A 70885-nucleotide genomic window follows, 5' to 3' on the forward strand; every position below is an offset into this window, starting at 1 on the left:
ACTAACAAGTCAGTACAGTACTGTGTTTTTCTTCAGTCATGCTTAGCTGTTCAGATATAGGCACAGAGTAGACCAAGAGTGGCTTTCACCAAAGTTGATGGCTTGCTTGGTCAGTCTGGCAGAGAGAGTACATGGCAAGGTGTGTTTAAGAGACTTTTTATGATGATGCACTATGGGTAATCTGAGCTGCATAAAGATAGAAAAGAAGTCATTTAGAGCTATGATAAATGGCAAAAAAGTAGAGGAGCCACTGGTGGTCCCAGTGGGAGAAAAAGGTAGGGTTCTTTTAAATGAGTAGGAAAGATAGGGGTTATTAGATATTTAACTGTATGAAATTAAAATTTAGAAGGTGGTATAGACACTGTACTGGTAAGGTCAAGAGTATGGGTTTAGAGTGGGAGGCTAAAGTCATGTGGAGGACAAGAACATGGAAGTGGGAACTTAAGCGAAAGGCTAGAGTAGATGAATTACCTATACGGAGATTAACATCTTCACGAATGTTGAGAGAATTGATGTGGAGTGGAAGGCAGTGATTCACATCCTCATGAACAAGGGGAGGAGAGCAAGACTGTCAGTTGACCTCAAGAATGAAGGGCATTGGGTGGCTCAGAGTGATGGCAAGGGCTTGAAGAGAGCTGGGCTTTTGAGAGAAGAAGAGGAAAAATTCTCTAGCAGTATCAATGTCTTATATGTGCCTTATACTGAGTTCTTATGTCTTATCTTATGTCTTATATCCAGGGGGTAGATTTTGTGGGGCAGGCAAAGAGCCCAACCACGATTTGAAAGCTGTAGGTTGAGACAGAGCAAGAAACAAATGTCATTTTCAGAAAAGGAATTGGAAATAAAGAACTTAAAATTGATGACAGAACTTTGCAAAAGGCTCGGTGGTAGAGCATGGGTGCCAGAGAGAGCTGGGAGATTGGGTTAGAGCAGTAATGCACCAAGGTGTATGGAAACAAGAACCTAAACACGTGAGAAGACCCAGGAGACTTGGATTTCTGGGGGAACCTAGAAGGTCTCTGTGTGCAGGAAAATGAAGTCACCTCTGATTCCCCTAAAGCAAGAACCATCTTGTTCTTCTCCATGCCTTCCAAAGAGTCACATTAGACGGGGAGTTTCACTGAGTGAACCAATGAGTAAATTCATGGCACTCATAAAAGACAGAGGAAGACTAGTACTGTGAGAGAGGGGTGGAGGGAGCAATTCACTAGCAGATCAGATGGCAGGAAACTTTTCACAAAGAAGTAGAAGAGCAGAGTGGAAAGACCAGAATCTGGAGTCAAAAGACAGTCCCTTAGGTCTTTGGGAAAGTCATGTCGTCTGACTACATATCACTGGCCTCATCTGTAAAGTGGACCTTTCCTCCTCAGGAGAGCCCTTGTTACCCCTTTGCGACTCCTGTACAGCTCACTAGGAGGTTATGTACAGCTATACATAAGAGTGGCAATAAAGAGAGGAGAGGTACGGTGTGCGCCACATCCCTCTACCTACGTGCCTTTGCCTGTGTGTCAATATCTACTCCTAACTACATAAAAGACTGCTATTAAAAGATTCATCCTTTCAGTTTTGAAAGATGTTCCATAGTATGCATAATGTGTTAACATAATAACAGGCAACCCCACAGAGAGCATTCTGGAACAGCAAGCAATAGTAACCCCGATGAGGAGCTAGGGTCCAAGACAGGCCAAATGGGGTTACCCCAGGATGTGTGACAACAAGGAAGATCATAGCCGTCCAAGCTGGTTGGCCGTAGGGAAAGCTACCACAAGAGCCTGAGAAAGGAATCAGAGCCATCCATTCCCTCACGTGCCTAGGATCAGGGCAGCTGTGTACAAGTTGGAGGGATGATATTTTCCTTCCACTGGCCCATGTTCTGAGTGAGAACTTTGGCCCAGTTTTAGAAGTCATCTGAGCCTCGATAAGCAGGGGCGGGGCTTCCAGAGGCAGGAGTCTCAGAGCTCTATAAAGCCCAATGGGGCCCAGCTGGGCAACTCTCCCAAGGGCTGTGAACTGTTGGCTTTGTGCTCGTTCCTTTGGAAATGCAGCGGCTGTTGACTTCAGTGAAGCGGGTCTTGCAAGTGAAGACAGCAATGCAGGACGTCTTCATTTCACCTGCTAGCCATCTTCCTACAGCCCACCAAAGGTGAGTCATGTTCACAGGGACTGTGCAGGCCACACTTTGAGAAGTGTCATAGAACCAGTAAGAGATAGGTAGATAGAAATCCTGCCATAAAGAAAAGCTCATTAGAATCCCAGTGAAATGTTGGCGAGGCTCGTACACAGCCTTACATGATCAAGTTAACCTGTTAGGGTTTCAGTTACCTCCTCTCTAAACAGACGGTAGGTCTCTCTCAGCTAGAATTCCAGGATCCCAAATCTCTGATACCTGCTGTTCATAGATGGTGACATCTTTCACTGCCCAGCGGCATGAAACAGTGGAAATATCGGTTCCAGGGCCCCCGGCATTCTTCTTTCCACCACCGTAACCCCTTTACCTCCAGCTCCTGCCAAGACCCATAGCGCTCTGTGCCAATGGCAGTGTTGGTCAAACCAGCTGCTTCAAATCATTGCAGCAAGATTCCAAATGGGCTGGGGATCAGAAGCCTGTTCCTCTGCCCTCTGATTTTGTGAAAGGGGGAATGGGGTGTTAATATAAGAGTGTATGTCTGTGTGCAATGTGTTGTGCACAGAAGCACACATGCATGCCTTGTATTTGTTTTGTTTGTTTGTTTTCATGCCTTGTATTTGTAAGCACTCCTCAGCTTGGCCCATGTGCTTGGAGCCTCCCAACACCGATGGTAATAGCTATAGCTAGGGCCTTCAATCTCCGAACCATGCACTGTACCCTGAGACTAGCCATTTCTCCCACTTCCACACTGCACTCTATGACGGCTTAGAAAAATGACTTTGACTCAGTGTCTTCCCTCGCCTGGGATCCAGACCTGGCTTCATGAATGTGTGGAGTAGGGGATGACGCTCCTTAGCCTTCTTATTTTCTTCCTCACTCTCTGCCATTGTTCATACCCTCCTTCACCCTCTTTAGACAGGCCGAATGTCCTAGCTCAGCATTTGACCTGTTCTTGCATCTGAGAGGAAAGGATTGACATGGGTTTGCTTGTTTCAGTAAGTAACAGTGGGCTGCTGCCCAGCAAGACAAACCTCAGAACTCATCCAACCTGCCCCTCCTTCAGGCATCCTTGGCTGACATTTTACCCTTTTCCAGTGTACCCACAGCTCATCCTGTTTTCTGTGGTCTGAAAGAGTATTAAGGATCTTTCCTATGAGTCTCTCTTTCTCTGTATATTGGTCTCCTCTTCTGCAACCTGCCTCAGCTCTCAATCCAACCCAAGAACTGCTCCCATCACATGGTTAACGGTGCTTCCCTGCAGGTTAACGAAGAGTGGTGCCATCCGCTTGGCGGTCCCCACCTGCTTTTCACATGTGCTGTGTCCCTAATCACCTTCACTCTCCACTCTACCTTACTTGCTCAGTCATCTCCCACTGTGACTACCACCTCCTCCAACCCCGCTCCAGTTCTTTACCAGCAGAAGTTCCGCTCACCCACCAAATCAGTCTCAAATGTAGCCTCTTCCATGAAGATTTTTCTGAGCCTACCAACCACAGGAAATCTCTGCTTCCTCCAAACTCTGGTGTGATTTTGCCTATATTCCTCTCGAGGTCCTTATCACATTCTGAGTCCCAGCTGGGGTATGCATGTATGTGCCCTTTTATTACTCCCACTGGTCAAGGAAGTCCTCAGATCGTTGACCTCCTCTTTTCTTTGTCAACTCTCTCCACCTCGGCAGCCTCTCACTCGCACGGTGCCTGGCATGTAATGGTGAATTTTGAAACAGAAGGAGAATTGGAATAAAGAAAGAAAAGCTTAATGCATATTCTTAAACCAAGCAACCTCAGAACAATACCGATACTAGATTAAATAAAGTTTCCTAGAGAAAATATACAGATAAGAAGAGCACTCTTAACTCCAGTGGTCTGATCTTTCTGGAAGCCTCTACATGCTAACTCTTCTTCAAGGCTCTAGAATCCTTTTCCAGAAATAGCCCCCTATTAAGACAGTTTCAAAAGTTAACAGGTGACTGATTCTTGGAGCCTCTCCTTGAAAGCTTAGAATTCTAACTGGAAAGAGAGGAAGGGAGAGAGAATGAGAATGCAGAATTGAGAATGAGAAGACAGAATGATAATGAGGCTGAGGGGAGAGTCAGCCAAGTGCAGGACCTCTGCTGGCTAACCATTAGCTCCAACATACTGGGTAAGATTCTCCACAAATATTTGAGAGTACAAACTCCAATTATCTGGGGAACACCAAATAAATAGGGCAGATAACTAAATTCCAAACCTCTCTTATCAGATATGGGTGAACATTTATACTTTGCCTCATTGTCTTATGATCTTGTGATACACTTTGTCTCAGCGACCTTTCTGATGGGAGAACTGGGATTTACCAGAAGTCCAGAATCCTCAGGGTGATTGACAGACACACTCAATCTGAGCTACAGTTCCTGTGTCATAGAGCTAAATGCGTAGGCCTGTGGAGCCATCCTCTCACTCACAATGGTTAGGCATTCTATAGCTAGGTATGAGTCAAAGGACTCTGGTGGCACTCACGAGTACTTTGGTGGCACCCAAGGTGGTGAAAGGACAGGCTATTTCTAACACATGAGTAACCATGAAGGTACTCTGAGCACAACACTTCACCAATGCTTGCCTTGATTTTTTTCACCATCTGCAAAATGAAGAGTATTAGTAAAGTAACCAGATTTCAGGTATTTTCATGTAGGAACAGTTGGAGGTGGACCTGGTGATTTCTGTACTTAAAGCTGGATGGAGAAACTCCAGAATTTCACCAAGATATTAGGAGTCAGGTATTAGGAGAGAGGTGGGTAGGTCCAGGAAAGAAACGGATTATCTTTTCCCTCTTCCACTGACCCCTCCCCCATTTTCTCTCTGCTCCCATGTAGAATTTTTCTCTCTGTCCTCTGTATTCACACAGCCTTTGTTTGTTATACCATGTATTTAGCTGTTGAATATCTGCCTGTTCCCTTAGACTATGCTCTCTTGGTGGCCACAAAGGATGCCTTCTTCTCTACTGTGCTTCTGGAACCCAACACTGCGTTGGATGTGCTCCATAAATATTCGGAGGCCCAATCAGAAAAGGCAGAGAGGATGGAATCAAGCAGGAAGCTTCCTTAAAAAGTAGAAAAAACAATAGGTGTGTTCTTGTGTAGTAAGAAGAAACAAGGAGAAAAGGAGTGATGAGAGGGGCATTTTCTTTTTTGAAAGGAGCACTTTAAAACTGAATGAGATTTTTCAAGTTATGTCCTATGAGGTTTATAACATGTGTAGAAGTAAACCACATAACAACAATAGCTCAAAGGGACGGAATGGATAAAGGAAGTTAAAGTATGGTTTTTCACTGTTCAAAAAACAGAAGTGTTAATGTAAATTAGATTACAATAAACCAAGCATGCATATTGTAATCTCTGAGATCATTACTAAAAGAAAAAAAGGAGAGAAAATGGAATAATAAATACTTGTTTAATCCAAAAGAATGCAGGAAAGAAGAAATAAACAAAGGGCGTGTGAGACAAATGGAAATAAAGAGTGAGACAGTAGATTTAATCCCATCTATATTAGTCATTACAATAAATATAATTGGACCAATTACTCCAATTAAAGCACCAATACTAAGGCTTGTTAAAAAAACAAACATAAAAAGACTCTAACTATGTGCTGTTTAGGAGAGATGTGTGTTAAATATAAAGACCTGAGAGGTTAAAAGTATAAAAGGACAACAAAAGATACACCATGCAAACAGTAATAATAATAATATAATAATAATAATAATAATAACTAAGGCAGCTTTCTTAATATCAGGAGAAGTAGATTTTGTGACAGGAATATCACAAAAATGAATTAAAAAGGGACATTTAATAAGGTTAAAAGTGCTAATTTAACAGAAAGATAACCACCTCACATTTGCATTCATCTGATAATATAGCTTCAAAATAGACAAAAAATGAAAGAGATGATTGCTGTATTGTATTTTGAAGAGACTGGCTGGACACCATTAATAGGATTTTGTTGTTATCTCCATTACAGGTTTTCAACCATCCCTGCTGTCCCCTTGGCCAAAACAGATACTTGGCCAAAGGATGTGGGCATCCTTGCTCTGGAGGTCTATTTCCCAGCCCAGTATGTGGACCAAACAGACCTGGAGAAGTTTAACAATGTGGAAGCAGGGAGGTACACGGTGGGCTTGGGCCAAACCCATATGGGCTTCTGCTCAGTCCAGGAGGACATCAACTCCCTGTGCCTGACGGTGGTGCAGCGGCTGATGGAGCGCACACAGCTCCCATGGGACTCTGTGGGACGGCTGGAAGTGGGCACTGAGACCATCATTGACAAGTCCAAGGCTGTCAAAACAGTGCTCATGGAGCTCTTCCAGGATTCGGGAAACACTGACATTGAGGGCATAGATACCACCAATGCCTGCTACGGTGGCACTGCCTCCCTTTTCAATGCTGCCAACTGGATAGAGTCCAGCTCCTGGGATGGTATGTGCTTCCCGAGACCTTATGTAAGAAAGGAACTGGGTTAGAGGCTGAATCCTCAGTTTTGTTTCTCTGTTTCCCCAGTGGTCTCATCAGGGAGGGAAGGACAACTTACTCACACAGCTGTTATTGTCATCAACAACCATAATGATGATGACCACTTAGACTTGTGTAACTGTATACTGTTAACTAGGTAGCATGGGCACATAGTTCATTTAGTCCTTCCAACAGCCTAGGAAGTGGGTGTTATGCCTGATTTACACATGAGAAAATGGGGGATCTGATATCTTAAACAGTGTTTGGCAGGAGTGAGATGACAAACCAAATCCAATATATTCCTATTTCTCATAAGGCTCTCCTAAGCTTCTGAGAGAGAGTTAAACAAGTTTAGGTATTAAGGGGAAAACATGCTGGTAGGAGGAGACCCAAAGAATCACAGAATTAAAAAAAAAAAAAAAAAGAATCACAGGATAGACTATTATACAGAGTATATATTCTCTTACACCCTCGGCTACTTGCTAGGAAATTGCTTTTTGCTTAACATATTTATAAAAAGATTTTATTTATTTATTTAATTTTAAGGGCAGAGGAGTAGAGGGCAAGGGATAAGCAGACTCTGTGCTGAGCGTGCAGCCTGATGCATGATCCCACGATTCTGAAATCATGACCTGAGCTGAAATCAAGAGTCAGACACTTAACCCACTGAGCCACCTGGGCACCCCATGGTTTTTGCTTAACATATTAACATTACCTTGTTTCTTACATCTTCTCTGGATGTTATACTGGAGGAAGAACCCCCTGTTGTGATAGCAAGAAAGATCCAACGGAAACAGTACAAGTTGAGAGTTCAAAATCTAGCTCTGTTGATAACTGCTGACAAGTCCCTTAACCACTTCAAGCCTCATAGTTTTATTAGGCAACCTCCCTTGCAAGGCTGGTAAAAGGACTGTACAAGAGATCCACAGAGATTATCTGGGCAGTCAAGGCACTTTGTATGCTAAGTGGAAACTGGAATTTAAAACTGTAGAAGCCATAATTAACATTAATTATAAACTCTTAATGTTGGCAGGAACCTTGGAGATTATCTAATTCAATATTCTTTATTTCAAAGAGAAGCCAAGAAATGTTGGACAGTTTGCTGTGCAGTGTAATTCCACACACCTATTTAGTATTTTTTTTTAAAGGAGGCTCCACACACAGTGTGGAGCCCAGTGAGGGCCAGAATTCAGGAACCTGAGACAGAGACCTGAGCTGAGATCACATGTCAGATGCTCAACCAACTGAGCCACCCACATGCTCCAATTCATTCAGTATTGTTTTGGAATGCCTTGAATAGCCTCACCATCAACAGTTCCATTGATTTGGAATGTTCTAGTCTCTACATCATTAAATCTGTTCTTAGAGCACTTTTCCTGCTTGGTAACCCCTACTGCCATCACCACCAATATTTCCAACCACGCAATTAGTTGGGAAGTAGAAATGAAGGGCAAGAGATAGTCACCAGCCTTTAACCAAAAATCAGAACCTTGTCTGGGAACATCATCAGCTTTAAATATGTCATTTCCAATGAATAGATTCTGCTGAGAGGCAGGGTATTCCTTCTTTAACAGGATGTCTTGTTTAGAGGGAGGAAAAAATAAACTATTGAGATGTGAATCATTAGTCTGTACCAAAACAAAAAGCATATTTAAGCTTGAAGCTAATGGCAACCACCAAAACCAAGCAAAGCCAGTGTAGATGGGATGTCTGCTTTGATCTGACCAACCATCCAGCTGGGGTTTCTTGGATGAGCAAAGGCAGTTTGGGGACTCACCAGGAAGTTCCAAATCACCCCATAGAGACAGTAGGTTTTGAGGAAAGGAAAAAGTGGCACAGCCTCAAATTGTCCAGAAGACTTCATTTTTCTTGTCTTTTTTTTTTTAGTGGAAGTAAATGAAATGCATAGTTGAAATAAATACATATACACAAATGAGTGTAAAGCAAAGAAAAAGTTCTCTTTTGACACACTATTACCACTTTCCAGAATTTCACATTAATGGTTTCTATGTATTCTTCCAGAATTTTTCTTTGTTCTTGCAAGTATACACATATATAACTATTCAGTTTTGGTTTTTAACATTGTACATATTTTTCCTCACCTCCATGATGTCTTAGAGGTCATCCCATACCAATATGTATAAAGTCTATCTCATCTTTTAAAAGCCTTACAATATCTTTTGATGAATATGCCAAACTTTATTTAATTAGTTCCATGCTGATGGATATTTAGGTTCTGTATATTTTTTGCAATTATTAAAAAATGTTTTAATAAACATTGCATAATAGCATTACATGCTTGTGAGAATGTGTTGTAAGAATAGATTCCTAGAAAAGGAATTGCCAGATATGTTGATATAAAAGCTTGATAGAATGTGCCAAATTGGGGCACCTGCATGGCTCAGTTGGTTGTGTCTGCCTTTGACTCAGGTCATGATCCCAGTTCCCTGGGATGGAGCCCCAGGTTGGGAACCCCTGCTCAGCAGGGAATCTACTTCTCCCTCTATCCCTCCCCGATTGCTTATGCTCGAGCTCTCTCTCTCTTTCTCAAATAAATAAATAAAAATCCTTTAAAAAAAAGACTGTGCCAAATTGTTCCTCGAGATGTTGTACTAAAGTATATCCCTACGATAAGTATTGTTAAGTTTTCTAATCTTTGTCAATTTAATATGGAAAAATAAGGATTTGCCCTGTTTTCATTATAAAAATGCTTCAGTATTTTTGGATGTTCATTGACCATTTTCCCATTACATACTTTGGGGATTTTTATGAGATTTTTATAAATGAAGGAAAATAGCTTTTTGTTGGTTGTAAGTATTCTAAATACTTCCCCAGTTTGTCCGAGTTTGTTTCTGTAAAAAGTTTGAATTTTTAGATTGTCAAATTTACTAATATTTTCTTTAACAGCTTCTAAATACTTTTCTATAGTTTCCAAACTCATTCTCATTCTCTCTCTCTCTCTCTCTCTCTCCATATATATATATATATATATATATATATATATATATATAACAGTACTTTTTGTCGGAGTTGAAGTTGTTACAATACTTAAAAGAAGATTCTTGGGTTTCAGTGAATTTGGAATCCTGACTCTGAATCCTAATCATACTATCTATTAGCTGGGTGGCTTGGGCCAAGTTACTTAAAATCTTTGGGCCTCCATTTTTTTGTTGATGAAGAGAGAATAACTGTGCCTGATATATAGGCTGATCATGAGTGAAAGGATTTTTTTTTTGTTCACTGTTCTATCTTCAGTACTTAAAATTGTGCCTGACTCACAGGAAGCACTCTGTCTACTCGAGATTTTGGTCGTGATCTCAGGTAGAGATAATTACTTCTTGTTCTCTCATTACAGGTCGCTATGCAATGGTGGTCTGCGGAGACATTGCTGTCTATCCCAGTGGTAACGCTCGCCCCACAGGTGGGGCTGGAGCTGTGGCCATGCTGGTTGGACCCAAGGCCCCTCTGGCTCTTGAGAGAGGTCTGTGGTAAACTGTGGAAATGTGGTACCAAGAGACTGTGAACAGCTAATGCATAGTTCCCAATCCCAAGTTGGCATACCCCCTACATAGGACTGAAGTGTGGATTTGAGGATGACATCACATGCCTTCAGAAGGCTGGACTAGGGAGCCATGGGCAGGGAGGAAGGGAACAGAAGGATCATCAAGATTTCCTCTTCTTCACCATCACATATTGGAATCATGATGCATAGAATGAGTAACATTGTTGCCGCAGACCAGGACCTTTAAGGTGCTAGACTGGCAATTGAAGATGAAAGAAGATAATTGGGTATAAAGAGAAAAGTTCTCCTTTGAGACTTTGGCATCTATTCCAGATTTTGTTAAAGCCTTAAAGGTATGGAAAGGGAAATAATAGATCTCATTTATATAAGAGCAACCATCTATTCGATTCCCTTTGAACGTGGGCGGGATGTTGAGTGGGCTCAGGCAGAGAAAAGCCAGGGAAATGTTAGTAGATGTCTCCCTATCCTCTCTGTTCCATGGGGGCTACATCATACAGTCCTGAATCCCCCTGTGTGCCTTGCCAGGGCTTAGAGGAACCCACATGGAGAACGTTTACGACTTCTACAAACCAGATGCGTCTTCAGAGTACCCGATAGTGGATGGGAAGCTCTCCATCCAGTGCTACCTACGGGCCTTGGACAGATGTTACACGTTATACCGTCAAAAAATCCAGAACCAGTGGAAACAAGGTATGGGGCTCAGAGGTCAGAACGTGGGGACTCTATTACTAGGGGACAAAGAGTTGGTCCTAAAAGCTTAAGACAAGGTTTCTTCTGTCCTTCAAAAACGATCTCAAGAGCATGGCTTCATGTCCCCTTCCTCTTATACCCTTTCATGGGTCTATGCTAAAAAAAAGTAAATCTAGAAGCTTCCAATTCAAGTATGAAGCTGCCTCTTACTTGAGCTGCATGCAAGAGATTAAACAAGCTAGGACCAAAGCCATCAGTAGGAAACCAGTGACTGTGAGCCACCTGGGGAGGTACTGTGGTGAGTCAGTGTAACCATATCCTACTGGGACTAAGATTTGTTTCTGTTGAAGTAAAGAGTGATTTAACTCACCATTTGTAGTTTGCTGCCTTTTAAAGCCTGGCTGATGTTGAGAAATCTTATCTCTATTTTCAGTATAGTAAAGTGTTGCTGATTTTTCTTTGGATGATAATGTTACAAGTTAATTTTCTTTTCACCTTTATTTCTGAGTTCTCCCGCTAAGAAAATATGGGCTGCTTTCATAATCAGAAAGGAAATAAACTTTATTTTAAAAGTTCAGAGCACTCTAAAAAAATCAAAGGGTTCTTATTATGACCAGAAGTGCATCTGTGACAGGCAGTTTTAAGTGGGAAAAGGCACGTGTGGACGTGTCAGAGCATGGATGCTTTAGGGAGTGGCCTGAGGAGCCACTTCTTGCCCCTTTCCACTGCTCTGAGAGGGCTGCCAGCCACCACGGCTGGCCCCTACAGGTAGGCAGTGGACTTGGACTTCCCTACTTTCCATCCACTGTAAACTTGCTCTTGGCTAACTGCTCTCACCAGCTCTGTATTCTTTCAGCATTCTCATTTTGCTCCCTAACCTTATGTAGAATTTGATTGATGCTGCTTTGGCCCTCAGCTCTAAGAGACAGTCTGGGGTGTCTATAGAGTCAGAAACATCAGAACCTAAATCCAAAGCCAGCCATTTTCAAGCTGAGTAAACTTGGACACATGACCTAGCTTCATATTTTAGAGACTCTGTTTCCTCTTTTGAAAAACAGAGAAAGTAACACAACACTAGCTTGATTTGGAGGAATTATCTGTCATAAAGGTTGTCAATAGTAGACAGGAAGAAAATGCTTGTTTGTTTCCCGTCTTTCTTCATAAGTAGAGTTCTTAAGTGAATGAACAACTTACATGTGTTTGCTGAAGGTAGGAGCTGGTTCCCTGGGACACCTCATGTCCCTTGGAACACTTCGGTCTTGGAGTGTAGGTCTAAGTGGCTCATTGGCCATGGCACATCCTTGTTTTCACACTTCCTCTTCCAGCTGGCATCAATCGGCCTTTCACTCTTGATGACTTACAGTTCATGATCTTTCACACGCCCTTCTGCAAGATGGTCCAGAAATCCCTGGCTCGCCTGATGTTCAATGACTTCTTGTCAGCCAGCAGCGACACGCAGACCAGCCTCTATAAGGGGCTTGAGGCCTTCAGGTGGGTCCTCTTCGGGGAACCCTGGAGGTTCTTGAGGGCTGAGGAAGGATGAGATTTCCTTACTCCTTGAGTCTGTACCACCAGCCAACCATGGGGGTGAGAAAAGAACAATCTTCCAACACAATAGAAAGGACACCAAGTTCATAAATGACTTATTGGGTTATGGTCTACATGGGGTTCCCCCATCTTTTATCTCAGGGAACACAGGGAATTTACCAGCACCTCTAGGTCAAGTGGCTGGCTATCAGAAACTTCAGAGAATAAGAAAAAGGGGAAAGGGAGTATAGCTAAAACATTTAGTCAGCAAACATTTTATGAACATCAACTATATGCCAGGCTTCATACCTAACTCTAGGGATACCATAGTAAATATGACTCCATGATATTCCAGTCTGTATAGACAGAAATACCTAGAAGTAAATAATCACAGTACAGGATGGCAGCTTGGGAGCATCAAGTCTCATTCTCAATTACCATTGTTGAATTAATGTCTTGCCTGTTGCCTTATTTTCCCCCATCTATGAAACAGAGTTAGTCCAGCTCCCCCTCATAGAAGAATACTGTTTATTGAGAAATTACTCCAAGACATTTAGAATAGAAGAATCTTCAATACACAGTTCCCAATGGGAAGAAAATATTCCCTTTTGGTATGGTAGCTGTTTAGTTCAAGTTTTGGAGTATTCTACCAACATCTGCCCCTATTACTAATTACTACGAAGCCTGCCACTACCTGAAACATCAAAGTAAGCATAAACACTATTACGAGACCTGCCCCATGAAAGAAAATTCTAATATATGCCAAAGATAATAGCTTAACATCTTTAACACATGGAAGTCTCATCCATAACCGAGACCCTAATAGAAAAATGAGCAGAAGATATGCCCCAGAAATTTCCTCAAAGAAGAAATGCACATTATCCCATTTGCAAATGTGCTTGCCCATTAGTAAAAAATTTAAAGAAGCTACCATTTTTCTTACATAGCCTTTTTATTTTTTTTTAATATTATTTATTTATTTATTTGACAGGCAGAGATCACAAGTAGGCAGAGAGGCAGGCAGAGAGAGAGGAGGAAGCAGGCTCCCTGCTGAGCAGAGAGCCTGATGTGGGTCTCGATCCCAGGACCCTGGGATCATGACCTGAGCCAAAGGCAGAGGCTTAACCCACTGAGCCACCCAGGCACCCCTTACATAGCCTTTTTAAAGATCTGAATACTCAGAAGATCTGAATACTCAGATCTTTAAAAAGGAGGAGGCTCTAGGAAAATGGACAACAGTAGATGTGTGAATTGACACAAGGGCTTTGGGAAGAAATAGGAAAACACAAAGCAAAGGCCTTAAAGACGTGCACACTTTTTGGTTCAACAATTCCATGTGTAAGAGGGAAGAGGCAGAGTTTTAACTGGTGAGGACAGGATGGGGAGATTGGTTCAATTAGGGCACATCATATCATGACTCATTCTTCAGCCTTTAAAAATATTGCTAGAGAAGTTGATTTAATGTCATAAAGAAAATTAGTTAGGGAAGCATGTTGAATGGAATATATAGCATGATTTTATTTTCTAGTTAACCTCTGAGGGCAGGGATAGATTCCACAAGAACAACTGACCTAAGGGCTCTCTCTGAATGGTACAGCTATTAGTGACATTGGTTTTTTGTTTTGTTTTTGTTTTTTGTGCTGGTCTGTATTTCCAAATATTCTGTAACAAACAAACAAACCTACCAAAACAAAACAAACATGTGCCTAGAAGTCTCTCCAGGAGCTCTGACTTTTCCCCCTTGCTGCCTCCCTCCCCTTCTGAGGTCTCTCACCTGGCCCATGCCTCTGCTTGCCTCCCAGGGGGCTAGCGCTGGAAGAAACCTACACCAACAAGGACATGGATAAGGCACTTCAAAAGGCTTCCCTGGACATGTTCAACAAGAAGACCAAGGCCTCTCTTTACCTCTCCACTCACAATGGGAATACGTACACCTCATCCCTGTATGGGTGTCTGGCCTCTCTTCTGTCCCAGTGAGTACTGCCCCCCACCCGATGGTCAAGGTCAGAGGGCTCAACCAAATTTGGTTCCTCTTCCGGTTCAAGTTTTGGTTCCTCTTCCGGTTTCAAGTTTTCCGGTTCAGAAATTCTTAAGGAAGGAAAGATAATGAAAGAAACTTCTTTCAAAGGGACATGTGTAGACAGCTCTACTATCAGGATTAAGTAATGGTCTCCAAAGTGACAATGTATGATGTCAAGGAATGTTTAAGGTGTGCTTGGATGCAGCAAGCATGCAACAGAACTTCAGTGCATAGTTTTATCTCATCCATTTGAAATCTCTGGCCTTAGTAAAGCACAGTGGTTAAGAGAGTCTAGCTTTAGAACCCACAGCTGGGGATTCAATACCACTTATTAGCTTTGATCTTGGAAAAACACTTCATTTTCTCCATCTATAAAGCATATGCACTAACAATACGTCCCTCCTAGGATTTTGATGAGCGCTCAGTGGGTAAAGGAATTTAAACACTAGAGCTCAGCAAGTGCTCAGATACTGGTTGTAATTTCTATTGATACTCTATTTTCTGGGGTTTATAGGAAATACTTGTACTATAGTACCTGCACATAACATAGGAGATAGATATATATGAACTCAATCAAAGGATTACCGATGAGGATATTGCTGAAACATTACCAGAAAACATGGAAGCCTTGAAGTGGTCTGACCTCCAAACACCAGAGTTCACTGAATTCATCTTGTCCCCATAGGTGACAAGAAGCTCCCAATTCTGTTGTGCTCAATGGGTCTTCTGTATCTTGGATTTTAGCCACTCTCCTCCTGATAAGTTTTCTTCTCTCTGGGTCTATCCCCAGGGTCTTCCAAAAGCCCCTCTTTGTGCAGGGTGCCTGGAGCCCATTTCTACTTGCAAGAGGTTGACTAGATTGGAGTGGTAGGTTGGTAGCTTATTTGAAGGGCAGAATTATGCCAGCGTGCTTCTTGGATTTTGCTTTCTTTCCCTGCAGGTACTCTGCCCAAGACCTGGCTGGCTCTAGGATTGGGGCCTTTTCTTATGGCTCTGGCTTGGCAGCAAGTTTTTTTTCATTTCGAGTGTCCAAGGACGCTTCTCCAGGTGAGTCCTGTCTTTTTATTAGGCCCTTCTGGTGTGATTCATCTAGTCAAAGAAACCACTCTCTTCCTCCCCACTACTGAGGCTCCCATATGGGCAGAATTATGTTGTGATTAAGAACAGAGGAACTCCCAGAAGGGATTTAAGCAACGGAGTAAGCTTGTCTCATTTATGGAGTTGAAGCATTTGGTGGGCTACTACTTGGAACTAGATTGAAGAGAAATGAAGGCGGAAGTGGGAAACCAGTCAGATTGTTCCAGCAAACAGTTCAGGCAGGAGGTAATTAATGGCAGTTTGGTTGCAATTAGTTCAAGGGAAGTTTATGGATTTGAAATTTTCAGTAAATATATGTTGATTATTTTCTGTGAGATGTAATTGCGGGTATGCACCTAAACACCCTGCGGGACATTCCTTAACTAAAAGAGTGTGTCTGCCAGTAGGTTTCAGTAACATTATGTTTGATCACCTCTATCATTTCTCGACATTCCAAGCCACACACAACACTGTCCTCCAGGGTTGGAGCCTCCACAGCACCTGGCTCTCTATCAAACTCGTGATTGGCAGCAGTGACGATGACAGTGACGCAGATATAACGATTTTGCCTTTGTTTCCCAGGATCCCCCCTGGAGAAGTTGGTGTCTAGTATGTCAGACCTTCCAAAACGCCTCGCCTCCCGGAAGCGTATGTCTCCTCAGGAATTCACAGAAATAATGGACCAAAGAGAACAATTCTACCATAAGGGTAAGAAAAGGACGAGAAGAGAGGAGATGGGAATTTTCTAAGATTCCATGCTGATGGCAGAGAGCCGGGGATTCATCAGAAGTCTGGACTCCAGTGGTCCAGAGCGAAGATATCTAGACAATATGATTGGGAGAGAATCTGTTAGGCCCAAAGGGGCAAGAATTGGGTAGGAAAGCAGGAGGCAGAGTGGAGAAGAGGTGGGCAGTAGCATGTGGCTTCCCAGTATAAATTGTAGCTAACCACTCAAAACAGGATCCTGGAAAATGCAGTCCCAAGGACTTCTGGCAGATGGTCTTTAAAACTGCTCTCTATGCAACCGCTGAAGTAGACCGGACTTTGAAGCTGGATATTCAAATCTAAACCGACCTGTGATCCCCAGTAGCTCTTGGGGAAATCATTGATGTTTTCTCAGTTGTCTTATTTCTAAAATTATACCAACTTTGCAAGACTGCCACACAGATTAAATGAATTCATGTACATAAAAAAGTTCTATTATTGACAGATATTACTGTCTCTGCACACATGCCCCCCTTTCCCTACCGAACATAAAAGCAAAATATTGCCCAGTGGGGCACCTGGGTGGCTCAGTCAGTTAAGCATCTGCCTTTTGCTCAGGTCATGATCCCAGAGTCCTGGGATCAAGCCCCACATCACACTCCCTGCTCAGTGGGGAGCCTACTTCTCCCTCTGCCTCTCCCCTGCTTGTGCTCTCTCTCTCTTGAATAAATACATAAAATCTTTGAAAAAAATATTGCCCAGAAAAGCAACAAAGGAAAAGGAGACAAAATAAAAGTTATGACTGGAGAGACCAGATGGTGATTTTAATACCAAAACAAAACATATTTTCTTAAGCAAGACTTTGGACACGTGGCTTGCAATGGGATCTGAAAGGGAGATAGAATACATGGATCTGGGAATGTTCCAGAAAACCTAGGCCTAGTAGTCATCCATCTTCTCTGAAACAGGGACATCTTAGGTCAAAGAGGAAAAACAATTAAAGTAAAAATAGGACTTCTGAGATGAACTATGTTGAACAAAGAACAGAAATATGACAGTGAATCAGAGTCAGAGAACTTAGGGCTAAGAAGGAAGTGTCTATTAGAAGAGAGGAAGCTCTGAGGTATACATACCTCAAGGCAGGTATCCCCAGCAAGAGAGCATGGTGAGGATTTCAGGAGAGGAAGGTCACGTTTAATGTAGGAACACGTCATACTCCTACAGTAAAATTTCTCATAACTGAGGCTTATGTACTAGATCCAAGATGACTGCCTCTGGTTCTTGGGCTGGTCCAGGGCTCTGCTGGGGCTAGGACAGGTGGCCAGCCTCGAAGCCAGGAGAGCTTCACGGTGAAGGCATCCCTGGCACTCTTTCCTCTTCCCAGCCTCACATACCTCTTTTTTTTTTTTTTTATTACAACTGGATACTTTTTATTTTTATTTTTTTTTATTTTGCAAATTTTTTAAATTTATTTTTTATTTATTTTCAGCATAACAGTATTCATTATTTTTGCACCACACCCAGTGCTCCATGCAATCCGTGCTCTCTCTAATACCCACCACCTGGTTCCCCAACCTCCCACCTCCCGCCCCTTCAAAACCCTCAGATTGTTTTTCAGAGTCCATAGTCTCTCATGGTTCACCTCCCCTTCCAATTTCCCCCAACTCCCTTCTCTTCTCTATCTCCCCATGTCCTCCATGCTATTTGTTATGCTCCACAAATAAGTCACGTACCTCTTAGTAAGTATTGCTCCTCCTCATGCCACAGTGAATTTCTCACCACCTGGCGACACAAGCAGTCTTTTCCCCGGCACGTGGTACCTGGAGCGGGTAGATGAGCTGTATCGTCGCAAGTATGCCCGGCGACCAGTCTAAAGGTGGTAAGTGACATTCTGTAGGGTTAGTGATATCAAGTTTGTCCTCTGGGAAACAGATTCAGTTCCAATAGTGTAACCAGGCCAGACAAGTTCTATAGCTTGGAAATGATTGGGGGTGGGGAGTTTGTACCATGAGGACCACCCAGAACCGTGGGGCTCTTTGCCCTGGAAAGACAAAAGCTGGGGGAGGGGCACGTTTTAAACTCTGGAATGCAGGGAAAAGTCAACTTGTTTACCTGATCTGCTCAGGATAGGAAGCTCCCCTAGAAATGTTATAGAAACCAAATTGGCATCTGTTAGGGAAACCTACAGAACCCATTCCTCCAAAGGGGTAAGGTAGGAACAAAGATGAATGACTTTAGAAAAGGTTCCTACATATTCACGAAGAAATGCAGTGTTGGGGATTCTGTTGGGGCCAGAAGCCTCACCTGGGTAAAAGCAGTGAGGTTTGGAAAATCAGTGAAGGGGTTTTGGGGGTGGTTTCTTGCAAGAGGACTGCCTGAAGAGGAGATGGGAGACTTGTTGGGATACTTGTTAAAGGAGAATCAAGTGTTTAGAAGGAGAATCTTGGGGGTGTCTGGGTGGCTCAGTGGTTTAAGCGTCTGCCGTCAGCTCAGGTCATGATCTTGGAATCCCGGAATCAAGTCCCGTGTCGGGTTCCTTGTTTGGGCAGGGTGACTGCTTCTCCTTCTCCCTCAGCCACTCCTCTGTTTGTGCTCTCTCTCTCTCTCTCTGTGTCAAATAAATAGATAAAATCTTAAAAAAAAAAAAAAAAAAGGGTGGGGGCAAGGGTTAGAATCATATAGTTCATGGACCCAGACATCTACCTTCAGTTTATCTTCTAAGTTGCTAAAACAAGCAGAATGGAGGCGTGAGAAGCCATTTCTTCAACAACCTGTAAATCTTAACAAATGCAGTCCCCAAATACTTCCTTTATATGTGTGTGTGTTTATTGTTTCCCTTCTCTGGATAGGTAAAGGGTAGAAGGTTTGCTGAGGGTGGGATATGGAGCTGGGGAGGAGGAGGAAGTCCACCGGGAAAAGGAGATACCCAGACAAAGCAAGAAGACCACGGGGTAGGCGGGATGCCCTCGGCCCCACCCCCACGTGGCCTCCTCTAATGTGATGTTAAGTGCTCAGCAGGGTGCAGGGGGCCTGACCGGCCAGGGCTGCAGATGTGGTCGGATTCCAAGCTCCGTATCCAGGGCTACAGACTTGGACACCGCCCCTAAGTCATTTGTGTGCCTGCTGGCCTGTAATAGGATTCTTAAGGGCAAGTCAATGGCAAAGAGGGGGCAATTAGATGTGTCAATGGGTAGTTCAGTCATCAGAAGGAGAGAGAGAGAAATTTGGGATTTTCAAGGGCAAGTTTCTAAATCAGGCTCCCTCCCTCTCATGGTCCTCAAGCATTGTACCTCTGAGGAGGAAAGTTGGGACTCTGGTCCTTATCTCGTGCTGATGGCTCACACAAGCAAGGACCTCACAACAGCGAATGAAAGGTTTTCTGTCAGTGTGCCACTCTGTGGCGGTGTCTCTTCACTGTCCAGCCTATCCAACCCTCTCTTCCATTAGGCGGAATGTATCACAGGGTCCCTGCCCCTCTTCCCTGGCTCCTGTGACGTTGGACGCAGGTGGCTCAGGCATCCAGGCATGGAGCTGGGCTGGCAGCAGAGCCTCCCAGACCTCATGATGCAGACAGGAGATCCCTCAGCATAGTCTTACCTCAGACAAGACACAGGTACTGGGAGCACGGCCGGAGGGATGCCTGGGAGGAGGCTCACACTGAATGTCCTTTTTTTTTTTTGTCTCTTTAATTTCTACAGACCACGGTTCCTGGAAGATCTACAGTAGCAGAGTTTGTGCTCATGGATCCTACTTTTAAAAAGCCCACTCTTAGATGGAAATGAATTGGATTGGACACCATAGTCCCCAGAAGCAGCAGCCTTGGGGAGTGAGGGGCCGTCCTTAGCAGTCTTTTCTGCCTTTCTCAGGGCTAATGGTGGCACAGGGGTCCTCTGTGGAAGAGGGGATGCAAAGAAAGCCTAGCCCAGAAATCTTGCCCTCTGGAACTGGGAAAACAATCCAGATAACTTTGCCTGTCACGTTCCCTTGTGGCCATTATTATCATTACTAGATTTCTGTGCTGTTGTATCTTTACTCATTTCTTAAGTTTTTCCATCAGTTTCTAGATGTTGCAGCTGGTACTAAGCCCATACAACACAACCCAAAAGTTAGAGAAGGAGGCAGTCCCTCACTGCATTGCTTGGGAAAACCAGGGCTCAAAATAGGCACCAGCTGACATGCTGAGGAGACTGCCAGACCCCCAGGCTCTGAGGGCCCCACTCTCCGTGACCCCCACCTGCCCCCACCACTGAGTGCTCACCTCACACACCCCGTCCCCATCCCATTCCATTCTCCAAGAAGCACAGGAGAACAAAGGTGGGGACACACGGCCTCTGCGCCCAGCTTCCTTCCCTGTTCTAAAGACGCCACCTGTAGACCCGGCCAGAAATGCCCTCAAGGGCGGCTGCAGCTCCTTGCCCAGGCCTTGCCAGTGTCTCTGGGCAAATACACACCAAGCAGAGGTTAATGTAGCATGCTCTTAACTCCTCCAGCCAAAAAAAAAAAAAAAAATGCATTTTGATACCTAGCAGGGAATTCTTCTGCTAGAGATTGCTTTGTCTCCCTTGGGTTAGGCCACTGCTTATTCCAGCACCCTCTTATGAAGTAGCAAGGGTCCATGGCAGTGGGAATTGAGCTGGGGAGGGCGGTGGGAGGGGGAGGAAGGATACCAGGTCTTTTAAAAAGCTTCCTCAGCTGCCCCGTCTTGTAGAAAAGCAGCTGGCTTCCTTTGGTGGGAAACAGGGCTGGCTTGAAGGGGGGTTGCCAGAGATAAGGGGGCACGGGGCAGAAGGGAACGAGATGCTGAGCCCGCCCACTTCACGGCTGGCCCAAGGCTGTTCATATCCCCACACGCACCAGAAAATCCAAGATAAACCCGATCTGAGTTCAGAACTCAGGAGGAGTTCAGCTGACTTCCCCAGTCCTCTCTCCAGGTGCGTGCTGAATGCCTCCTATTCCATCAACTGCCCATCTCTGCAAGCTGTAGCTCCTCCCCTGCGAGCTGCCTGGAGGCCCTTAGCCTAGATGGCATTCCCACAAGACAGCATATGCCTTCCCTAAGCTCTCCGGTGTGGTGTCAGAGGCACTGGCAAAAGCCCCTACTCACAATAAGTCTCTGGGCCTGGCCATCTATCCATACGGAGCTCACTGGGGGATCTTGGTGCTGAAACTGCCTCCATCAGCCTTAGCAACCAGGCCCTTCATGTCACCCAGTGTCTCCACTCAGGAGTCCTTTGGACACGATGTGGGAATGAGAATAAGATCTGACAATGAGAGTGTCAGGGTGCTGACGGGTTGAATGGATGCTGCCCGTGCCCCAAGTACGCCAGGTGATTATCAGCCCTGGTTCAACTCCAGGCACTCAGAACGCCATCGGTCATTGCCTCCACCGCGCAGACCAAGATTCCTGGCCCACCTCGGGTCCGATTCTTCACCAGCTTTGGTACTGAGCCCTAGGCCTTCCTATGGCAGCTCTGGGAGCACTTCATTGAAATGGATGCCTGCTGGCTGCTGAACAAAGCCCTCCCCTCCATGTAAGGTCAACATAGGAGGGAAGGATTTCCTGTCACCCTGTCCCATGCTCACCCTCGGGCCTGCTCCTACCATTTGTTTCCTTGTCCAGATAACACTGACAGGCAAAGACTCTCCCTGCAAGGGCGTCTGGGTGGGTCAGTCGTTAAGCGTCTGACAGCCTTGAGCCAGGTCACGATCTCAGGGTCCTGCTCAACGGGGAGTCTGCTTCTCCCTCAGCCCCTCACTCCACTCGTGCTCTCTCTCTCTCTCTCAAAGTGTTAAAAACAAAAAATAACAACAACAAAAAAACCCTCCCTGCAGGGGCAAGAAATCGCCCTGCCTGGCTGACTTGGGGCTGGGAAGAGGATGAAAGGATCACCAGCTAAAGGCACTGAGCCACGAAAGAGAGTGTATCACATGTCCTATTAAACCGGACGTGAAGAAGGGCCAGCCCACCACTTCTGTCACAGCTCTGCTTCCTAGCCGAGGTACAGGGAATGACATGGCACTCTAAAGTGAGGTACGGAGGCAATGCCAGAGGCCACAGAGCAACACCAAGGAAACAGCCCCCTCTGTGGGGCGCCAGCTGGATTGTGAGAATCTTGCCCTTTTTGGTCTCCGAGTTATGTGGACAGCCAGCCACAGGACGAGACGGATGCAAGGAAACTGTCCCGGGCCTGCCTGTGCCACCCAGGGCTAGGAGGCTGTTTGGAGAAGCTCAAGTAATTTGAGCCCCCAGAACTGGCTCTGACCACCTCTGAGCCCCAAGTATGGTGTGTCCAGGGAATTTCGGAGAATGAGGCCAAGAGACTGAATATTGAGCTCAAATTTTACAGGACCAGTGGCCTCAAGGGAAGGTCTCCTTAGTGCGAGGGACTCAATGAGAGACTGAGGGAGACCTGCTGTCCACCCCCAAAGGAATGAAACGTTTTAATCCCTTTGTCACTGGAGCTCTGAGGCACCCCATCCCTCTTACAGATGAGGAAACAAAGGTTTAGAATGAAATATTCTTTGAAGGCCACCCCTGCTTCCAGGTCTGCTACAGCCAGGCCAGAACACGCCCGTTTCTCCAAGGGCACTGCAGACAAGGTGCAGCCGCTGATTCCTGGTGGTTCTAGTGGACCTTTTGCTCAATCGCGGCACAAAGAGGCCAAAGTGGTGGGTTTGCACCCGCCATGCCCATCAGCTGCCTTAGTCCAAACTTCTCCGTCCAGTCGGGAGCCTCAAAAGCAGATGCCATTCAGCCCAAGGTGGGATGGATCATCCTCTACTAATGGGGGGAGGGGAGACCCTTAAAAGCTGACGCCCTTCGGTTCAGTCGTGCCATTCTGCCCTGTTTCAGAAAAATCACATTTTTTTTAATGTCAAGTCATATACTGTCCAATCTATACTGAGCTGGCTTTGTGAGATAGGCAAATATTCTCATGCACTTTCTCTCCTTTATGAAACCTTCCCAACATCTCAGACACCATCCTCTGCTCAAATCACTGCCCTGGACTCAACAGAATTCACACACACCCCACCACACCCAGGGGCCTCTGTGTGCGGTCCCTCCCAGCGGACGGAGACGTCACTGGGAATGGTCTGGGCTTTAACCCTCCTCTGGGACAAATAACCCAGCCCAGGGTCTGGCATGAAGGGCTGTGCCTCTTTGCTGATACATTTATTAACATGCGTGTATACCCCCAGAAGGAAGGGATCCGAAACACCACAGGAATCGGAGATACTGAGTTGTGTTCCCATAAAGATGCCTCTGAACAACCTGAGACAGGCAAGAGAGAGATCCCTCTTCTGAGCACACACCTAGGCGAGCTCTTTACCCACCCCTATCTCCCTCCACATCCCCAACCCTCCTGCCCTGGAACCTGCTGCAACAGCCCACGGCTGCCCTCTGGTGGATCTGCAGGGTAATAACAGAGAGACGCAGGGACTTTTGGGGCAGGCTCTTTATTAGGTGGTTATTGCTGCATTATGAAGGTCAGCCAAGGTCTGCAGAGTAAGCAGCTGTCAGCCTCAGGAACGTGGATCTCCTCTGTCGATCACAGTGGGCAGGTTTCTTCAGAAAAGCTCCCCAAAGCTTAGAAGTGGAACTGGAAAGCCTCAGTCACATGCTGCTTCCACGTTTCCAGGCTGGGCAGCAGGGAGGAGATGCCCATGACGTGCCAAGTCTCCCCATCTGACACCACCGAGGTCTGGTAGGACAGCAGCTGCACGCCTGCCTCTGCCAGGAGGCCTGGAAGTAGAGAGGAAAACCGCTGGTTGGCAGAGGGCACAGGGGAAGGCGAAGCAAGAGGCTGGGAGCGGGGCCGGAAGCCTTGGACCCCTGTGAGCAAAGATGCAGTGAGGGGTGGCGAGTGATGGTCTCAGAATCAGAGAGAGAAGAGATGGAACAAGAGGGCACCTGGCCAGCTTCTTTTACTATTCAGAGACTCTGTAGGAGCACCCTGACCATCGGGTCAGCAGGGAAGGAATGATCCAGCCACAAACTGCTTAGAGTTAGAGCAATCTCCTGACTCGCCTGTCGTCAGTTTCATCCAGACCAAGAGCAAAGGAGCAAAGCAGGGCAAGGTTCCTCTGGTCAACTGGCAAGGACGGTGAAATTAGGCCTTTTGAGGTCTGTGGACACATTCTTCCACACTTGGAAGTGCTCCAAAATGCCCAGGGCTCCAGAGTCAGGGTCCTGGGGCAGGTCCACGATGTCCGCGGACGCCCTGACACAGCAGGCAGGCTGGCCCCCAGGGCCTGCGATCGGAAGAAGGAAACCTGCACTCAAAGGCTAAGAGTTCCTGGGACACAGCCCTGCAGGCAGGTCTGCACGGTGAGCTTCACGACGGTGAGCAGGATGGTTAACAGGGGCTCTGGGGTTCTACCCTGCCACGTGGCTCTGCTACCTCTGAACTCTGTATCCCCTTCCCAGATGGTTCTGGAAACTGACTTGACAGTCCCTCTGTATGCTGCAGGTCCAGAAATACCGAGAGACGGAGCTAAAGGAGGCCAAGGCCCATGGAGTCCAATCCCAGGAGAGAACCCCTTCTGTCACACACACCCACACCCACACACACACGCACGCACGCACACTCGCCCCCTCTTCAGGAACGCAGGCAAGCCCCACAGAGCCCTCCTCACCGATCATGGTGGGTAGCATCACAGGGTTAGACGGCTGGGCCCGGAACAGGAGCAGGGGCAGGCCCCTGCGGAGAGGCACTTCCGGTCTGAAGACGGCTCCGTTGAGCGCCTGCAGCACGGGCGTGGTGCCCTGGACCAAGCCCACAGCCTGGTAGGGGGCACCTGCCAGGGCCACGGTCAAGAGGCCTTCCCCAGAGCCCTGCTCCCCTGGCGCCGCAGGATTGTGGGAGGTGGTTACCTGCAGGGAGAAGGAAAGGAGCCACGGTCGGTCCTCCCAGCTCTATGGCCCCCACCCTCTGCATCCACCCAGCAGCCGATTGGTAGGGCTGCGGCCGGGCCAACGTGCTCATCAATTCAGGGCCGGAGAAGAGGGCAAATGGGCCAAGCCTGGGGGTCCTGAGCATTAGCTTCCTGGGACAGTGCATGGCCTCCCTCAAGGGAAGGCCAGGAGGGATCTGCCAGGTACAGGTGAGGGCTGGGAGCTGGGAAGGAGGTGGAAAGGAGGCAGGCCTGTCTGAGAGGCCTCACTGCAGCTCACTGCTTCCTGAACAGAGTCAGTGGCCTGGTGGAGGGGGGAGCAGAAGAGGGGAGACATGAGGGCTCTGCTGCCCACAGTTCCTGCTGGCTCCCACAAGCTGAGGGGAACCAGAGGGGAAGACATCAAAAGGTCAGCGTGAGGGCAGCAGAGGCTAAGAGGACACACTGCTGGCTTCCGAGGCGGCAAGCTGATCAGGGGCCTGGGGGCGGCGGGAAACAGAGCCCTGCATGGGGTCAGGCACCGCCCGCTGGGCCACCCCCCAGCTTCCCACCAGAGGCAGCGCGGCTCCTCACGCTCTCCAGCCATAAAGGGCCTCTGCTGCCACCGCCTCGCACGCGCAGGGCACTTGTGCACAAAGCACTTCCACGAGCATTCAGTTCACTCTAGCAAGGCTCAGAGCAAGGCCATGCGTCCGCTTGGCAGATGGAGAAATCCGAGCTGCCTGGCCCAGGCGGACCACGTCAACAGCAGGAGCTGCGCCCAGGGCTCCCGGTCCACAAGCAGGGCTGGAAGCCTGCTCTGAAAAGGCAGGGAGAGAAGGATAGCGCCGACAGGAGAGGCAAGGGGGCAGGGGGACACGCACATTGAGGCCGGCCTCTTTCACCAGCAGCTTGGCGTTCACCAAGTTCACATCCGCCTGATCGGCAGTGTCTTTCAGGAGGCCGACAATGACCGCGGGGCTTAGGCAGTTGCCAGCATTCTTCAGGGATGTTCCTGGGGACAGAGAAACTACCGTGAGGTTACTGTTGGTTAAGCAACGCTGGAGCCGGCAGATCACCATCACCTAGCTTCGGGTCACGGACTCCTGACTGCCTTGGGGGCGCCAAGCCCAACGGGCCGAGGCCGTCCTGCTTCCCTCTGGAAGGCAGACAGACAGTGATTGTGCCCCATCCCCTGCCTTGTTTCTTCTGGGGATCCCCCAGCTCTGACTTGTCCTGTCACTGGCAATGCCCAGGGTCTCACCATCCCCGAGCTCAGATGCCCTACGGACCACAGGGAGGACAAGCCTCAACAGGGTTTTGGGAACTAGAGCCTTCCCCAGTCTCTCAACTACATCTGTACAGGCTGGAACCACTGTGAAAGTGGTGGGAGCCCACCCAGACCCTCAGGTCAGACATTTAGGGCCCTGTCCTCACTCCCGCTCGCCAGCTGAGCAGAGGCCCCCGAGGACCACCCACCTGCCCGAGGACCCGCCTCACTACGTCACAGAGTACGAACTGTCCCACGGTCGGTCTAGCACAGCCATCCCAACTCTCACTTTAGACACGAAGAGCCCCAAGTCAGAGAAGGGGAAGTCACGTGGCAGGTAAGCAACAGGGTCAGACCCAGCACCAAAGGTCTCATCGCTTATCTGGGACTCCCTCCACCCACCAGCTGCCTCTCCCATGAAAACTGTCTCTCGTGGAAGTTTCTTTTTGCACCCAGCACATGTCTATCTTAAAACACTATTTAAATGTGATTTATGAAAATCACATATTTCCCAGTGATTTTCTGTACCTTCCCTGTGTCCCCACTGGGTAGCAAGTGAACCACATATAGACAGAATGTAGGACGTGGAATCACAAGGACCAGGGTCAAGTCACTTGCCAGCCCCTCACAGTGACCTGCGGCAGACACGACCCTCTTCCCCTCCCTCTGCAGCACCCCCAACTCACCCTGTGTTACCACCTGGATGGTCCCTTTGGGGGATCCAGCCCAAGCTCGCATCAGGGTCCCCAGAGCTTCTGCCAGACCAATCCAAGGCTTGGTATGTGGAGAAAAGGCACTCGTGAGGGCCTGGGCATTCACCTGCACAGAAAAGGGGAACAGAACTGAGGTCAGGAAGAGGCTGGCACAGCTCCACCTGAAGAGCAGAAGGCCCAGGGCCATCCTTGTTTCGGGTGCCTGGGGTTGGGGAATGTGGAGACAACGTCCATCAGGCACCAACAAGACAATGACTTGTGCCTTTAGCTTGAGAAAGCTGTAGAGCAAGGAAAGGACACAAAAGGCTAAGACCATTCCAGATTGCCAGAAGCAGGAAAAAGGCATTTCTCTCACCCACTGAACTGTGCCTGCTTCATGCCCTCCACAGAAGACTGGTTTTTCCTGTGCTGGGAAATGTCTGGACAGCACAATACGAAGGTGGGTCTCTGACATAAGAGGGATATTGAGTCGCAGACTAATGGGACCTACGCTAGGCCTCTCCAAGATGCCTTCCTTTTTATTTATATGTCAACTAAAAAAAGAGAGTATGTGTTTACAGTGTCATTAATCACTTTGGCCAAATAGCACAATTTATAAAGCTGGATTCACATAACCTCAACGACCCTATCACTCTTCAAACATTGGCCCACGGGAAGTCCACCAGGAGGCATGCTGGGCAGCCGACAGGGACCAAAGCCACATGTCCTTCTAAAGTTGTTAGCTCTAGGTTCCAGACAGTTGGATCCCCACCAGGGGCTTGGTAACAAAGCCAGCTTGTCGCAGGTCAAAACTGCAATTCCATTTTGTGGTTCATGATGGTCTAGCTTCAAATTAAGCATTAGCCACTTTTGTGAGTCAGTGTGTAAAGAGAACCTAAGGATCTAAGAAGGATTTAATTCGAAACACAGGGTCTGATACAAATCCAACAGGCTGCCCATGTTGAAAACGGTCAAGGGGGCAGGGCTTCCCAGCAGACCCTCCTGTGCGGCCAGCCGCCTTGCTGGAGGGCTCCTGCGGCGGGTCTCCTCCTGCTCCTCTCCAGAAGGACACAGAAAGACCAGCCGTGAACCAGGAGGTGGGATGAGGGCAGGCCAGCTGCTGGGAGCAGAGATGCAGGCCTGAGTGCCAGGGGGCGGGGCTGAGGCTACAGCAGGTGGAGGGAAATGACCTCCAGACAGCCCCCGTGGAACCTGCACTGAGGATGCTCACGGCAGGTCTGGAAAGCCAGCCGAAGGGCTGCAAGAGTCAGGCGCCGTTGAGTGCATTTGATCCTATGTTCATCTGCGTCTAAGGTTCTGACACACAGAATGAGAGATTTCCCATGTGACACAAATGTCTTTCTTTCTAAAAGCCTACTGTAGGACAACCAGCCACTCTGGCCAGAGACTGAAATCTGCCCAAGCTTAATGACTTTGCCTGCAAGATTTTACCTCTGCTAGAGGATAGATAACAGTCTAGTTCCATCTGGAGGAGCTGGTGGCAAGCAATCCCCTTCACATGCCACCCACCACAGTGACTCCCAAGGGCTGCAACAGTGAGGGCAGAGGCCTGCCTGGCAAAGGGCCTTGGAGGGAAAGGCCCAGCCCTGACTGGCTGGCACTGGCCACAACCCAAGCCTCAGCCTTGGTCTCAGCGCGTCACCTGGGGAGAGTAGCTCAGAAGTGATACGGGCTAAGGGAATGAAAGAGTGTCCCATGCTCTGAGGAGCCAAGAGACGTGGACCAGAGAGGGGAGAGACACACAGATGGGAGGGCCAAGCATCATCGTCGTCATTGTCATTGACCACCATCCTGTAGCTGCCACCAGGCTGGCCCTGAGGGGTCCTTCAGGGGAGGAGCTGGCTCCCTTACTCTCCTGGGGGCGGGGTGTGGGGGTGTGTTTAGAAGGCATGGTGGCCTGGGGAGCTGGGCCATCACACTGGGGCTGGCAGACTGAACAAAGCATGCTGTGTCTCTCCTGCTATGGTTCTGTCCTCAGCAATGAAAATCCCCAGCGGAGGGTCAGCCAGGAAGCTCGCTCACCAGTCTCAGCCCCGCCCCCGCCTCATTCCCCCGCCTCTCTCCCAGAGAGCCACACAGCTGCAGAGAAGCTTACATCCTGGGCTTTTTTTGACCTCAGAGAATTCAGAATCTAAAGACACAAACTCGGGAAATCTTAGTAAGAGAGAATGTGGTTCATTGCAAAAGGGTGGAGGCGGCTGGGAAGACCAAGCAAGTCTTTGTGAAGGGGTGGCAAGCCCCTAAAGGAGAGCTATGCTTGGCTTACTCATCTGTGTCCCCGAAGGGCTAGGACAGCATCTGGTACCCTCTGGAGCTTAAGGAACATCCAAAGACTGAATGGAGGAGACAGGCCTGGAAGTATAGGTCAGGTTAAGCTTGGGGAAGAAACATGCCAGGAAGGGTGCGGTGTGAGCTAAGACAAAAAGTAAGGACATTAGGCCATGATCTGAGGACAGCAAGGGGGCCTGGAAGGTTCACTGTGGGGGCTGGGACTCGCCCTGCCCAGAGTTATAGGATGGATACTGTAAAAGGAACGTTCAAGCCTAGGGGGTGAGAGAGGGCCCTGACAGGCTTCTCCAGAGGCCAGCCCTCCACCCGCCGCTCCACGGCATCCAGCGTCACCCAAGCCACACTCCTTCACTCCCAAGGCATGTGGAGAACAAAGGAGCCTTTCTCTGAAGCCTGAGACCCTGGGAAAAGCCACAATCTCGGCAGCAACACGACAATACAGCAGGGCCAGGCCACTCCCTTCTGCTCCCCACCCCCCACCACCGTTAGCCAACCCACAGAGGGCTGGCTCCGGAGGAGCGCTTATCTCTGGCTCCCAGGGCTGAATCTGGTCAGCACACCACTGCTTCCCAGAGTTGTCACCGTTTGCCAAAACCCAACGCCCTCCCCTCCCCTGCTCCTCCCTCTGCCCTCAGGGCCCCAGCCTCACTTGGCTGGACTTACCACCCCCGCTAGAGATTTCCCCTTCACCATGTCCACAAACTGGATGGCGATCTCCTCCCCACAGCGGCTCTGGGCCTCCTTGGTGCTGGCGCCCAGGTGGGGGCAGCTGATGACGCTCTCGTGGTCCACCAAGGCTCGGTCCCGCGGTGGCTCCTGCCCAGGAAGAGATACCTCTCCGTTGGTTGCCGTCTCTGGTTTTGCCAGAGACGTCACGGGGTTTGAGCGACTGGCTTCCTCGTCAGTGTCCCTCCACAGCCCCGTGGACAGAGCTAGGGACGAGATTTGCCTCTCAGGTCCCCACTTATACCTATGTGCCCTTGGGTAAATTGCACCTCTCTCTGCCTTGACTTCCCCATCTATAAAATGGGTTAATACTACTCATCTCGTATCACTTTGTGCACACCATGATACGTGTAAGAACAGAAGGTTCTCAGCCCGTGGAAGCTACTGTTTCTGCTACTGGTTTTTCCCTCGAGTCTCCCCTCACCTGTGAATCCTGCCAGCACTTACAGATCCTCACGGTGTCAGACTTCACAGGCCCTCTGCCCAGCTGTCCCAACCTGGCTCTCACCACGACAGGTGGGCCTCCTGAGCACCTCTGCCCACCCTCCAGTGTCCTCTCCATCCCTTCTGTTTCCTGGGCACCATGTACTGCCCTTGAGAGGGTCACTTGGGCCCCTCCTCTGGCCACCTGGGCCTAAGAGTGCTGTCCACACAGTACCGTGGGCCACAGGAAGGCCAGGGACAGCAAGGGAGGGGCTGAGCCAGGGAACTCTTTCCCCTGGATCTGTGATGCTGGTGGCAGGACTTTGAAGAGAGGCCAAGAGGATTCAAGTGGACGTGCACTGTCCATCATTCCCTTTGGTGTAAGTAAAAGAGCAGGCAGGGAAACAGGTGAGCAAAGACGGAATCTCTGGCTCCGACAGAAAGGCAGGGGCAGCAGTCCACACAGGACGCAGGAGAACGCTTCTAGCCATTGTCCTCAGGCTGCCTTTCCTCCCCACAAGAGAGGAAGGCGGGGAAAGCCAACAGAAACTGGGTAGGATGTCTTCTTGGCAACAGGATTCATTTCATTAAAGACCTGTATCAACACATTAAATCCTGCCCCAAATCCTCAACCTCAGAACAGATTTGCTTCACCTCCTCCATGAATTTCCCACATGGCAGCAGTCCAGGGAGCCTGAGACCAGGGACTGGGTCCTATTTAAAATCTGGCTTTGCTGAAAGCCAACATGGCTGCCTCTCCAGTTTGCTATGGATGCTACTGCCCTTAAGCGGGAGCCCTTTGTGCACACGGGGTCTTCTGGGTCCTGGGCCCTCTGGGTCCTGGGCCCTCTGCTCAGCGCTCCTCTCCCTCCTACAGGCACTCACCTCTGTAAAGACGTCCAGCGCGGCACCAGCACACTGACCAGACTGCAGGGCCCGGAGCAGGGCCCCCTCGTCCACGATCCCTCCCCGAGCACAGTTCACCACGCGCACGCCCTTCTTGCACTGGGCGAAGGTGCTGTCGTTCAGCAGGCCTGGAAGGAGGAAAGAGCTCTCCTGCGGCCTGGGTGCCCCGCCTCTTCTCCTTCCCCACGGGCCCACAGCCTCTCTGGCCTTACCTCTCCCTTCTCAGCTGGCTCTGGGGCCAGGGTCCCTGTTCTGGATTTAGACCACTCTGTTTAGAAACATCCTAAATGTCCCTGAGCTGTGAGTGCTTTGAGTAGATCCTGGAACCAGGGAGGGAAGCAGTGGCCCCAGGAAAAAACCATGGGGTCACTGTTCGTGCACATCCAACCCGCTCCTGTGTTTCCAGCTAGCTCATCTTTCCTCCATGTGGGGCAGGTAAAGCCAGCAAAGCATCCTTCCGTGCTTGACGGACCTAGTCCCCAGGGTGTGCGGAAGGCGCAGACGGAGGGCCCACCCTTACCTGGGCAGTGGTTTCTGTGGCCAACCCACAAACCGGGACACACCTACCTGTGGTGGAGGGCAGGAGAGGCGTGTGCACAGTGATAAAGTCACAGAGAGGCCAGATCTCCTCCAGGGGCAGCTGCTGGACACCAAAGGAGGCCGAGACCTCCGGCGCAATGATGGGGTCGTACCCTACGGTCTGGCCGGAAGCGAGAGAGAGACTAAGACACAAGTGAATGTCGCTGTCCCTGATCAGTACTGGTATTATTAATAACGGTGGCTATTATTTGAGCATCTACCAAGCACTACTGCTAAGCCTTTCCAAATTCCAGCTTACAACTCACAGTAAGGGCTGCTACCATTCTGCTTTAGAGGTGAGGAAAGTTGGGCTCACACATTAGGAGGGGCAGGCCCGGAGTGCGAAGGGAGGTTTGTTTACCTCTAAGCTCTTAACCACGAACAGACACATGAGGAGCAAGTGTGCGCGTGTACATGCGTGTGCGTGTGTGCGCGTGTACACGTGTGTGGCTGGATACGGTGGAGCTCAGGAGCCCTTAGCAAGCAGGGAGCCCAGGAGAGGCAGGACAGCCACGTGGGGAGCAGCGACATGCTCAAAGGGTACGACCAGACGGGGAAGGACAGGCTGGCCACAGCTGAGGACCCTTCGGGCCAAAAAGCAGGCAGGGCCCCTGACTTTTTTCACAGAATGAGAAAGAAGCAGGAGGGAGCAGGGGAGCAGAGCAGGCTTATCAAGGAGACCAAGCCCGATCGCTAGGAAGGGGGCATGCTGACACAACAGCAGGCAGAGTCTGGTCCCCTCTTGACGTTCCTTTTAAAAAGGCTTCATTCAAATGCATCCAGTCTTGGAAGGCCTAACTTGGGGACTAGCCACATGGAGGTCTAAAGGACTAAGGATAGATCTTTTCGTTTTTCTTTTTTTTTTTTTTAAAGGATTTATTTATTTATTTGACAGACAGAGATCACAAGCAGGCAGAGAAGCAGGCAGAGAGAGAGAGAGGAAGGGAAGCAGACTCCCCATTGAGCAGACAGCCTGATGTGAGGCTCGATCCCAGGACCCTGGGATCATGACCTGAGCTGAAGGCAGAGGCTTTAACCCACTGATCCTGCCAGGCGCCCCAGGATAGATCTTTTCAATAAAGCAGGTTTGGCGGGGACAGGGAGCAAGCACATGAAGAAGAGGGAAAGGCGAGGCATAAAGGCACCATGGATGGGGAAGGACCCAGAAGGAAGCTTATTCTGGGCTGGCAGGGGAGGAGGGACCTCTCTAAGGCTGCGGAGAAGGGAGGGAGCAAGGGAGGCCGGCAGGGAACTCTGGGGGGTACAAACTCCATCAGCCTCACGAAACTTGCCAAAGGTCATCAGATAAAAGAGAGGGCAAAAAGGAAAGTCGGGAAGCCAAAGCTCAGAAGAAAGGTCATGTAGTTGTAGCTATTAATGGCAAACATTCCTTTAGCATTTACTGTGTGTTAGGGGCTTTCAACTCAGACCCAATGGATCAGGCCCTAGGATTTCCCCGTTTTACAGTTGAGGAAACTAAGGCAGAGAGGTGAAACGATTTAGCCAAGGTCGCAAAGCTGGGAGATGGTCAAGGGGGGACAAGAACCACCGTTTGGCTCTGAGAGCCTGCACCCCGAGTGCCCATCCGTCAAATGTGGGGCGAGGTCAGGAGGCTCCCAGCCCCACCTGAGAAAACAGGGGTGCAGTAGATAGCAACAGTCTTGGGTGCCGGTCACACATCTCCCCAACAAGGGCAAGGCATTAGAGATGACCACGTCCACACCAGCAGCTGGGAAGAATCCATAACCAGCCAGGAAGTATCTGGACCTCTCGTTACGGCAAACACTTAATCCACTTTCTGTGTGGCCTATGGGGGAGGCTCCCCCCAGGGCTCTCTCCATCAGCTGGGTCCACGTCAGCCACACTGACTGCGGGGACAGAGGTGGGGGAAGCATTACAATCTCAAAGGCATCACTCTCCTCAAGAAGGCAAGACAGCCAACTGACCTGGACAGAACCACAGGCGCCAAGGTACGGACACTGAACCAGGAGGCCCAGACCGGAGTCCTCAGTCCGAAAAGTAAAGGAGCTGGCTGAGTGATTTCAGAGTCATCCCCTGCTCCGACACTCAACAACTCAGTGTTCCTTGAAAAGGCAGTTCCCTTAACTCTAAAAGGTTACAGGTGAATCCTAGAATGTTCAGAGGTAGCCAGGGATTGAACAAGAACAAACCAACCCCACAGAAAGCAGGTCATCTCTGTGTGGTGGGATTCATTTTTTTTTTTCTCCCTTAGGCTTTCCTGGGGTTTGCAACATTACCCCTGCTCATCCTGATTCTCTTTGCTGGGGAAGAAAAAAGTCCTCTTAAAAAATAAAGGCAAAGAGTATTTCTATGTAAAATTCAGCCCTTCCAGAGAGGACATGGATGTGGTTATGAAGGAGGTATAGCTTTTGGACCCTAGGGGGGAGAGGCTGTAGGATCTCAAGCTCCTGACCACCACAGTTCCCGTGGCCGTTCCCCTCAGCTGTAACCCACTCATCTCAGCTGGGACAATGAAGTGTCCAGGCGAGGAGAGAGGATCCCAGGACCCCTGCCCGGACTCCTCCATGTGGTCCTTGGCCACCGGCTCAGAGGCCGCCCGGAACAATGGCCCCCTTCATCTCTACTCCAGATGTTCTTTGTTCATGTGAGTGGGAAGAGGAGGGGAGATACCAGCAGAGGTCACAAAGCTGAGCCCGATGGAGGCGAGTCCACCCTACTCTGGGTCTTCCAGGCTCTCAGGAGCCAAGAAACAACAGGGAGCCACGGAGAGGAAGGGTCCTGAGGGCCGAGCCGGGCCCGGTGGCCCAGGGGCGGGTGCCTGCAGCTAATGGGGAGCACATGGGGCAGAAGGAGACACGCGTCTCCCACAGTGGTCCACAGGCTGTGACTCGGCTTGCTTTCTCTTGCTCACCTGCAGAGAACTGCAGGGAAGAATTCGACTGAGAAAACTCTTTTCATTTTTCACTGGAGATACCCTGAGCAGATGGGAGCCGAACACCGCCGGGAGCTGGGATTCTTACACCAGGAGACCATGTTGCAGAGACTGGAGAGAGTAGCATTGGGCTCAGGAGACCAGTGTCTGGGTAGGGTCCTGACGTGTCCTGGGAAGGGTCAGAAGTCCCGATCCACGGAAGGTGGAACAATTGCGGATATGGACCGTCCGAAGACTATCCTTCTAGAGAAGCCTAGGGAGACCCACGGAGGGGTTCCCCACTTGAACCCCAGCCTCAGGACAGACTCCTGATGCTGAGCAGCCGGGGAACCCTAGCTCTTCCAGAGGTACTCCAGAGCCACCTCCTAGTTGGAATCGTAGAAAGCAGCCTTGAGAGGCTGACCACGGCTGCCCTGGGCCCTCTGGCTTGGCAGTAGATGCCGGAGGAAGAGGGGGCCTTCATGGTAAGGAGGCTCCAACAACGGAGCCTAACTATCACACCCTCTTACCACCTCTGGTCAAGTCTTTCGGCTTAGGATTCAAACTCTCTCCCCTTCACACAATGAAATCTTAAATGGAAACCCAATCTAAAAACTGACCAAAGAGGCAGAGGTGAAGGCCCAGAAGCCCCATCACCTACTATCCTTCTCTAGGGTTCCCTCGCTGTGTCCCTAAGGTACTTTCTAGAACTTGAGGCTCTGGGACGAACTTAAAAAAAAAAAAAAAAAAAATCAGTACTCTAGGGCAGTAGGAGTTCTAGTTACCAGACTAGGTGATAGGAGCTGCCATCCTGGGGAGCTACTATCCTGAGTAAGGCTGAGCAGTGACCTTTTAACCAACGTGGATCAGGAACAAAGACGGTGGTGGTGATGCAGGACAAAGGGTACCAGACTGGAGGTCAGGAGACCTGGACTTTAAGCTGGATTCCATCATTTACCAGTCCTGTTATCTTGAACCTATCGTAAAAGCATCCTGGGCCTCAGTTTCCTTATATGTAAGCCTGGGGTAAGGATACTGACCCCACAAGGGTCATTGTGAGCACAGTAACTGACACAGCAGACCTCAGTAAACACTGGCTGGGCCTGAAAGAATCAGGGACACCTGGCATCTCGGCCTCAATGTCCATCCCTCTGGGCTAACTTTGGATTCATCACAACACTGGCCTCCAAGAAACTGGTAAGAGATGCTGGCCTGCTCCTCACAGAAGACCTTCGTAAGAGAACACAAGGCTCAGCTCCTGGCTGGCTTGGGCCTGTTAGCTTAGGCCAACACATTCTAGGGGCCATGCCAGCCTGCATGAGCTGTGTCTTCAAAGTGTAGAACCTGTTCTTCAGCAACATGATTGAGAAAAAGCTTCAGGCAGAAGGAACGCCATACGGCCTCGGGCTCGGATGACTCAGACCACCAGCAGGCTACAGGCTGCCAGAATCCTCCTGAAACCCACATCTGGGCCATGTGGCTCAGAGCACGCCAGCAGGTGCTCTCAGATGGCCCATGAAGATTCCTTTCCAGGCCTGTGCCAGTTGGGAGGGGCAGCCTCGGTAGGCTCTCCTCCAACCAACCCCACCACACACCCCAGATACCGCTGGGGAGCTGGGTGGCTAAGCTCCCTAGCAGAGCTAAGGCCTAAGATCCCTACTTCCCTGAGGGACTGGATAGTGACAAAGAAAGAACAGGGGGTGGGCGCCTGGGTGGCTCAGTGGGTTAAGCCTCTGCCTTCAGCTCAGGTCATGATCTCAGGGTCCTGGGATTGAGCCCCACATTGGGCTCTCTGCTCAGCAGGGAGCCTGCTTCCCCCTTTCTTTCTGCCTGCTTCTCTACTTGTGATCTCTATCAAATAAATAAATAAAATCTTTTAAAAAAAAAAAAGAAAGAAAGAAAGGACGGGGGGGCAGTCCATCCCCAACATCTGAGCACAAAAGCATCTCTGCCGATCGCTCCTGTCGCACAAAGGGGTCCACTCTTAAATCACGATACTCTGGAAGGGGTCAGATGTTAGTCTCCCATTAACAGACTTATTAGAGATTGACAGCCTGGGTGAGAGCCTGGGAAAGATCCCAGGGCCAGGAACGGAAGAGGGTAATACAGATGACCTTCACGTGCTTTGCAGTGATCCCCGAGCCAGAACTACTCAGGGCTCCCTATGCCACCTAGGGATAGGGAGTTCTCCCAAGTTTAATTACAAAGTTCTCCCAAGTTTCTGTAACAAACCACAGTCCTTAATAATTTTGCTCTATTTCCTATGGCCACACCGAGAACTCGCTGCTAGACCATTTCACAGATAAAGAAACCTGTAGCCCATAGGCAATGATGCGTGCTTGGAGACATCAGAGCTTTCAAGCCACCTGCTTCTTCCTCTCTGCCAATGCTCACTGCTCTTCCTCACATGCTGGCCAAGTGTTTAACCAGGCTCGGGTGGGACACTCACTCTCTCCGTTCCATCTGGGGCCAGCTCTGGCTGCAGCTCTGTCCCCAGCTCTGTCCCCTCTGCCTTATACCTGCTGGTCCTCCTTGGATCCACTCCTCAGATGTCATGACTCTTCTACAGACTGCCCGTTAGCTATCTATCAAGTCACAATGGGGCTTCAGTGACCCCGGTGCCTTCAACCTTCCTTAGGAAGTAGACAAGAGCTTCTCACCACCACCTTCCATCTCCGGAGCTTGCAGTCTCACAGAGTATGTGAGAGTCTGACATGTACAGAGCATGAGGAAGGTCACCTTCCTTGTTCTGGAAGCCATACTTCTTTTAATGTGGCCAAAATTCACATTACCTTTTCTATCAGCCATGCCACCATTAACCACACTGCATTTTTGTCAACCAAAGGTCTCCTGCCCTAGGAAAACTTTTTAACAACACCTCTGTATCGAATATGTGTTTAGTTGCTGTTGGGGCTCATTTTAGGGCACTTATGGGGATTCTAGCTAAATTTCTTATTAGCATCGCCAATCATTCTAGCCTTCTTATCTCTTAGGATCTGATTCCACGCTATTAAGAATTACCCACTTCTACCTGCTTCCTGCCCCCCAGGCCATTGATAAAAACAGTGGAGAAGGCAGAGCCCTGCACTGTCCTATACCATCTCCCTCCAGATTGAGACAGAGCTATCCTTCAGCCAGTTACTAATCCTTTAGCACCAAGTTCATAGTCTCCATCTTAACCTCAAGGGTATCATGAAAGATCTCATCAATGTCTTACTCAAGTCCAAATTTCCAAACAATGTAAATGTCCATTCTTGAGGAAATGGCCAAATAAAAAGCAATTTGTCCACACAACAGAATTCCATGCAATAGTTTACAAATATGGTAAATTTATTTGTTCTAAGACATACATTTTTATCTTAACACCATAAATATTCTATTTTCTATAGGCATAGGATCCCTCTAGAGGCAAAGCACTGTATGCATTCCATGTAAATGCAGAGAAAAAAGTCTGAGATGATACACACCAAACTGGTGTTACCTGTGACACCAGGACTAGGGTGGTAATCAAGGAGATAAGAATCTATATTTCAATTTTTGTGAGGATTTATTCACATCTTACGTGACTAAAATACAATTTTAAAGACTTTATTTATTTCAGAGAGTACACAAGAGGGAGTAAGATCAGAGGGAGAAGCAGACTCCCCACTGAGCTGGGACCCTCATGCGGGACTTGATCCTGGGACTCCAGGATCATGACCTGAGCCAAAGGCCAGTTGCTTAACCAACTGAGCCATGCAGGGGCCCTAAATCATCCAGTTATGAAGTTATAAGAGCCCTAAGAATGACCCTGATCAATCAGTTTAATACTGGTTTTCAAAGAGAGAACAAGGGCGATTTGAAACAACCTGAGCTTAGCAAACACTTATCATTGTTTCCTGCCCGGACACTGATAAACCATCTCTTTCAAGATGGTTCAAGAATCATCTTGCCCTTTAGACACTGATAAACCATCTCTTTCAAGATGGTTCAAGAATCATCTTGCCCTTTAGAAAACCTTGCTCTTCCCCACAGCTCAAATACCAACGGAGGAGCTCTGGATGATGTCATTCAGTCATCCGTCTGCCCCGAGGCAAAATTCATCTGGACCCAGAAAGGTTAGGGAGCTCAGTCAAAGTGCCACCCGGGCCACTCCGAAATGACCAGGACTGCTGGCAGGGTCGGGGGGTGGAGGGTGGTTGTGACCACTCCAAGGCATGTTTCCCTGCCTTACAAAGATCACATCCCAGAAGCAAGACAGCCTACAGTGAACCCCCCGGAGACATCTGGACAGAAGAACCCACAGGGAGTGGCGAGGTGCTGCGGACTGACGAAACCACCCACACCCTCAAAGCCGCGCCGGGAATGTGGTTGGGTGGTACCTGGTCGGCCCAGACACCAGGATTCACATTCAGGAGCAAGCGCCAGACCTCTCTGAACAGAACACATGCCCCAGGGCTGAGGACCCGCCTCCCTCCTTGGGCCGCTGCTGAGTTGCTGAACGGGGCCGGATGAGCAAAGAAGGTGACCAGTCACCTCTACAACTTAGGAAATGAGGCGATGCTTTCTTTCTGGGTAAGTCACTGGCCCAAAGTTTCAAGTTCCTGAGAACAAAGGCTCCCAGGGAGCCAGCAGAAGCCGTGGGGAAAGGGGAGCCGTGTCTTCCCCCAAGTCTCTGTGTCCTTAGCAAGGCCCTGCCGTTTGTCTACTGCACTTGGAGTGTACTTAACCGCAGGCCTCTGCTTTTTGAGGATCAGAATTCTCTGTGAGCTAAGCCTTTCCCTCAATCCCTCACAAAAGAGGAAGGAAAAGCGCTCCTTGTGAAGCTGGGCACCTGGCCAGCCCTGCACAGGAGGGCCTGGCTTTGGTTTGTCCTCATGATCAGTGTGGATCCTGCGGGGCCTCCTCCCCCTCTTCCAGGGATCTAGAAAAATGTGCTGAGGCTGAGGAAAGTGGTCTGGCCAGCATAAATAAATGTGGTGGGGGAGCAGGGACAGGATGGGGAGGAAGATGCTCAATGCGGTATCACGGGAAGCCTATCTGGGCTCTTGTCTACCTTCCATTTGCTGGAGGCCTGCGCAAGAGCGGACCAACTGCCAACGTTAATATAAAATTAAGGATTAATCTCTAAGGTTCCTTTGAACTCTTTAGAAGCTGGGCCGACACGTAGAAAGGGAGGAAGAAGAGGAGAAAGGGAAAATGCCATTGCAGCTCTATGTCAACTTTTCTAGAAATGATCTGGCTGTCAAAACTCTTCTTTCTGTTTCACGAAAGCCTTCCCGGCCGCACTTTGAACACACCATCCCCCCAAGAGCGAACAGTGAACCAGGGGAGAACAAGGAGGTGTCCACAGGCACTCCTGGCCACCCCATCACCGGCCCCAACGGGTTGTCTCCTGTGGCTCTACGGCCTCCCCCTTTGCAAGGTCTCCTGAATGGGCCTCAGGGGGTGACAACCCTCCCTCGACCAAAAGAACCGCGGAGTTCCCAGAACAGGATGAAAGCGGGTCCTAGGAGGAAACGAATGGGTCAGGGAGGATTTCTGAGCAATAGGTGAGGTGATGGAGCCACCACACCTTAACACCATCTCACAGCATTCACACCATCACCGCTCTGTCCGTCCGCACCGTGGCACGGAGCTAGAAGATGGATGAAGGACTGCTCTGCCAGAAGGCTGCACATTTGCTCCTGTTTCTCTGAATTATCACAGGCAACAGACACAGGCAAACAAAGAGCCCTCGTGGCAGGCGAGGAAAAAGATGGGCAGGCTGCATGACCCCACAGCTCTGCTGGGACCCAGAGCTGAGGAACCTCCCCCAAGCGCGCCCAGACTTTGAGTTCAGGTGTCCCGAACGGCAGCCAACACTCCCCTCCCCATCGCCCACACCGACTTCATCAGGGACTCTGAAGGACAGTCAGAGCCTCCGAGGAAAAAGCCTTCACCTTCTCTCAAGCATAGCTGCCCCTCCCCAGGAAGCCCCAGGTCCGAGGGGTTCACCAACCTCTTACCTTCATCCCAAAGGACTGCATCCGGGTGGCCACCTCTCTTCCAATTCTACCCAGGCCAAGAATTCCCAGGATCTTTCCATTTAGCTCTGTTCCCATGAACTGCAACCAGAGAAGCAAAAGGAGAAGTGGCTGAAGTGAGCACCATGAGTGGACCTCGGCCGCTGAGCCGGGAGGGACGAGGCAAGGCTGGCCACTCACCTTCTTCCGTTCCCATTTGCCGTCCTTCATGGAAGCCGTCGCCTGGGGAATCTGCCTGCAAGGACAGACACAGGCTCAGTGGGCCCATGCAGGAGGCTTGTGACATGAGGTCTGCACAGTGCCCCCCTCTGACGGTCATTCCCCCAAGCTCAGGCTGGGTCTGCAGCTCAGGGGCAGAGACACGGAGGAGGGTCAAGGGAATTCAGCAGAGGGAAACCCATCAGCGAGACCTGATGTGGAGGCCCTGCAATTTTTGTCTCCAGCTCCCAGGGGTCTGGGACAAGGCTCTGATTCTACCCCAACCACTGAGTGACTCCAGGCTGGTAAAAAGAGCTAACCCTCCAGGGCTTGTGGGGTAATGATATGGGGGTACCGAGGGGCTCTGATAAAATCAGGTGCTCCAGAAGTCCAAGGATTCTTGCTTTGCTCTTCCATCCAAGGCCGCAACCTACACTCTCCACTGTATCAGCAGACAACTGAGAACTTACTCTTCCGTGGGAGTTTCTTAAGCCCCAGCGGTCTAAGGCTCAGCTGGGTGGGTGGGTGAGTCCCAAATCCATAGCAGCTCCTGTCCCAAAGCAGCTCCCTCCCCAGCCCATCTCCTCTTGGTTAACATGGGGGTCCTAATGCCTGCTCTATTTCAGACACTCCATGAGAAATGCTTAGACACACTTTAGCCCATGTCAAGCTCACCCCAACTGCACGGAGAGACAACTGGGGCTTCAACCCCTTGTACAGCACCATCCCACCGGAAGTAGCTGAATGGACCCAGAGCCGAGGACGTCCCTGGCACAGTCAGCCTCCCAAGTACGTAAAAGCAGCCCTTCCTCCCAGCCACAAACTCAAGGGTGGCATGTGTACACGTATGTACACGTGTGCGTGTGGTAAGGAGGGGGAGACTCCAACATACTGTTTCCATGCTCCATCTCCCTGAGATCTTACGTGGGGAAGAAGTTCCATCCCGTTGCTCTGCCCATCGGGCCCCAGGAGAGGGTCCTTGTGTCAGCCATGTCCCAAGCGCAATGACTTGTCGTGAGGAAGTGCTCCCTGCTCAGCAAAGCGAGCCTGCTCCTCTGCCCCTGACCAAGGGAGACAGGGCCCAACCGCCTCCTCCCAGGCCTGGCTCACGCTCTGCCCTCCTGGGTCCACAGTGCCATCTGAGAGGGCAGGTGGCCCTGGACATCCCCAGCTCCCTCCAGCTGCTCATGGGTCCTCTCCAGCCCTTAGCACTTCAGGGTGCTTGCTCACCAGGCCTCTGGGGAGGACGACGAGGTGGGCAAGGGGCTTACCGAGAACCCAGTGGTAGCCATCCTGACTTACAGAAAGAGAAGGTAAAGCAGGTGAGATGAAAGCTATGTAGGTTGCCTTCCCTTCTCTCTCTTTCTGTGTCACTGTTGTTCCCCTGCACTCCAGGAGCTTCTGCCGTCTGTTCAAAGTCCCCCAGTGTGAGGCCCATCCAGGCCCTCCCTCCACCCACATTGCTCAATGCTCTCAAGCTTCCAGCCACAGCGCCCACTCTGCTGTCACTGCCCTGCTGGGAAAGCAGTCCAAGCAGACACAGGAGAAGGTACGACAGACTGGCCGTACCTCCTTTTATTTATTTATTTGTCAGAAAGAGAGAGAGTGCGCACAAGTAGGGGGAGAAGCAGAAGAAGGAGAAGCAGACTCCCTGCTGAGCAGGGTGTGGAGCAAGGGGCTCGATCCCAGGACCCCTGAGATCATGTCACGACCTGAGCTGAAGGCAGATACTTAACTGACTGAGCCACCCAGATGCCCCGAGGCCATTCCTACTTAATAAGGTGCTTAGTTCTTAATTTTGATGCATCTCTGATGAGTGAAATTGTTGCATAAGAGGTTAGAAATGGGGCATTTCCTTGAAATCATTCCACTTTATTTTTATTTTTTAAAATTTTATTTATTTATTTGTCATATATGTAGAGAGAGAGCACAAGCAGAGAGAGCAGCAGGCAGAAGTAGACTCCCTGCTAAGCAAGGAGCCCAATGTGGGACTTGATCCCAGGACCCTGAAACCATGACCTGAGCCAAAGGCAGATGCTTAACTGACTAAACCACCCAGGTGTGCCCTTTACCTATTCTCTTAAATAAAGCTGGTCCTGGAATAGGACAAAAATCATTCCTGGCTCCCAAGTCTTTCCTTCCATCTCCAGAAAAAGAGTAAGAGAATTAATGAGATGGAGAGCTACAGATCAGTCACTCAAAAACAGAAACAAAAACACCCCTGAATTTAACAGCACAAGTGAAACCAGCGCTTGAGGCTTCTCCAGGGGAAATCCATCCAGCCCAGATGTTCTGGAAGATTCACACAGCCAGCTCACGGGCCCCTTCCAGGCTTGGTCCCTTCCACTGTGCACACTGGCCCTGCTCCTCCCTTTCTCCAGTTTCCTCTTCTCTTCACAGGATGGTGAGTAGCAGTGAATACTCAGAAGCTCAGGTAGAAATCTTGGGGAGGAGTTAGAACAAAGGTCAACTCCTGCAGACCCTGTCCCTGAAGGAGGGAGAACAAGTCTCGAGAGGGGAAAAGAATAATTTCTCAGCCCCAGAAGTTTCAGGCCCAAGTAGAGATGTAGAGTCCTGGTTGCCTGGGTCCCTCCGTTTAAGGAGTGAGGGTCTGTGAAGGGACCTAGCGGAATCCCTGCCCTCCCCACTGACAGCAGAATGGTTTATTCAACATCAGTCCTCAATACAGTCATTCTACTGTCCAATACGAGAAGACTCACGCCCATTCTGTGCCATACCCAGTGGTTCCTAGGCTGTCCCCCTCAACTCAAGAGGCCGACACCCCCAGAATTCCTGCTGCAAGAGCAAGACATTTGACCATCTGGATTCCCTTGTGTTAAGAATCCACAAGTAGGGGGATGGCGCCTGGGTGGCTCAGTTGGTTGAGCGACTGCCTTCGGTTCAGGTCATGATCCTCAAGTCCCAGGATCGAGTCCCATATCGGGCTCCCTGCTCAGCGGGGAGTCTGCTTCTCCTGCTGACCACTCTCTTCTCATGCTCGCTCTCCTCCCCCCTCAAATAAATAAAATCTTAAAAAAAAAAAGAATCCACAGGTAGGTACAACTTTTACTCCATTCTATCACAATAAAGATATGTAAAGCCAGCGACGAAGGTAAGCCCTGGAGGCCAGGGCAATCAGTGAGGGACACGGCCTAGCCAGGGAACCCAAAGAGAGCTTCCTAGATGAACTAACAGTCGAGCTTAATCTTGAAGAGTAAGAGTTACCCAGGGATGCCCGGGTGGCTTAGTTGGTTAACCATCTGCCTCCAGCTCAGGTCACGATCCCAGGGTTCTGGGATGGAGGTCCGCAACCAGCTCCCAGCTCAGCGGAGAGCCTGCTTTTCCCTCTGCCTCTGCCTGCCTCTCTGCCTACTTGTACTATCTCTCTGTCAAATAAATAAATAAAATCTTAAAAAAAAAAAAAAAAAAGAATAAGAGTTACTCAGATAAAGATGATGGGGAAGACTGTAGTTAAAAAATCATGTATCAATAACTCAATGTTAGTTCATTGACTGTGGCCAATTTACTCTACTAATGTCCGATATTAATAATAGGGAAGACTGGGGCGCCTGGGTGGCTCAGTGGGTTAAGCCGCTGCCTTCGGCTCAGGTCATGATCTCAGGGTCCTGGGATCGAGTCCCGCATCGGGCTCTCTGCTTAGCAGGGAACCTGCTTCCTCCTCTCTCCCTCTGCCTGCTTCTCTGCCTACTTGTGATCTCTCTCTGTCAAATAAATAAAATCTTAAAAAAAAAAAATAAATAAAAATAATAGGGAAGACTGGGGATGAGGTGTGTGGGCCCTTCTACTATCTTTACAACTTTTCTTTATATCTAAAGCTCCCCCCAAAAAAAGTTTATTACAAAAATCCCCATGCCATATTTCACTCCATCCCAACTAAATACAAATTTCTGGGGTGCAGGCCAGGCATGAGAATTTTTTTAAGCTCCCAGGTGATATCAATGTGCAGCAAAGTCTGGGAACCTCTGGGGTATGAGAAGTCTCTGAGGTACAGAGGCTGGTACCTTTTGGCATTAATTCACTCAAAAATGTTCCGAACTAAATAAAAAATGTTGAGCGCTGTTTCTGTTTTCTACCTACGTGAAGTTGGATTTTTAATAATGAGTATGATAAAAATAAAGTACTGGAAAGACTCAGGGGAAAAAAAAAAAGATGATGAGGAGGAATATTCCAGGGAGCAGAAACCGCATGCTCAAGGTTTAGAGGTTCAAGAAGCCAGAGGATGGCGTGGACCGCAGGACATGCCTGAGGAGGAGGAAAGACAACACCACAAAGGAGCAGCCACGCCAAGCGCCCCTCCCCCACCCGATCCCTTCTCCAGAAGCCACCTGACCTTCGTGTGCCAGAACAGGGTATCAAGTGTTTCATAAAGGACGGGTGGCCTGGAAGGTTCTTGGCAGTGCACACGGTGCCCAGCCAAAGTGTTTCCACCCTTCTCCAGGTCATTTTGTTTGGGGACACAGGGACGCACCAGAGGCTGGTTCTGCTGGGAAGACGGGGACTTACCTAGCCAGGCACATGATCATCCCGCAGGTGAGCTCCGCAGCACTGAGGCTGTTCCCATTGGGGGTGCTAAAGATGGAAGAAGGAAGGAGACATCAGTGGGTCCAGACCCCATATTCCCATTCCTGTCCGGACGAAACCCCCACCCTATGCCTCCTACCTGGGCTCTCCGATGGACACCTGCCCTAATCCCAGGGCTGGAGGGAAAACCCCTACCCTGGCTTTATGTTGTCATGCCGAGGGACTCCAGTTAGGGAAACACAGTCGGCCTCTCTCCCCAAGCTCACTTCTCCCAAGGCAGAGAAGTGCCTCACTTGATTGGGAGATACATGTGTGGCTCAGCATTTCGTTTTCCTCCTGTTTCAGGATCCACTTGCATATGGGGAACACAGATTCCCGCTGCTCTGAGCCATCACTCGTCCTGAGGCCGCGCCCCAGATGGGTGAGCAAGCCTATCAAATTCAGGTCAGCCCACAGCCCACACACCTTCAGCAAGCTGCCCAGCCTGGGTTCTGTCAGCAACAAAGCTGGGATTTTTATCTCCACCTGTCTGACTTCTCCTCCTATCTCTCAGCAAGTTCTGAAGCGAGAAAGCTTCCTAACACCTCACCACGCGGGGCCATGCTGACTCGGCCCACTTCACAGAAAGGAAAGTAGAGCTGAAACCCATGAAATACCTCATACCTCTGGGGTATGAGAAGTCTCTGAGGTACAGAGGCTGGTACCTTTTGGCATTAATTCACTCAAAAATGTTCTGAACATAGTTTCCATAGTTTCCATGAAACTATGTTCCCTTTCTCAAAGGCTCTTTTGTTTGTTTGCTTGTTTTGTAATAATTTATTAACATACATGTTCACCCTCCTTTTTCCTCTATTGGATCTTTTCACCTCTGGAAATGAAGGTTACAAGGAGCGAAAAGTCAAGAGATCTTATCCTCCCCCCCAAAAATAAAATAAGGCAAGAGAAAAGAAAAGAGAAGTCCAACATGGACTTCTCAGAGTCCATCCTTTCACCTAGCTTCCTGTCTAACCCTGCGACCCGGCTGTCCTGGGATGCAGGAGGGGTTGCAGCGCTGGGGGGCGCTGCCTCCGTACCCAGGCCAAGAGGGTAGGAAGGGCTGCCATTCCACCTTCCCTCGGCTGGGTATTCACCTCAGCCCCAAGACCAATGAACTCCTACGCTATAGGAGAAGTGGAGGCAAGGGAGGGAACGGTTTTGAGGACACTGAGCCTCCCAAGGGAAGAGGATGGGCTTGGGGACCAAGAAGCGGGCTACAATTACCTTGCCACACCATCTACGTGCCAGACGGGAACAAGCAGATGTGTGGGTGAGGCCTGGCGTGCAAGTGACAACCTCTGCACTGAGTTTCTGCAAAACCGTTCTAGGGAGGACGCTTTCCCTCTAGGTACCGGAGTGTGAAAAGAAAAATGGGGGTCCTGGTTGCCGAAGGGCGAGGGGCCGTGAGGAAGGGAAAGAATGCAGAGCCACTCAGAGGGCAAATGCCGTGTACCTGCCTGGGGCAGGTGACCAAGCAAGCCAGAGCTAACGAACACCGGGCTCCAGCCAGAAAAACAGAGAGTGCTGGGGCAGGAAATGCAGCTAAATTCACTAATGTTCTGATTCCCAACCAGGCTGCAGTTCAAATGTCTGCAGAGCAGGTTTGTGAAGGGATCTGAGATCACAAAGGGAGCCTCCTTGTCTAGAACCTGGGGAAACCCAACGCTGTGAGCGCGAACCACCTCACGCTAGACTCAGCCTGGCCCAGGCATCCTTGTGGATGACCCCGCCTTCTCGAATCGAAGAGCTCCCCTCCCCCTGCACGGTGAGCCTCCACCCTCACCCCTGCCGAGCTCCACGACTTACTTCATGACCAGGACACCCTTCCTGGTGGCAGCCTCCAAGTCCACGTTGTCCACGCCCGTGCCCGCCCTGCCCACCACTTGGAGCTTCTCAGCGGCGTTGATGACATCCGCAGTCACCTTCGTGGCCGAGCGGACGATGAGGCCTTCACAGTCCTGAGGCAAAAGAAACATCTGGATCCACAGTGGGTCCTCAAGACCTCCTAGCCCCTCTTTGTCCAAAGTGAGTGTTCCTGCATGCTGGCTGGGTGGATAGCTTCAGAGAAAGGAAGCAGATGGCAACCACACCCAGCAGGGATGCCAGCAGGCAGGCCTGGGGTCAAATCCAAGCCCTATCCCCTATGAGCTACGATCCTGAGACGAGGTCTCCTCACTTGTGTGAGGAGGAAATGAGAAAGGACAGGTACAGCCAGACGCGCACTCTGCCTCATGCCCAGTGGACAGCACCTCCACCATCGGACACGGTGAAGCTGAAGGGGTGAGGTGGGACTGAACTCTACTTTGAAAGCCCCAATGACCAGCACACGGAAGGCACTCAGTAAGTACTGGCCGGCTGAATAACTAAGACATGAACAAAAGACAAACTGTTGAAAGAAAGACACTTCCTATAATAGAGTCCGAAGTAAGGGCGGGAAGGGAGAACAATTAAACTGGTCTATAGCTGCTCAGATACGCCAGCAATTTTGGACTCAAAATATACATATGCGAAAAATAAGTACTTTCCGGATTCATCATAGCTGCTTTTCTTGGGCTAAGCTAGCCCCCAAGACAGTCTTTCCTAGGCTGATCCAGAATCCAGTGATATCTTCTCAGAATAAGGATGTTGTTGGACTGAACACCCAAGGAGAGTCCCCAAGAAATGGAGAGCAAGCAAGGACACGCTCTGTCCCAAAATGGCTGTCCAAAGTTGGTAAGGAAGCAAGTGTTGTTGCAAAAGCAGCAAGTCCTGACCACCAGGACGCTGGGGTTGTGGTCACGGTGCTAAGTCACCCCACCCCCACTCCTCGTCTTCATTTATAAAATAAGAGGGTTGGAACCCTCGGGTCATTCCCACGTCTGATCTGACACCAATGATGTAAAAACATCTCTGCAATTTCCACAGAGAGCCAGATGCAGGACCCCTCCCAGTCTCCCCAAGCCCTTTCAGGTCTGCAGTTCGGAAACAGAGCCTCAGAACGTGACGCTCCAAACAACACTGATAAGCCTTTGGTCCGACTCCATTTCACAGATGAGACACTGAAGCCCACCAAGATTAAGGATGCCCATGTCCCCTCCTCCTGCCCTTTCCACACCCTCCTTCCATCCACTAGGTGTCTGATCAATATGCATCCAGCATCATGCTAGACTCTGACAAGCCAAGATGAAGAAGTCACAGCTTACCCTTCAAGAGGCTCACAGTGCCAGACACCCCAAAACTCACAAGTACACATGTATGCTGTGACTTCAGAACATACAAGGCCACGGACATGGAAAGGTTAGAGCAACCAAACAGGAGCCACCCCATCTGGGCTGACTGCCAACACTGGCCAAGGCCAGGGAAATCTTGAGGGTGCTTGGAATTCCTCCCTATAAAGCAGCCTAGTTGAACATCAGCCAATGCCTGGGCAGCCGGGGACACTGCTGACTGTCCCACATTCAAGTCCACCGCACTTGGCTCCAAAGAAAAGGCTCCCCCTGCCTGGCCCCCTACTACCAACTTGGCAAGGCACAGTCAACTTCTCTTCCATGAAACCTTTACCAACAACTCTGGACTCAATATTGCACCCTCCCCTGTCCTTTTAATCATCTGTTTCACGTTCAGGTGTCCTCTGTCTGATCTCCAATTCGGTCTCCTCATCTATATTTTATATCTCTAAAGCAGGATTATCTCTGTAGCTGATGCTAAAACACTGCACTGAATACATGAATTCAGCGATTTGAGAGGCTGGTGGAAACCTACCCTCATCATTCTCCACACACCACCTTCCTTCCCTAAATAATTCAAACACGTAACATGATCAAAAATCAACCATGGGAAATACCTTCTCTTGACTGTGATAAGGAGGCATCAGATCTATATGACAGCACTCAAGAGTTTTATGAGCATAAGAATAAGGAGTGAGACAGGAGAAAAATGTTCTGAAACTGACAAATTGATCAAGAGAACTAGATAGGCACCTGAAAAACAGACCCATGTATGTCTGGGACAGACAAACAGACCCATATATGCCAAACTGATGGGGAAAGGAAGAGCTATGCAGTAAAAGGTATTAGGAAAAAACCTCTCTACAGATTTTTAAAAATCCAGAAGAATTAAAGAATTTTTTTTAAGTAATAAGCATTAGTAGAAAATGTAAGGGTATATTTTTATGATCTCAGGATAGGTAAGCTTCATAAGGAAGGCATAAATCCCAGAAAGCATAAAAGAAAATACTGATAAATTTGATACTGATAACTTTTCAAATGTCAATTTTTTTTTTCTTTTTTAAGTAAGCTCTAGGACCCATGACCCCCAAAGATCAAAGAGTTGCATGCTCTAGGGGCGCCTCAGTGGCTCAGTGGGTTAATCCTCTGCCTTCAGCTCAGGTCATGATCTCAGGGTCCTGGGATCAAGCTCTACCCACATCTGGGCTCTCTGCTCAGCGGGGAGCCTGCTTCCCCCCTCTCTCTGCCTGCCTCTCTGCCTACTTGTGATCTCTCTGTGTCAAATAATTAAAATCAAATCTTAAAAGAAAAAAAAAAAGAGTTGCATGCTCTACCAATTTTCAAATGTAAATTTCTCCTGGAAAAGATCCCATAAACAAAGTTAGACAAGTGATAGGCTTAAAATGGGGGAAAATCCTTGCACTACACATGACAGAACAAAGACTCATCACCAAAAATAATCAAGGCTTCCTATAAATCATTTCTTTAAATGCTGAGGATCCCAGTGTAAAAACGGGCGAAGGTCCAAGTAGGCAATACAAAGAAAGTAGGAGAAATACAAAGTGGCCAGTAATTTATAAAGACACTTAAACTGCTAGATATCAAGAAAACAAATTTTGGGGGCACCTGGGTGGCCCAGTCGGTGAAGCGTATGCCTTCGGTTCAGGTCATGATCCCACGGTCTTGAGATCGAGTCCCAGAATCAGGCTTCCTGCTCAGCGGGGAGTCTACTTCTTCTCCTTCCCAGTCATGGTGGGTTTTTTTGCTATCTCTCTCTCTCAAATAAATAAATAAAATCTTTTAAAAATAATAAAATGTAGATTTTAAAACGTGGGATTTTTCAGGCATCATATTGACAAAATGAAAAATGGTAATAGTCAATGTCGGTGAGAGTGCAGGGAAAAAGGATTATAAATTGCACAACCCAGAAAGAGCAATTTGGTGGTGTGCAAGCACATTTTCACGGTGCATTCCTTCACCGCCAGCTCTGGCACCTTGGGTCACTGGTAACACACTGAGGATGTCAAGCTTCCTTGGAAATGATCAGTCCACAACCAAGGGCCAACTGACAAGAAGCAGGCCTGGAGCAGGACCACCCAAAGGGTCACGATCTTCTCACCTTGGCGCTCTAGTATCAAGTTCCTGAGCCCAAATCTGAGGCCCAAGTCCTATTCTGAGGGGCCCCAAGAATCTGGCCTCCTTGAATGCTTTCTCCAAAAGCCACCACCACCCTCCCTAAACCTTAGGAATCTGTATTCCAAAGTGGGGGCTGCAGGCTCTCCAGGACCCTACCACAACCTCGCAGGCCTAGGACAAGCACAGAAATATCACGACTAGCCTTGAACAGGCCCAGCCTTGACGCTTACTATAAAGTAAGCTTACTTTGAAGCCAGAAGTCTGAAGAATCTCCAGTCGGACCCGTAGAGATGTTCATTCAGATCTCCCCTGTCCCAAGCAGGGAATCTGCCTTTGGAGACTCCCCTTCAGTCAATCTGGACCCACACTGAGCGTGACATCCCACCTGCCAGGACCCACTAGCTTTCAAGGTCTCCTAACACTCTGCCACCCCCCAGTTCATTCAATTGCATCACCAATTGATATATGCGATTAGCACATAGTGGTGACCCCTCAAAACACGTTCCCCCTCCCCCCATACCATACCCTCCTCAGGTCACAGCATCCATCCAGGCTTGGCCCCAAGCTGCCTGCTCCTCTATTCTACTTATGCAAACTGTGAGCCTTGGCACACCCTCCCACATCCTCAGTGCTGTCTGCGACTTTCTTTTCCCGTGTCCTGCAGGCCATTTTGGCCCCTCTCAAAACCTCACCCATTCTGCTCTCAACTGCTCTCCGCAGCTGCCTTAGAGCTGGAAAATGGCCACTCTTCTGCTGGATCTATAGTTGTTCCAGAAAAACTATGCTAACTCAGTAGTAGAAAGCCCTTCACATCTCTCAAGTTCAAACACGCTTCCTTTCCCAAGGACGACAGACTTGGCCCTGAGGGGGACTCCAGCATGGCGGGTGCCTCTAACTTAAATCAGACGCAAAGCCAAATTCTCCAGGTCATTGTTACCCAGCTAGGCAATGTGGGAAGCAACTGTTTGGCACAATATGCTTGTTTCTGATTTAGTCAATGTCTATTTAACTTCTGCAAATTAAGCCCTAGTGCAAGGGCTCAGAACTTGCTAATTTTTTTCAAAGATTCATTTATTTTTAGCTTGGAGAGAAGGAGAGTGCACACACTGGGGCAGGAGCAGGGGCAGAGGGAGAAAAAGAATCCTCAAGCTGAGAGTCCAAGAGTTTTGTGAATTCTGAACACGATGCTCCACTGTTCCAAGTCAGTGTTTTCCAAACTTTTTTGACTAAGACTTATAGTAAGAAACTTATGTTTAAGTCGTGATTTTTATACTCACAAACCACACAGGCACCACCACTACCCATATAACTGAAATAAATTTCAGGGCACCCTACTGAGCCTATCTGCCTCACTTCCAGATAGTTCTTATTTTGTTTTTTAAAATGCTAATCACGACCCAGTGAACCAACATCACTACCCACCAATGTGCGATGACTCGCTTGGAGTCTGAAAAGCACCATTCTCAACTGGGGGGGCGGGAGGTGGGGGAGGTGGTAACTGTACTTCGAGACCACAGAGTGAGCGAGAGCAGACCGTATCTGCCCAGAACACCGAGGTGTGAGAACAGAGGCCGGGCCTGGGCAGGCAATGTGCTCAAGAGTCCAGCAATATTAAAGATTTCAGTGGGCAAAGGCAAGGGACACTAATGCGGACACCTCTCCACCCAGAATGAAAAGACACAGTGTGGACATGTGGCCCCTCCAGCAGGCTGCCCAGGTAGGCTATCCTGCATTCTGAAGCGAATGTTTTACAAAGACAGACGGAAGGCTGGGGGCTCCCCTCACAGCCCAGCCATGACACCAGCCAGCAGACAAACACTCCTTCCTCCTCTCCTGCTTGGGGTTTTCAGTGCCTTTAAAATGTCCTCCAAGTTGTAGGCCAGACTCCAGCAACCCATCCAGCCAACTTCCCAACTTCATGGACCCCCCCCCCTCAACTGCTGGAGAGGGCTCCCTTTCTTCTCAGTTCTGCCTTTATCCCACCTGCCCACCCCCCTAGAAACCATACAAATTCAGATTTCTAATTTCCACAAGAAAGCTGCAAATCCCCAAGTGAAGCCACTCTCCCAACCTGGTGCTCTGGCTGAGGTGAGGGTCAGAGGCAGCTCTAGAGGCCAAGGCACTGCCTTCTGGCCATTGCCCTGAGCCAAGGCCACTGACAACACGCATACAAACGAGGAGGGGACAAGCAGAAGGTGCCTGCCTCCCATCCATCCTACTCCAAGGATCAGGTCGTGACCCAGTCTTCCCCCCCAATTTAGGTTAATCATCCCCCTATTCTCTACTTTTAGAGCAGCAGAGCAGGCAGGGGCTAGGCTGCTGGGTGGTCTCCCTTGGCACTCAAGTATGCCACCTGTTCAACCCTGGGGTGTCCTGGGGGTGTTGGTCAGGCTCCCTAAGTAGTCCACAAGCTTCCTGAAGGCAGGGACTCAGATGCTTCTCTAAGTACAGGACAGTAGGGGACTTACTCTCTTAAGTACTCAGATACAGCACCATGGCGGTGGAGGGGGTGTGGGTGGGGGGCCGCATCGTGGAGAAACACGGCAGCAGATATAAGGGAGCACAGTTTCCACGTGGTTCCGGCACAGCTGCCTCTGTGGTGTCATTCAAGGGGCCCTCTGGGAAGAAAATGGAGGGGGTGGAAGTGGGCGGGGTCGAGCGAGGTTAGTAGTAGGCGGCAGAGCAGGGCTGTGGGAGAGAGAATCCACTGAACGTGGGACATCAGCCCCCGGCGTGCTGGGTGCGGGAACTGGAGTCCCGAGCTCACTAAGTAAATGTCCTGCACGAGGCCACCTTACAAACATGGGAGAGAAACCTCACAAGTCTTACAAACAGGACCCTTAGAACAGGGAGAGAAAGATCTGAAGTAGAGGGCGGCAACCATGCAGCACGACAAACTGATACAAGCCTGAGAACGATTTGCCAAGAAACATAATTTTCCTGGGGGCGTTTGGGATCGGAGTCTGATTCCTGACCAGCGACTGAGGCCAACGGTGGGGCAGGCGGGCAGGAACTAAGCCCGAATCCCTGAGAGGGGGCGGGAAGGTGCTGCGTGGGCGGCCAGGGGACCTCCGGCGCCCCTCGCCTGCCCCCTACCCCCACTTCCTCCGACGACTCCCTGGAGGCCGAGGGGCGGGGAAAACGCGCGGCGGTCTTGCATCAGACGAAAAGCGGGTACGGCGTTTGCTGCCCTAGCCCGGCCGCCTTGCCTGCAGCCTCTCCAGCTGCCACGAGACAGGCTGGGGCCCCTGGGAAAGCTGGACTCGGCCAGACTAAGGAGGACTTAGTCCGGGAAGGATCACGGGTCCCTGGGCTCCCCGCGCGGAAGCCCCTTTGGTGCCCCTTCCCCCCGCCGTGCAGGGCTGCCAGGGCCACTGTGCGCGAAGGCTCCGGGGAGGCGCGCGCTGGCATCCCGCGGGCAGCCCGCGAGGCCAGCTGGAGCAGCCTGCACTTTGCAGCGCTCGCGGGAGGCCAGCTAACGTGAAACACGCGGTTGCAAACTGAACGCAAAGTCTGCATCCTGCAGCTCGCCGCAGTTTGCTTCTCCCTCCCCCAGCCCCCAATCTCGGGAGGCCCCAGGATAGACTGGAACCGGGGACGGGGAGTGGGGGCGGGGCGCACTGGCCCCGGCGCGGGCCGGCGGGTTTCGGCAGGAGATGCCAACGAACCCTTGTCCCTCTCCCGCTCGTCCTACCTGCAGCTCGGCTATCAGCTCCTCTTTGCTCAGGTTCTGCTTCTCCACCACCTGCAGCCCTCCATCTTGCAGGATCTTCCGGCAGCAAGGGTCCAGGCTATCACTGATGAGCACTTTCCGCAGATTTGCAAAGGCCATTGCTGGAGTCGGCCTCGGAGTCGGCGGCTTACTCGCGGGGCAGAAGCACCTAAGACGCTGTAGTTCCGGCTACCCGGCTGGTGTAACTGGGCAGGATTCTTGAGCTCCCGCTCCCCTTTTATCTCCCCCTTCTGCTCCTACCGCCTCCTTCTGATTGGACGAAAATACTCTAACTCTCGGAGACTCCGCCTCCTCCTCGAGGCTCGAGCCTTCAGTTCCCCGCCCACTTTATTATTCTCCCGCGATGAATTTCTCAATCTCAGCGAAAGCCGTTGCCTACACCTGGTGAACATGGAAACACAATTTGCGCTGACTAGCTGATTCCTATCTCACCCTGAGAGAAATGTTTCAGGTTCACTTCTTTCTTCCGAAGAACGTATTCAGTAATTCCTTCACAAGCGTTTACTGCGCGCATCTGTTATGTGCAAGGCACCGTCCTGGATACTGAAGGGGCTGGGACATCCTCCGGTGGGCTGACACCGAGGGTACCAAAGGCAGACCGGAAAATTACATAGTGAAAACCAGTAAGAAACTCCCTGAGACCTCACAAAGCAGTGCTTAATTACAAATGAACGATGCCTTGAGAATTATGCGTTTGAAAGAGAACAGGGACCAGGATGCATTCAGAGCAGCCAGAATTTGCGTTCAAGCTCCCCAAGTTCCTCTTCCTCCACTTTCTTTTTAATTAGGAAAAGACAAAAGGATGTATGAAGTCAGTCTGATCTAATTTGTATATGACCAAGGAGACACTTCCCAGCTCTTAACTCCTTTATGTTTAAACCCCACAACAAAACGAGCCTATCCTATGCCCCTCTTTCTAGAAATACTAGCCGGGGTGGTGGTGGGGGGGAATCCATTTGGGGTTATTTAAGGCCCTTTAGGATCAGAAGCAGAGGAGAAGCAGGCATGCTCTTAGGTGAGTGAGAATTCAGTTTATCCAGCAGTGAGCTGTCCTCAGCCAGTGTTCGCCCTGGTGCTGAGAAACACCCAGCTTCGCCTGGGAGCACCAAGAAGGCTTCCAGCAATGCTGCCTTTCATAAGACACTCTGATGCTCCTAGAAGGCCAGGTCTCTGAAAAGACCTGAGGATATGGTGATAAGTAAAATATTATCTGCCTTCAAGCTGTTCTTTGTCAATTGTCTAATCTTGAAATAACCAGGGAGAGAAGAAGTGACATTTACAGAGGCCCAGGGCGTGAAGACTAGCTGAAGGAGATGCCTAGGGGTCCCAGAAACCAAAGTGCAGAAAGGTCAGGCTGCCCAGCAGGGGCCTTGCCCTGGGAAGGAGTTGAACCACACTCCAAAGTAATAGAGTGGCCCAAGTGACTTTTTAGGTGGGATCTGCTTACACTAGCTGAGCTGAACTCTGGCGCTGCTAATGGAGATAATATCTCTCTGCACCGCTCCCCTTCCTCCACCCCATTCCCACCGTTCACCCCTACCTCCAACATCAACTGTAAGTGGAGGATTTTGCTTGTACAATCAGCCTAGGAGCAGAGGAAATATTATCTCCCCCACCCCATGCTATGGCTTCCATCCATAAAATAGGAACTTTGGCCTTCTTGGAAGTATTAGGAAAATAACTCTGCCATTCTTTTAAGACCCCTCACTCCCTCCCCTCCCTGAGCCCCAGGCCCTTGGGAAGAGAGACATTCTGATTAGTGAGTTTAGGAGAAAGGTCCTAGTGGCAGCCCAGGCCAGCTCCTGCTTAGTTCTGTCTTTTGGAGCTGAAACCCACAAATAATGTGCCTGCTTCCTTGCATAGTGGTGAGCCCACCAGGCCCCACCACACACATCTGAGAGGGCAGGAGCCACAGCAGCCTAGCTACTCTGTCTTTATAGGATAAGGTCCATGGGAGAGAAGGAAAGGGGAGAGGTAGGAATCCTATTTTTTTACTTGGAGCCCGGCAGTGATCTCCAAAGTCACATTAGGAGTAAATCATGTTTTGATAAGTAGGTGATGTATTGTCATCTGCAAAACAGGCACATCTGAATTTGAATCCCAGCTTCTGAAATTACTGATTAAGTGACCTTGGGCAAATTACATGGTTTCTCTTAGACTTAGTTTTCTTCTCTGTAATATGGGGCTAATAGGAGAATGCATACTTCATAAGATTGTTGTGACAAAATGCAAAGCACTCACATCAGTTCAATCTGTAATGCTTGGCATTCATTCATTCATTCATTCATTCAATCAGACAACCAACACATATTTATTGAGAGCCCATTAGGTGCCGGGCACTGCTGAGGGTGCTGGGAATGAAGTCTTGAAGGGGACAAACATGGTCCCTGCTCTCATGTTCTGTTTGGAGCCAGAAAATAAATAAGTGAAAAATGGAACAAGATAACCTCAGGATGTTTAAGTATGATGAAGAATACAAAACAGAGTGACATGATAGAGAGGCTGGGATGTGGGGGCATTCATGTTAGACTTTACAACCGGGAAGGGGCTTTCCAAGAAAACGATACTTCTGCTGACACTGAAATAAGTCACTTTGCAAAGAGTGGAGGAAAGGGAATTCTAGGCAGAGGGTAAAGCAGAACAAGTCTGGCACATTCAAGGAACTTGTTCCCAGATATTCCTGTAGCACTTACTGTGTGCCGGGCGCAATGCCACGGCCCGGGATAACAACGCTGAACAAGTCACACTCGGTGCCTGCCCTCTGGGGACTTGTGGTCTAGCACATGAGTGTGTGTGCTGTGTGCAGCCCAGTCAGACAGTCAGGAAAATATCTGAGAAGAGCAGCACTTAAGCTGAGATCTGAAGGTGGAGGAAGAGCCAGGGGAGAACATTTGGAAGAGTATTCAAGGGGGAAAAGGACAGTAAGAATAAAGTCACTTGGGTAGGAAAGATCATCTGTCATACAGAGATGAAAGGGGGAATGAGGCACGAGATGAGAGACAGAGATCAAGAGATGACAGAGCGCTCGGGCCATGTAAATAGTCTGAACTTCTGTGGATACAAATTAAAAACTCAGTTTAAACTGGTTCGAGGTGTCTGAGAAGATCAAATGTAGACAGAAATGAGCTCAGACTGGTGTCATTGGCAATCTGTCTCTCTCCCCTTCTCTGTTTTATCTGACTTCGCTTCATTTCCAGAAAAGCAAGATGTGGCAAGAATGTCCCCAGTTAACAAAGACTGTAAGATTCAGTCAAAAATTCTAAGCAGTTTTGCAATCCTAGAAGATTGTACTCGTTTTCTAAGAATTGCCACAATATTTTCTTTCTTTCTTTTTTAATATTTTTATTTATTTATTTGACAGAGAGAGAGAGACAGCCAGAGAGGGAACATAAGCAGCGGGAGTGGAGAGGGAAAAGAAGTCTTCCCATGGAGCAGGGAGCCCGACTCGGGGCTTGATCCCAGGACCCTGGAATCATGACCTGAGCTGAAGGCAGACGCTTAATGACTGAGCCACCCAGGCACCCACCACAATATTCTCATACCTGATCCTCATTGGGTCAGCAGGGGTCATGGTTCCATCCCTGAAACTATCCCTGAGGCCGGGGGAATGGTTATGCTGACTGGTCAGTCCTGACGATAGCACCCACTTCACATCTGAGGAAAGTTCCATCTGGAATATATGCAAAGACTGAGAGGAAAGTGGGTCCCCTGAGGAAGCTTCAGGGAGCTAAACCAAAAGAAGGGGAGTGGGGATTGGAGGGCAGCTGGTGACACCCACAGCTGACCACTCCACCAGGCTGAGGGGGTTAGATTTTATTTGAAGTAGAATGGGAAACCACTGAGGTTTAGTTATAAGGAGGGGAAAGTATTAAGTTTTAAAATGATCATTCTATATTTTACACCAAAAAGACTCCTTTTTACAGTGCTGTTTCGATTGTTATTATGATAATGATGACAGTGAAAATCATGATGACAACGATTAGCAGAGAGATGGGTCCCTTGTTGGGCACCTGGAATGACTCAGGAAAGCACAGTCAGAACTTGAAAAGGCAGTTTTCAAACAGTGAAACTAGCGGGAATCAATGAATGGATGAAGTTAACTACCTGAGAAAGGAACCCATCCTGAGAGCCGGTAAATGTCTGAAAAAGTTTTGGGAACAACCAGATCAAAATTAAGAGAAAAATACTCCTTCATCCAAATACTACCAAATATTAAAAAGAAAAAAAAATCCTCTTAGCTAATCAATTGTATTGTAATTTTTCCGCAGGAAGAATATATTAATGGAAAGGCTGGTCTGCGTGTTCAAGAAGATAGTCCAAGGTGAGTCTTGGCTTTTACCCAGCACTGTTCCAGAAGAGAGGGAGACTGCATGTGACAGACAGGTGTGGTCAGTAGCAAGGTGTACTTTGACTTGGTACAGGGAGAATTCTCCAGATTTTATCATAGTTTTTATTTAAAAAAATCCCTTCTGATTCTGCAACTCCTTTCCTTTGCTGTTCTTCTGAATACCTATTTTATTTTCCAGATACCTTGATTTCAGTAAAGGATTGCTGAGTGGATCTGTTTCTCACCAAATCTCATTGTCAGGTCCTGTGGCAAAAGGAGAAACAGGCAGAAGCCAAAAAGTTTTTTTTTTTTTTTCTTTTTTTAAATATATTTTTTTTAATTTTTTATTAACATATAATGTATTATTAGCCCCAGGGGTACAGGTCTGTGAATCACCAGGTTTACACACTTCACAGCACTCACCATAGCACATATCTTCCCCAAAGTCACAAACCCAACCAACTTCTCCCGACCCCTCTCCCCCAGCAACCCTCAGTTTGTTTTGCGAGATTAAGAGTCTCTTATGGTTTGTCTCTCTCCCGACCCCATCTTGTTTCATTTATTCTTTTCCTACCCCCCCAAACCCCCCAAGTTGCCTCTCAACTTCCTCATATCAGGAAGATCATATAATAATTGTCTTTCTCTGATTGACTTATTTTCCTCAGCATAATACCCTCTAATTCCATCTACATCGGCCCAAATTGCAAGATTTCCTTTCTTTTGATGGCTGCATAGCATTCCATTGTGTATATATACCACATCTTCTTTATCCATTCATCTGTTGATGGACATCTAGGTTCTTTCCATAGTTTGGCTATTGTGGACATTGCTGCTATAAACATTCGGGTGCACATGCCCCTTTGGATCACTACATTTGTATCTTTAGGGTAAATGCCTAGTAGTGCAATTGCTGGGTCATAGGGTAGCTCTATTTTCAACTTTTTGAGGAACCTCCATGCTGTTTTCCAGAGTGGTTGCACCAGCTTGCATTCCTGCCAACAATGTAGGAGGGTTTCCCAAAAGGCTGTGTTTTTAAGGGCTCCTGTCAGCAGGAGAATGCTGTCAGGCAACAAGGGTTGAGGGAATTCGGCATAGTCACTAGATACACAACCTCCCTGTTCATGAACACAAGAGTAAGGGGGAGCAAAGTATTTGACCCCAAAACATGCACTATGGCATGTGGATTATTTGGAACTAAAGGCAATCAGGGCCCAGCAGTCTCAAGAAGAAAAGGATTATTAGCAGAAACGACTTCTTATCTGAAAGACCTATCCACATGGCAGGACAGCAACAAATTACAAAACATTTGCTCTTCTTACCATCCTGTGAATTACCCTCTTCCCCTTTGAAGCTCAGGCCTCTACCCTATTCCTTAGCTCTGTCGCATGATTTGACCTTGGGTCTCATATTCTAATAGGGCTTTGACACATACATAATTACATTTTTTTCTCCTATTAATCTGTCTTATGTGAATTTAATTACTAGGCCAGCCAAAAGAATCTAGAGGAATAGATGAAAAATTTTCCTCCCCTGTAGGAGAATTTGGGTTTATATTCTTGTCTCTTGTGAGTTAGGCTAGTGGTAGTCTCTAAAGCTCTGATCGACATAACACTAACTTCCCTCTGAGATCTCAGGTTCTCTTCTCAATACTTTTAACTACAATGTCTCAAAATCTCTTTAGGTCACTGAACTCTATAAGAAGCTGAGGAAAGCTATAAACCCACTCAACTTCTAAATTGTGCATACAGTTTTTGGAATTCACATACCTTTTATAGCCTACTCCTAGGCCTCCTAAGATCCCTCAAAACTCTTGTGAGATGTCCATATTTACATGGATTAGGCATAGTAACAATGTGAAAAATAGTCATAGTGATAATACAAATATTTATTGATCATTTTAAAGTGTTAGCCTAGTATAACTCAAGAAATCTTCACAATTCTATGGTATAGGTGCCACTATTTTTTGGTAAGTCTGAGACACATATTTAGCCCAGCTTTACAATTTAGAGAAGTAAAATGACTTACCAAAAGTTACATGACAATAGGTTGTAAAGTTATGATTACAGCATTTCCTTAAATCTCTAGTCAGACTTCTAATTGTGCTGTCCTCACGTTTTTAAAAATAAAATAAAAAGTCCTCCTTTCTCTAAAATAGTATACTCAATTTAGAAATAACAATACCGGTGTGCCTGGGTGGTAAAGTCAGTTAAGTGTCTGATTCTTGGTTTTGGCTCAGGCCAGGTGTTGGCTTGGTCTCAAGGTCAGGAGATCCAGCCCTGCGTGTGTCCCTGCACTCAGCGTGGAGTCTCCTTAAGATTCTCTCTCTCCCTCTCCCTCTGCTCCTCCCCACCCCATACTTGTGTGCTTTCTGTCACAAAGAAATAAATAAATCTTAAAAAAAAAAAAAAAGAAAGAAACAATACAGTAGGCTTTCATGTTGTAGCTATTTTTTTTTAAGTAAACTCTATTCTAATGTGGGGCTTGAACTCATGACCCCAAGATCAAGAGTCACATGCTCTATCAACTGAACCAGTCATCCTTGCGGGGTACTCTGATTGGATGGGGGGCGGTCACCAAATGTGGGGCATCCCAATTGGGTTGGGGCTGGCAGGACCATTGGTGAAAGAATACGCTTGAGGCAAAACAAAAGAAAAAGTTTATTGAATATGCTGTAAGGGAGCAGTGGGCAGGAGAGCTAAGGAGAGACTATCTACAACCAGGTCGTGGTGAGAGGCCACTGCTCTACGGCAGAGTGAGACAGTATGGGGATATAGGAAATCTCCCACTTTTTTGGTAATTCTAGGAACTCTGCCTGTTGTAATTGGTTCAATGGCCATTTTGAGGTGGGTCGTTTAATGAACCCCTTTGCCTTCAGCTTGGTGGTTACAGTGGGGCCTTCTGCCTTGCTCAGGTGTCCATTGCTCAAGCCTGTTTCCCAAAAGTGGCCTCTTCAAGGCGCCCCTCGAATGTTAAAACTATTGACGACAGGCAGAAATCAGGATTCTGTGTTGCCTGAGAAATTGTCCGAGATGTTGATATTTACCGAGAAGTGTGAATCTTGATCTGATAAGCTGGTCTGTGATGGCTCCCCAGAGATGGCCACACCCTAATGCCCACAACTGGAAACTACCTTATATGGTAGAAAGGACTTTGCGGATGTGATTATGCTACAGAGTTTGGGGTGGGGGAAAGATGATCGTGGATTGTCTGGGTGGAGTGATGGAATGACAAGAGTCCTCCCAGAGGGACACAGGGAGACCCAGGAGAGAGCAGCTGTGTGGTGATGGAATCAGAGATTGGAATGACGTGCTTTGAAAATGGGGGAAGGGCCTCAAGCCAGATACACAGGAGGCCTCTAGAAACTGGAAAAGGCAAGGGCATGGGCTCTAGCCTAGAGCTTCTGGGAGGAACCAGCGCCGCTGAGACCTTGCCTTCAGGCCTGGGAAACTGATTTCTGTCTTCGGTATTCCACAATTCCAAGAGAATAAACGTGTGTTGTTTTAAGCCACCGATTTTGTGATGATTGGTTAAGCACAACAGAAAACTAGCACACGTGGAGACCACGGGAAAGGAAAAGAACAAAATTTCATCCAGACAGAGAGATTAAGTAGCAGTGAAGCACAAAGAAATTTTAGAAGCCAGAAAGGGTAGAAGGAACAATAGTGGACCCTCCCCATCTTGTTTCTCATTAACCAGGGAATGTAACATTAAAACAAACAAATAAACAAAATTCCTAGGTAGTCCTAGTTAAGCCTAAATGAGATCGGGTGGATGGGATTTGAGGTGTTTCTTACCTTCTCCTCTCACTCCTCAAACATCTATTTCCTGGTTAGCTGATAAAGGATGCCGGAGGCCAGAGAGGAAAGAGGATATGAAGGAAGGGCAAGGTACTGCCCATCCCCAGCCAGGTCCAGGGCTGGTTGTGAGCCGTGGGAGAGCAGAGCCTGTCAGGCGTCCCTCCAGTGCCTTCCAGACCTTTGGTTGCACCACTGGTAGAGACTCTGGCATCATCATGCTGAGCACCAGCAGCCTAGTCCAAGGGAGGTAAGGGGGCAAGAACCAGGAAACTCAGACTCTCAAATTTTAATGTAATGTAAGACCTGGAAGCTACATTTAAATACAGAAATCTTCTGGGGCTTTCAGTACAGTCTTCTGACACACCTCTGAAGATTCAAGCACTGTGACCAGTGCCTAGAGAAGGTGCAGTTTGATCCCTCAAAGCCACTAGGGTCTTGGCCGACCTGGGTGGGGAGAGGACCCTGGCACCATCACTCTTGCTGATTGCCATGCACACAGGTAGTGGCACTGAAGACGAAACAGGCATCTCTAAATAGACACCAGACAGAAACTTTCATCCCATTTACTCCTGTCATTATCAAAATGAATCGGAGACCTGTGGAGGACAGAGCTACTTTCCTGTTAATGCCTCAGTCAACTCCGGCTACTACAGACTGCATGGCTGAAACGAGAGTTATTTCTCACAGTTTTGCAAGATCGGGATGCCACTATGGCTGAGTGCTTGGTGAGAGCCCTCTTCCTGGTTTACAGACGGCTATTTCTGTGCTGGCCCTCACATAGCAGAGAGCACGATCTGACCCCTTACCCCCTCATAAGAATATCAGTCCCAACATGGGGGCTCTGTCCCCATGACCTCATTAAAATCTAACTGCCCCCTTCAAAGTCCCCATCTCCAAATACCATTACTTTGGAGTTAGGGCTTCAATATATGGATTGTTAGGAAGACATAAACATTCAGTCTATAGCATGCTCCAAAATTTTAGCACAACCCTCTCCCGCCCCCCCGCCCGAAAAACATGGGCTCCAAGGTCAGATTTCCTCAATAGCTATCAAACCCAAGGATCATTCTACAGAACAACACCCAGGGAATTTCAGAATCCAAATATATATGGGAGACATAAGTTACAAATTCAGAGTCTCCATTTATTCACTTTGCATTGGCTGCACTGTAGGAATTAATCTTTCTTTTCTCCCGGTTCTTCATTTCATTGCTCTTCCAGACAGCAATCTCCCATTCATAACCCTGACCTTGGAATTACTCTTCTCTCTTCTTACGTCATCTTCTGATATTTTCAGGCCAGAGCTGCTCTCTCTCCCAGTCCTCAAATCTTCAAAGAGATAGTATTCTTTTCCACTGAGGTCCAGTTCTTTTACCTTCTCATAGAAACATTTAATGTTGTATTTTAGGGTAATCTGGAATAATTCATTAACTACTTTACTCTTATCTAGACTTATGCTTCTACATAATCTTTATCTTGTATTATAGAGAGTATAAATGCCTGGGGAAAAACCAGGTTGCTATCTTTAAAGCTAGTGTCAACTTTGAATCTGTTTGAGTAAAATCTCTGATTAACCATTCTCACTAAAGTGCAAATGACTGATACAATCATTTTTTTTTAAGATTTTATTTATTTATTTGACAGAGATCATAAATAGGCAGGGAGGCGGGCAGAGAGAGAGAGAGAGAGAGAGAGAGGAGGAAGCAGGCTCCCTGCTAAGCAGAGAGCCCAATGTGGGGCTCCATCCCAGGACCCTGAGATCATGACCTGAGCCGAAGGCAGAGGCTTGAACCCACTGAGCCACCCAGGCACCCCGACTGATACAATCTTAATATTACTTCTCTCACAGTTATCTGTATGTACATTTCATCTTTCCAAACAAGATCATATACTTATGTAGGAACTGTGTAGTTCATAAAACTGTGATGACTCAATAAGGCAGAACAAACTGATATTATCAACGCCATTTCAAAGACAAACAATTGAGGTGCAAAGAAGCTGCATAGGACTTCTGCTGGTGGCCACCATGGAGTAACAGGGTCCAGGTTTACCCCTTACCTGAAACAACTAAAACAAAAGACAAATACGTGGAACAATGGTTTTCAAGACCCTGGATGTTAGAACAAAAGACAGTGATCTCTGAGAGTTAAGAAGCCAATAATGAAAGCCTTATGGTTGCCTCAGCTTACTGTCTGGAGAGAGATTCCAGGCCAGGGCATAAATGGGGAAACCAGGTAAAGCACAGTAGTCTTAAATAAAATCATTATTCTTTCATAGGACAATGATTTACTGGAGGCTTCGTTATGAGCTGTAGTCAGCGCTGACAATATGAAAACTAGTAAGACATTGTGTTATTATTGTTATTATTAATTACCATGGACCATATGTTTGGTGGTTTGCTCAGAGGTGGACTAGATAACCGGGGACTATCATTTCTGGAAGACTTCATGGAATGGTGGACCGAGCCTTTAAAAAGGGGTAAGATAGGATAGGATAGAATAGGATAGGACAGCAGGGGCAGTGAAGCAGAGTGAGCCTTTCTGGAGGGTTCTAAGCACAAATGTGGAAGCAGCAATGGGAATTAGAGATTGGCGGAGGTGAAGTTGGGGAGAGGGCGGAGGTTAGTCTGCCGGTAGCAAATGCTATCTGTTGGAAAAGATAGGAGATTCATTTGGAAAAGGAGGTCATGGTAAAACCTTTTATGTCACAGAGGGGTTTTTAAAGATTGACACAGGATTCAGGCTGTTGATAGGGAGGAAAAAAAGATAAGCTAACTGGTAAATTTTAGAGTCAAGTCCATGAGTATATGCTCATTAGCAATTTGCTCCAACCATCTATATAGCAAGTTATTAGACAATGTCTAATTTATGTGTATAATCATTTATGTGTCTGTGTTCTCTGGAAGGCAAACAGAGACTCTTTTTACCTTCTCTTCTAGGCAGAGAAGGTATAATCAGCGAGCTGATCATTAAAGTTGATAGACTTTCAGTTTGGCCATACAGTGGCTATTGGATCTGTGATAAATCACTTCTCCTCTGCACAGCTCATTGTTGTCATCTGAAAACAGAGTCATCGTGAACGGGTCCTGAAAAAAAATAAAGGGAACATGCTTTGAACGCAAGCATCCTAAACAATTGTTATTTGTTATGACTGTTCCGTGATGAGAAAATACAGCCCCTACTGTACTGGGTGTGTTTGAAGAGTACATACTTGATTAAAAAAAAAAAAAAAAAAGGCCAATGTGTTCAAAGGTGACTGTTTATTTTCTTGTAGTCTGGAACTGTTTTCATTGAAACTGTTTTTCTCATAGCGTTTTATTCATTGCTCTTTCCTTTATCCCATGTCTCTTCTTGCCTTGCCCATCTGTACAGAGTTATAAAAGTCATCCCAACTACAAGTCAAACAAACCAAAGAGTTGAAGCATATGGTGTAAATATTATTCATATATTTGTTTATTCAGATTTATGGCTTCATTAAAATATGAAAGAATCCGTAGCTTTGAGGAGCTAGCAGTGAGTTGGGTAAATCAGTGACTCTATTTAAAAAAAAAAAAAAGATTTTATTTATTTATTTGAGAGAGAGAGAGTGCACACACGTGCATGGGAGCAGAGGGGAGGGGTCGAGGGAAAGGGAGAAGCAGGCTCCCCACTGAGCAGGGAGCCCGATGTGGGGATGTGGGACTCAATCTCCCCGACCCTGGGATCATGACCCCAGCCAAAGGCAGAGGCTTAACCTACTGAGCCACCCAGCCTCCGCAATCAGAGACATTGTTGCAGAAAAGTGTGGGAAGTGCTCTGGTGAACAAGATCTCAGAGGTACTGGTAGAAACCAGATCAGCTGGCAGGGTTGTAAGGCCCTGCTGAGGACGTCCCAGTGCTGGGGATGTGGAGCTGAACACTGAAAGCCCACAGGAGCAATCTAGTAAATACATCACACTTTATGCAGAGGGAATGGGATGCCTAAAAGTACGAGTGTGTGATAAACCATGACGTGTTCTGGAAAGGGCAAATAGATCTGTAATATCGGAGCATAGGATGGGAGGGGAAAGTGATTTGTAATGAGCCAGGAGGACGGACACTGGCCAGGTCAGGAATAGCCCTGCAATCAAGGAGTGTGCATATTATCCCAAAAGAGGTAGGGAAGCAGGGAAGGGGTAGAGAGTTGATTCGGTGGTGGGTTTTATCTGGAATATAGGAGGGACTCTAGGTGTGGACAGCATTCAGGTATGGAGCCTTAGATCACCTTTGTATTGTCTGGTCCTTTTGCTTCTCTCACTGGCTGTTGTTACTGAATGTCTCTGGACTATTTCAATGTGGATAACCTTCGGGACAAGAGAGTAGGGTGAGGAAAAAGATAAATTAAGCCTGTGAATAAGGGAGTAACTGTACCACTGGTCATCCAAATGACTCGTACTGAGGGTGGACTGAATAGAATAAAATGGAAGCAGCTTGTGAGCAACAGTGCCCACCAAGGGTTAGCTATCATTATTATACATATTTTGTGTCTAGATACTTCGTACAGAAAGGTGATAACAGGCAGCATCTCCAATCCATTTGAATAATCAAAGGGGTATTATAAGTAAGTCTGGCAAAACCATGAGGCAGGACAGGAAATTTTCTGAAAGTGCAGCTATAGATCTGTGAATGTTCTAAAATGAGTGCCATGGGTAGTCATGAGTTTGATACAGATATATAGTAGAGACCAAAGGGACAGCTTATAAGCTGGAAGCTTACCCAACCCCCTGAGGGTCAACAGAAACCCACAAATAATTAACCTCAGAGAGTAGAAAAACTAGCTTGTTGAAGTTCAGGGAATATTAATAATGCACTGTTTCTCCAGTGATACTTTCCCCTTGGGGGAACTAGAGTGCTTGGCAAGCAGCCTCATTACTCACAATCCTGCTTCTTCTGGGGCTGGCAAGCTGGGGAGGCATCGTTAGACACACCATCATCACGCAATAGCAGTAGTGAAAGCTGAGGATAGTATTCCTCAGGCCACCCTAGGGAAGTGAGGTCCATTCACCAATCAAGAAACATTGACAGAGGCCATACAAGTCTGGCCCTCAGTAAGTGTCCAATAAAGTCTCAGTTATTATAGCCCAGTGTCTAGTGTATAGTAGATACATGGCATAAAGATTTATTGTGGAAGGATCTAGAAATAAACTTAACCATGCTCCTAGGCTAGATAGAATTCCTGCTACTACATGTTCCTTCTCAGTCCCCTGTTGCAGGCCCTGTTAGCTGATCATCAATCCTGTTCTTCTCTAGGACACACTATCCTATAGGTACATAGACAGACCACATTTTCCAGCCTTGTGGGAGTTAGGCGTTGTCACGTGACTGAATTCCAGCCACAGAAGGCAAACAGAATCTATGAGACCCCACTCCAGTCCTGGTCCTTAAAATCTCCTTCATAGGGTCCACTTCTTGTAACGAGAAATGAAGATGCTACAGGACCTCCCCCCCACCTCCACCCGTAAAACATCTATCAAGTCTGAACATTTCACGGCTATCTGAAGAAACTGGAAAGTACTGGATAATGAGGAGTGCACTCTTTGCTTGTATCCAGAATATATAAAGAACTCCTACAACTCAATGAGGATAATGAGAAACCTGATGGGTTAAGGCTCTGCCTGGTCATGGTCATGATCTCAGGGTCCTGGGATCGAGCCCTACATTGGGCTCTCTGTTTGGCAGGGAGCCTGGTTCCTCCTCTCCTTCTGCCTGTCTCTCTGCCTACTTGTGATCTCTGTCTGTCAAATAAATAAATAAAATCTTTTTTAAAAAATGGGCAAAAGATTTGAACAAAACAAAACATACAAAAAGTAAAAAAGCCTGTGAAAGGATGCTCAGCCCCTAGTTGTTAGCAACAATCTTGGTCTTTGTTTGGTTGCTGGAAAACTCCATACCCACTAGAATGGCTAGAATTAAAAACACTGACAGTTTCAAGTATTGGTAAGGATGTGGAACAACTTAGAGTCTCAGACATTACTGGTGGGAATGCAAGGTGGCACCGCCATTTTAGTAAACCCTACAGCGATGTCTTACAAAACTACTGGGACCCAGTGGGTCCCACTCTGAGGTACTTACATAAGAGAAATGAAAATCATATGTACACATAAAGATGTATACAAATCATGGCAGCATTATTCCTAATAGCTAAAAATTGGAACTCATTCAACTGTCCATCCACTGTGAATGGATTAGCAAATCATGGTGTATCCGAGACACCGTCAGTAATAGAAAGAGACACCGTCAGTAATAGAAGAAACGAGACACTGTCAGTAATCAAAGTGAACAACTAATCCAATCTTCAGCATGGGTTATGCTGAGGAAAGGAAGCATGCCACAAGATATTACATGTTGTATTTCGTTTATGTGGAATCGAAGAAAGGGCAAAATTTATCTTTATTGGCAGAAAGTTGCCTGGGGCTAAGGGTTGGGAGAAGGGACCAGATATAAAGGGGCACCAGGAACTTTTCAGAGTGTTGGAAATGTCTATATTTTAATTGTCACAGTGGTTATACGACGGTACACAATTACCGAAAGCTCCACCAAATGTACCATTTAGAGGATGAATTTTATTTTATGATACATGAAACTCTCTCCCCTACTCATTTGCCATCTGAGATCAGAGAGGCTTTGGAAGTCATGTGTTGACAATAGTAAAGCCCCATCGCTCAGGGTCTTTAGTGAATAAGTGGAGCAGAACCCCCCAACCAGCCCCGCACTACCCAACATTGCTGACCAAAGGATACAAACAAGAATTGAACATGGCTCTTGACATTGAAAAACTCAAACTGGGATTAAATAATATTTGGAGAAGCCAAGTGTTCCTTTTTTTACCTGCTTAAAATTTGACAAGTCCAAGGGGTTTGTATGGTGTGAGCAAATAATGTTTTATTCCATTACCTTGTGAATTTTCCCAGTTGCTTCTCCCCTTTGATGGATTAATTCTTAGTCTTCATTCTTAGGCAGACCCTTCACATTCCAGAAACCAAGACCCAACTATATTAGGGCCAAATCTCAGTAGGTCCCTGGAGTCCTATGTTTACCAGCAAAATCCAACCCAATACTGTAACCATGGTGGACCCATTTCTTGAGCACCTCCTTGTCCAAGAGATTTCATTTGAGTCTCAGAATTCATATTGAGGGGGCCTGAGTCATAAATGTGTTCAGTTTCTTTATTATATTTCAACATACACTGTATTTATTGTGTGCCAGACATTGTTATAAGCACATTCATCCATTACTCATAACAATGCCATGAGACGGGTACTAATATTACTTCTATCCTGTAATAGAGACTCTATTAACCTCTCTATGAGGGATCTAGAGATTTTTAACACATGCCAATGTCTCACAACTAACCTCGTGGCAGAGTTGAGATTTAAGTCAGGGATTCCACCTCCAAAGTTTATGTTGATAACCACAACACTACTATTTTTTGACTTTATGGAAAACAAAAATTACATAAAACAAAACAAAACAAAATCCCCAGTCTAAATACTTCTGGTTTAGGGTATGTTCCATGCCGACTTCCCACTCTAATTATTACATAAATTATTACCAAAGGTGGGAATGCTGGTGATAGTCCTTTGGCTTTTGCCTGGCTCTCTGTCCCCTCAAGACCTTTGAGACCCTCTAGTAAGTACATTTGGTCCCCACTTTTAGAGTCAGCCCCATCCTTAACTCAGAGATGAACTGATACCAGGAAGGATGTAAGGAGCTATAGACCAAAGCTCACTGACTTAGAATCAAGTCAGTCTCCTGTTAGCCCTGCTGGGAATCTATCCTTTGGTTTGTGGAAAATGTGCTTAATTTCTAAATCACCACTTTCTAGTATAATACTGGCAATTAGGTGTCTGTTTTGTTCCCCTGTGTCTAATTTTCTGCCTTGGCTCCAGCTTTGAATACTAGTTCCTGTCTTGCTTCTCCAAATCCTAGAGATTATAGTCCTGGCTATCGCCCTCGCCCCGCAAGGACGACAAGAACCCCTGGTTTGGATGCATCTTCTCTCTATTTCCGCAAGTCTACACACTTATATACGCTTACATGACCAATCAGCGAGCAGGGTACAGGA

At 48.1% G+C, this 70885-nt stretch overlaps 2 protein-coding genes across 2 annotated transcripts; one reads left to right on the plus strand and one right to left on the minus strand.

Moving 5' to 3' along the window:
- Positions 1-1975: 1975 nt before the first annotated feature.
- Positions 1976-20160, plus strand: HMGCS2 (3-hydroxy-3-methylglutaryl-CoA synthase 2). Its single transcript, XM_082687903.1, has 10 exons — positions 1976-2143; positions 6121-6575; positions 9964-10089; positions 10657-10821; positions 12147-12312; positions 14151-14321; positions 15309-15415; positions 16028-16153; positions 17918-18029; positions 19849-20160. The coding sequence occupies exons 1-9, from the start codon at positions 2040-2042 to the stop codon at positions 18022-18024; spliced, it is 1527 nt and encodes a 508-aa protein (XP_082544029.1). The 5' UTR covers positions 1976-2039; the 3' UTR covers positions 18025-18029; positions 19849-20160.
- A 3432-nt stretch (positions 20161-23592) lies between these two features.
- PHGDH (phosphoglycerate dehydrogenase) lies at positions 23593-54949 on the minus strand. The gene is made up of 12 exons (XM_082688281.1): positions 54641-54949; positions 47411-47562; positions 45551-45616; positions 41009-41063; positions 40811-40909; positions 31919-32051; positions 31331-31479; positions 29960-30112; positions 26981-27113; positions 25909-26039; positions 24788-25025; positions 23593-23894 (listed from the first exon to the last, which is right to left on the minus strand). The coding sequence occupies exons 1-12, from the start codon at positions 54776-54778 to the stop codon at positions 23740-23742; spliced, it is 1602 nt and encodes a 533-aa protein (XP_082544407.1). The 5' UTR covers positions 54779-54949; the 3' UTR covers positions 23593-23739.
- Positions 54950-70885: the final 15936 nt, after the last annotated feature.

Source organism: Mustela nivalis (assembly GCF_964662115.1).
Source record: "Mustela nivalis genome assembly, chromosome: 10".
Lineage (NCBI taxonomy): Eukaryota > Metazoa > Chordata > Mammalia > Carnivora > Mustelidae > Mustela > Mustela nivalis.

Excerpts from the sequence above, each read along its gene's own strand:
- HMGCS2 (XM_082687903.1), top strand. The coding sequence starts at position 2,040 with ATGCAGCGGCTGTTGACTTCAGTGAAGCGGGTCTTGCAAGTGAAGACA. Across the intron at positions 2,144-6,120 it reads CTTCCTACAGCCCACCAAAG|GTTTTCAACCATCCCTGCTG; the intron begins GTGAGTCATGTT and ends TCTCCATTACAG. Across the intron at positions 6,576-9,963 it reads AGAGTCCAGCTCCTGGGATG|GTCGCTATGCAATGGTGGTC; the intron begins GTATGTGCTTCC and ends CTCTCATTACAG.
- PHGDH (XM_082688281.1), bottom strand. The coding sequence starts at position 54,778 with ATGGCCTTTGCAAATCTGCGGAAAGTGCTCATCAGTGATAGCCTGGAC. Across the intron at positions 40,910-41,008 it reads GCAAATGGGAACGGAAGAAG|TTCATGGGAACAGAGCTAAA; the intron begins GTGAGTGGCCAG and ends CTCTGGTTGCAG. Across the intron at positions 32,052-40,810 it reads TGCAGTCCTTTGGGATGAAG|ACCGTAGGGTACGACCCCAT; the intron begins GTAAGAGGTTGG and ends GCTTCCGGCCAG.